Source organism: Lethenteron reissneri, chromosome 62, assembly GCF_015708825.2.
Source record: "Lethenteron reissneri isolate LAM-NWPU_2019-01 chromosome 62, ASM1570882v1, whole genome shotgun sequence".
NCBI classification, from domain to species: domain Eukaryota; kingdom Metazoa; phylum Chordata; class Hyperoartia; order Petromyzontiformes; family Petromyzontidae; genus Lethenteron; species Lethenteron reissneri.
In genome coordinates, this window is record NC_083840.1 from 5,378,251 (window position 1) to 5,439,198 (window position 60,948).

The 60,948-nt window shown below is 44.0% G+C and overlaps 2 protein-coding genes across 8 annotated transcripts; one reads left to right on the forward strand and one right to left on the reverse strand.

Annotated features, from left to right (window-relative positions):
* Window positions 1-6,848: 6,848 nt before the first annotated feature.
* On the reverse strand, window positions 6,849-22,092 carry LOC133358498 (nectin-3-like). Of its 5 annotated transcripts, none has more exons than XM_061576847.1 (10): window positions 21,870-22,092; window positions 19,502-19,864; window positions 16,987-17,292; window positions 15,641-15,758; window positions 13,791-14,155; window positions 11,931-12,027; window positions 10,484-10,532; window positions 10,085-10,230; window positions 9,172-9,220; window positions 6,849-7,907 (listed from the first exon to the last, which is right to left on the reverse strand). In XM_061576847.1, exons 1-10 carry the CDS (start codon window positions 21,910-21,912, stop codon window positions 7,845-7,847), a joined length of 1,599 nt encoding a protein of 532 aa, XP_061432831.1. In that variant the 5' UTR covers window positions 21,913-22,092; the 3' UTR covers window positions 6,849-7,844. The 5 variants fall into 5 exon arrangements, 2 of the variants coding, with proteins under 2 accessions (XP_061432831.1, XP_061432830.1); XM_061576846.1 differs by having other exon boundaries at window positions 10,484-10,535; XR_009757089.1 differs by lacking the exons at window positions 6,849-7,907; window positions 9,172-9,220; window positions 10,085-10,230 and having other exon boundaries at window positions 10,483-10,532; window positions 14,044-14,155.
* A 10,701-nt stretch (window positions 22,093-32,793) lies between these two features.
* LOC133358491 (nectin-3-like) lies at window positions 32,794-60,487 on the forward strand. Of its 3 annotated transcripts, none has more exons than XM_061576829.1 (14): window positions 32,794-33,139; window positions 35,621-35,962; window positions 38,667-38,966; window positions 41,131-41,248; window positions 43,068-43,288; window positions 45,511-45,640; window positions 46,530-46,578; window positions 48,534-48,551; window positions 48,850-48,983; window positions 52,466-52,514; window positions 54,625-54,660; window positions 55,640-55,675; window positions 57,330-57,365; window positions 58,136-60,487. In XM_061576829.1, exons 1-14 carry the CDS (start codon window positions 32,929-32,931, stop codon window positions 58,199-58,201), a joined length of 1,746 nt encoding a protein of 581 aa, XP_061432813.1. In that variant the 5' UTR covers window positions 32,794-32,928; the 3' UTR covers window positions 58,202-60,487. The 3 variants fall into 3 exon arrangements, with proteins under 3 accessions (XP_061432813.1, XP_061432814.1, XP_061432815.1); XM_061576830.1 differs by having other exon boundaries at window positions 48,853-48,983; XM_061576831.1 differs by lacking the exon at window positions 55,640-55,675.
* Window positions 60,488-60,948: the final 461 nt, after the last annotated feature.

Sequence of the window (60,948 nt, forward strand, 5' to 3'; positions counted from 1 at the left end):
CAGGAAGGATAACAAACTAACGCATAAGTCCAGACTTTCGGATGTGGGGGAAGGGGGGGCTCTCCTGGAAGTCGATAGAAATCCTGCAAATACAAAGAAAAAATTACTAAACGGTGATGAGTCATAACCTCCATTAGTGGATGTTCTGCCTCACGGCAGGTGTGGGGGTGTGCGTACACAGGAATTTCCTCATATGGTGTTGAGTTTGGTCACGTGACCAGGAAGTTACGATTTCATATTTTCTTTAAGCCATAAGGCAGGGTGTCAGCCATTACACAGAGTACAAAATGGAGGCACAAATAGCGTCTCAGTGAAGAGAGATGCATCTGCTCATTGTGGGACTTTAAGAAGCATTGTCTGTAAGTTCGTTTATGTTCTTATAATACTGGGAATGCTGTTATGTTAGGATTGCGTTATAATGCTGCAAATGTCTTTATATGCAGTTAAATTGTTATGATAAATGAGGCCTAGTTAACAACGAAACCGGATAAGGTCATGAGGTGTCCGCCATTTTAGCAGAGAGCGGCCATTTTGTGTGAGGCAATTGTGTTTCAAGGTTGAGACTGGAATGGACTGGCCTCTAAATAATCTTAATAAACTCGGCTTTTTATAGCGCAATTTGGACAAAGGCCTTAAAGCACTTAATGTAAAATTATGGAAAGCCTTTTGTAAATACACGTGAGTTTTTAAGGCAGAATTATAAAAGTTTAACGCCTTTATATTCCGTCACGGGTCAATGAGGAAAGGAATTCTACGAAAAAAATATCTGGCTCCCATAGAATGTCTGGTCTTTGGAATCATAATGCGGTAGATCAAAATCAGCAGATCGCCTCAACCAGAGCCGACTCGACTGTTGGATGAGAGTGCTGCTGATGCTGCTGCTGAAGCCAGAGACAAAGGTGTCACTTGTGTAACAGGTGTGTCGAAGTGAACGTGATGATTTACATGTAAGATCATGCCCCCTAGTGGTTGCAGTGGTGCGAGGTGCCTTAAGCCGGTTCAATTACTGTACGGGGAGACCCTTCTTGAATATCGCGGGTATATATTTTGTACCTGAAAGTACCGTGTCATTGGCTGATACGGTGATGTGGTGCGGGCTAGGGATGCAAGGTCCCACCTCAACCTTTGATGTGCATAAATCTCGTGGATAAAGAAAAATATATCCCCGTATAGCCTTAACGGCACACTAGGGGGTGGGTGGTAGTGATATTCAGCACGTGACTTGTAATAAACATTTCTAAGAATAACAATGTATAACTGTTTTTACAATATAAATTTGGCCATAAATGAAAATCCATTGGTTAGTAATTTGTCAAAATCTCAGGTGCTTGGTTAATCGGTAAATTTGATCAACCGCACGTAATCGAGTCTATCGTATGTGTCACCGCCCACAGCTATGAAATAAGGGCCCTCCAAAGCGATGTTTTGTGAAATACACTTGCTGTGACTTCGAGTCCAATCCTTGAGCCGCTATTGCATCACGTACACCACCGTCACCATGGCTGGAGTAACCATGGCCTACAAGACGCGTCACTTCTTGAGGAAATGTCACACTGAACACGTGACATGTACAAACAAGATGCAGAACAAAACTGTTAACTTGGCACCTTTGCACTGCAACGTGTTTCCCCGAGTTCTCAATTTACACGTGCGATTCATCAAGGGTAAAGTATGGTTTTGCATTGGCACGTTTTTTATTTCATCTTCGTTGACTGCAAGCTCTGGATTATTAATCGTGGCCGAAGTCATTGGATTTCATGTAGTCATCTCAGTCTAGCTGGCGAATAATGGCATTTATAACGCGCCAACTCAGAGGCGCTGAGCCAAGCTCAGGTGTGTTCGAAAGCCCTGAGCTTGGCAAAGGGATATAGTTCCACACCGAAGAGGCAACAGCAGAGAACCGACAAGAGACTGTGAAAGTTTAGTGTAGTGTATAGTGACGTGAGGCTGTACCAGTTCGAGACCTCGGTGTCCTGATGCAGATTTTGAGTGACGCTGCTGTGCAGGCAGAGGTCGCAACCGGGTACCCGATACCCGTACCATACCCGAGGATTGTTGGTGACGGAAGATTGCTGGCTTGCGAGCGCAACCACCTGGAGTCCTACTGTGGACAGTGGTTCTGTTCACCCGTCCGCCACTCAAGAGTGGATCGTAACAGAAAACCACTCGCCACTGCCGGCAAAGTAGCCCTCCCGAATGCTGAAGACTGCGAGGCTTCGACAGATGGGGACACTCGCGGGGAAGAAGGGAGGTGACCTCCTGAGAGCTGTGAAGTTGTCGTTGGAACGTTTCATTTAATCTGTTCAATATTTGAAGCAATCCGAGAAACCGGTATTGTCGGGTTATAGGATTATGTTGTTTGTTGCTGTTATGATTGTGATTAAAGTTGCTATAATTTGCAGATATTTTCACTCCCCCGGGGAAGTAGCAAACTTGTCACCATTAAACAATTTAATAACTGTAAAAATTTTGAATTCAAAATAAACACCATTATGCAGTATACTGGCAGTGATCCTTGTTATACTCCGCACACGGTCATTGGGTGTGTCGCGTGAAACGGGTCCCACCATGAACTAAACCACAGCGGTGTGGGTACTAGAGCTAGGGTCGGCTATGGGCCGAAACCCGCAAAATCTCATGTCGCAAAAGGATGTACCGTTACAGGCACATGATATGTATATAAGATGTATATTAGAATAAGAATATACTGGAGAAAACCGATGAGCCATACAGCTCAGATCTCTAGTAGGGGCACGGGGTAAGAACATTATAATACTAAAACAGAATAGTAGTGCACAGTACAATAAATCACCCAAATACAAATAAAACTAAACCATCCCCATCCTACCAGGCAAAGCCCACTGAGATATGCACTTATTTATATTTATGCAAAATTCCCCCGTCTCTCCCGTATACAGACTGCATGGAACAGTGCTGCCAGCGAGTACCCATTAGACTAAACTATTTTTTATTATTTTATCAGGTAAGGCCTATTGAGCTATACTGTATAGCTCTTTTTCACAAGTCACCTGGCCATAAATGAAGGCTCAATGAAGTGACTTATCGGAGCTGGAGAAAAATACATGCGACTTGTCTTCACCTAAGTCATTTTCTGCCAATATGGCTACAGAAAATTAACGCAGATTGTTCACTTTAGTTGCAGGGATGCTGCCGTGGTATAATTATGGCAGTTACACTATCGTTGGCGCATCTTTCTCTGTTGGCTGCTATCCCATGACCTTTATTCTTCTGGTCGTGACGCATGGTCATCTTTTTAGCGAGATACATGGTCACACGCCATATAAATGTGCCCATGTTCCCAGATTTATGATGAACAGAGGAGACCGCGAAAAGATGTCTGTATACACATTTGCCAGCGAGAGGCTATAGCGAGGCGCATCACAGCCCACCCCACAGCAACAACAATAAAAGTAATACAGTTCTGAGACAATGAGTAGCAACTCTGCATTGTATTGTCCTCCGGAGAAATGTGCGACTCCACAACAGCTCGGCACCAGGAGTTTGTGAAATGTAAAACTTTATTTCAAAAGTCTTCTTCAGAAGGGCAGTGGCATATCAGAAATTGCGGGTCAGAAACACCCTCCATGTCACACCATAGCTGAATTCCTCAGGCGCCAAATCTGTCCAAATCTCAATTGTGATAACAGCCGCTTATCATTTATAACAACATTTAACATACATAATATTTCACAAACATTTAATAAGAAATATTTTAATATTTAACAAACACATCTGCCCAAATAAATCTGTAGTGCCTCCGACATTTCCTAATACTTGCACAAACCAAATACGTACTTTTTCATTATTATTTTTTTATCTCAAATTAAAAAAACTACGTGAATTAGATTACTCGTATTTTACTGACAATAAACATGAAATCAGGAATGTAACCTCTGCAAAACAACTGTCCCACTTTAATGTGGGACAGGTATCAATGTTAAAATTTAAATCTAAGACATTTAATATATTCTCCAAGAGATGGAGACAAAATGGAGATGAGACGGATACGAGATGAAGACAAGACAGAGCATCATCGCAAGCAGAGTGCAGTTAGAGTACCTATACAGTGCTTCATTACGATGCATACTGTACAAGGAATCCCGTGGTCAATTGCGAATTGTCGAGCATCTCAATAAAACATTTGTAGCAAAACCGCGATAGCTAAGCCCGCGAGAATAAATAATCAAATACAGACACGCAGATCCTTTTGTCTCTCTCGTGCGCGTCTATGTTAATAACTAACTTTTATCAATAAAAAAATTACGAATATACACCCACCTCTGTCTCGCGTGTCTGTTTTAACAACCACAATTCCATTCCCCACTCCCTCGCTGTCCTGGAAACTCTATGCTTGTCTCCCTCGCTGTCCTCCTTGACACTTGTCTCCGTCGCTGTCCTTACGTGTCTGTCTTCCACTCCCTCTCTCTCCCCCACCCCACACATCCGGCCTGCCCTCCCTCCACCGGAACTGCGTCTCCCTGGCTTCCCTGTCTCGTCTCTTTCCCCACCCTCAGTTTTCGGTCATTACACAGTAATTAAGAATCTCCACGCAGCACACCCGTTGACTGTGCGCTGTAATCACACGACTGATTCATTCTCCACGCGCGCAACTGGTGCCTCGGCACACCAACACCGATTAGAGCAACGAATTAAATTAATCCCAAGTTAATATCTATCTTTTAAACCCAATAATGGAGGATCTCCACGCGGCACGCACCAGCAAATATGCACACGTAACTTCAGTAGATTTTTTTAAAAGTACTTTTTTATAGATCCTGCCAGCCCATGCCTCGCAAAATCAAGAATGAAAGGGAACAAAAAAATCGGCCTTCCTCGTTCTCAACCAACCAAAATTGCTAAATAAAAAATTCAGTCTACCCTCGTGACAGAAACGCCTCGGCATATTAACACAGCTCGCCGTCTGTACGACGTTGAGTGGTCCCCGCAGTGACGATGTTTCACGAAATATTGTTGATCAAGACGCTACAAAAACTCTTCTCCCACCACGTGCCCTCGTCAGCACAACAACAACTTTGAGACCACGTGAAGTGTCGAACGCCCGCGGGCAAGAGGTCATGGGGCAGACCCAGGTGCCACGGGTCGACCGGCTGAGATGACCGAGATGACTGGCTGATGCACCACCTGTGCCCCCTACTGTGCCAACTTGCTGTGCTTTAGCCACCCGGCGCTCCGCTCGTTGTGAGCGTTGCTTCTGCCCCCTCCATTGTTGTTGGAGGGTGACTGCCTCAAACTGCCCAGTAGCGTCCTTCACAGGCCTCTTCCACAGAGGCCGGTCTTGACACCGCTAGTACTGGTCAACGGCAAGTCCACTCAGCTCCAATCCTCCTGTACCACATCACTCCATCTCTTCTCTTGCCCATGCCGTGCCCGTTTAGCCCCCTTGATTCGGCCGAACAAAAGTTGTTTAGGCATGCGGTGGCTGGGAATGCGGGCTACATGGCCCAGCCAACGCAGCCTTGCCTGCCAGTAGAGCTCACCGATGGGAATTTGTACAGATCTTTCAAGGATATCTGAGCTCACACAATCCAGCCTGGTTAAACCCAAGATGGAGCGTAGGCAGGCCAGCCTAAATGTTTCTAACTGGCAAAGATGTTCCATTAGGGGGGTCCATATTTTGCAAGCGTAGAGAATGGAGGGATTGGCCATAGCCAAGAAAACCTAAAGCTTCGTGCAGAGCGACAGACCAGGTAGCTTCCACACAGCATTACGCAACCGATGAAAAGATAATGCTGCTCGACTGATTCGGAGTGAGACCTCTGCTGTCAGCACGTAGCCCTGCTGACACACACTTTAAAAAAACCTCCCTCCTCCTGATTGGACGGGATATTCGAGCCTCACGATTGGCTCGTACCCGTGTCATTGTGACGTTGCCTCTCACTCGCGATGACGTTGCCATCGCATCCGATGTGAGGAACATGTGTTTTGCAGCCGTGCTTTCTTGGTTCGTTCGGCTGGCTCGAGATACATATAGTGGGGGGATTGACTGATGGATGGCCATGTCCATTCAAATTAATTCAGCAACTTCTGTAGAACCTCTGGTCTTTTTGTGATGGAATAAAATATTGGTTGTGTAGAGATAGTGCATGTGTTGAGACAATGTGTGTTTGGAGAGTGCGTGTGTAGAGACAGTGCGGGTACGGGGACAGTGTGTGGTCCAGTGGTTACGGGGAGTAATTACAGGGGTGAATATTAACAGAGGGGAGTTATGAGAAGAAGGGAACCATCTGGGAAGTTCTAGAGAGTTCGAGAATGGGGGCGGCGCCGAGGGCGGAGTGAGGGCCACGCCTTGGATTAAACGGGGAGAAAGGCGAGGTTCGGGGCTGCCGTGGGATCGGGGTCGACTGTCTTCACGCCGTCGCTGTCTTTGCATTGTCGCTGTCTTCGCGTCATCACTTTCGTCGCTTTCTTCGCGTCTACGCTGTCTTCGTGTCGTCGCTGTCGTTGCTGTCTGCGCGTCGTCGCCACTTGCGTGCCACCCCTGGCCCGAGTTATATGCGTGTCATCCCTGAGCAAGTTATCGACATGAAGAGAAATAAAGCTACCCTCTACAGTTCGTGTTGTCTGAGAATCATTGAAGTTGTAACATGCACTGTGCTGCTCTACCTGCATATCAAACCTGCTTACAAATGATGCTCGCATAGTTCTGCTTGAGAAGATTGGCAAGTTTATTGAGTACATTTTCTGTTATTTTCATGATATGGGCAATAAATTGGAGAGCCAGAATAAACCCACCACGTATACAAGGAGATCCATGCCCAAAGTCCACACGGATAAGCCGATATTTAAAACTAAATTTTTAGAGCTGCTTTTCGTGTTTTTATTTTATTGTCCTTCCCCCGCACCTCACTTTGGACGACTTAAAGATAGAACGATCACCGAACACGATCCTATCGTATCCACTAACTCCACCTCCAAAGTGCTTATTACGTGTGCGCGTCACAATTCCCGAATAAATTTAACTTCTAATTAAACCCGTGTACATTGGTTTTAACCGTGTCGTTTAGTGCAATGTGTTGAAAGTGCTTAATCTCATACATTCTCGTATGTGGGATGGTTTAATTCATCGTACGTTTTCCCTGTAGACGGCTTCAGAGGCTGTGAAATGAAAAGCAAAGAAACTTTCATTTTTGTTGATTCATTTGAGTTCATCGCTACAGGTATAATGTACAATTTCGTACTTAAATCAAGTCCCATTTTCTCCCAGCTCAAATGTGCGTGGCACGGTACTACTCTTCTGCATTGGTTTGTCCTGAACCATGGCTATTATTCTACACAAAAGCAAAGTTTGTGGGGAATAATAGCCATTTTCTATACTTTTTAGGCATAAGCAGTAAAAAATAACACTTACTACCCAGGGACAAAAATCGTGTTACATAGTGTATTCACTGGGCGAAGACCCCGAGGACGGCCCAGGAAACCTCTGGCGAGATTATGTCGCTCGGCTGGCCTGGGAACACCTGGAAATTCTCCAGGAAGAGCTAAATGCTGTGTATAGTAGTGTATATTAGTGTATAGTATAGTAGTGTTTTGTAATGTATAGTAGTGTAATAGTGTATGTTAGTGTATAGTGTAGTAGTGTATAGTAATGTATAGTGTATAGTGCAGTAGTGTATAGTAATGTATAGTAGTGTAGGATATAGTATTGTATAGTGTAGTGTATAGTAATGTAGTGCTAGAGTCTGTCACGAGGGAAAGGGAGGTCTTTACCAACCTTACTTAACACGCTGCCTCCGGGACCCTCACCAGGACAAACGGATTGAGACACGAACGAACGAAATCATATTCAGCGAAGGCATCCTTACTTAGCGTTGCCAATTGAGCGTGAGGCTTACCTGGTAGTGAACGCCATATTGGTTTTGTGGGTTCTGCAATGGGAAAGAATTAGTTGGCAAAAACTCACGCAATTAGATGTTGAATGTCGGTACAAATTACTGAAATGTTACAAGTGGATTTTTTTTTTCCGTGCGTGTCTTTGCCGGTGGTGCAAATGGTTTGCAGCACTGCAATCTGTTTGGCCATGGTTCAATTGTTCGCGGTGAAATTTGAAACTGTGCTGGACCTCCCATAGGTCAACGCTGCCATAAAAAATTTAGTCAATATTTAAATTTTACCACTGGGGAGCTGATTGATGTGCTGATCACCACTGCACCTCATCCCAAATACATGCTCGTTTTACCGCTTTATCCATGGCAGTCTATGATTACTAAACAGGGAATTTTGAGGCATGTATAAGGACAAAGATTCCCGAGTGTGGGCTTCACAGATTGTTGTGGCAAGTGCTGTTCGCGAGCAGCACCTATGAAGGCCAGCACAGCACACGAGCGAATGGATGGGTGGCCAGCACCACACTCCGCCGCCTTTTACTCCCTAGTGGTGATGTTCACACACCCCTGCACCAGGTACTCATTTGATGCCGAGTCAACCTAGAGGAGGCCAAGGACTGGTACAGATAATCGTTACCGCTGTTCGCCGCGAGCGGGGATCGAATGGCCGGGTTCGTAGAGTGGCGCGCTAACCGCCACACTGTCGGGGTGTGTTCAGTAGATGGCTGCCGATAATTCAAAATCGCGGTTAATCCAAAAAATATATACAATTTTCCGCGGATCTCTATGCTAAAATCCACTAATATAGGTAAAGTTAAGAAAATACTCTTTCAATTTAGAACGAATATTGACCCGATCGATGCGCGTGCTCAGTCATAAAACTTTCCTGCTCCCGCCCAGCAGAAGACTCGACCCACTAAGTGACAGCAGAACCACAGCCAATCAACATCAATCAAACTCCGCCCACTGTTGTAAAGGTATGCAACTACTGTAGTGTTGGTGCGAGTACATGGATTTCGGATTAACCAGAGCAGATATTTTTGATCTATTTCAGCACGTAACATGTAATAAACATTTCCAAGAATGACTATGTAAAACTGTTTTTTATTTAGTATTAATTTATGTATTCATGGAAAATCCATGAGTTATTAATTTATGTCAAAATCTAAGGTGCGCGATTAATCCGCAAATCGAATAAACCACATGTGGATAATCGAGAGTCTACTCTATATACAATGACACACACACACGATATCACATTGCTCAGCCGAGGCAGGTAGTAAGATTAGCTTATCAATTCACCCACCGATTCAGTAGAATTCAGGTTTTTCTCATCCAGATTTTTTCTGTGGTTCCTAAAAGAGTTTAAATGAAATTTTTTTCAAAGATTAATGCACAAAAATGGAATAACTTAAAGTAATTGATCATCGATTATCCAGCTTCCAACATTATCCAGCGGTCCCGAGGCCGATCCGGCGAACCCGGTAAAACCACTCCAAAGGCTGGAACCAGTCTGGCCATCAGCATGACAAAAAAGTTAGTTTTGCTTGATTTCAATGTCAAATATTATATTTGGTACATTATACACTACATACAACTTAAACAATGAAAATACTGTACGTTAAAAAAAATTCCGACTATGCGAAGCGCCCACGCTTTGCTCCTTTTGTGAACCCTCAAGATTTGGAAGGGTCCCTTGCCCGAAGAAACTGCTCCTAATAGCTGGGATTATTTCCCATTTAGATAAAACCATGGACATAGTTTAGTGGGGGGCGAGGAGGTGGCACGGGGGGTGGGGCAATGCCACCCCCCACCCCAAACTGGACACCTTAATACATTTATTTTCAGTAGTTTACAATTAAGATTTTAAAAACATAATTACATGCAGCCGCAATTCCTAATGTGATGGACAAAGCAAAACCCTGTCCGCCCTTCCCCCAAAAATATAGAAGTCAAACTCCGCCTATGCTAAAAACCTACTCAATTTGCCATACGTTAAGATAAACTTAGACATTTTTTTTAATTCGTACTGCACTCAGAAGTCCCTTTTGTTGGGTCTACTGTGCCTCTTAAAAACAGAAAACGTAATTGGCTGTGTCGGTGGTGGCGGGTTTAACAACACGTTTATATTTACGCAATATAACCCCAAAAAACCTCTATCATAGATAAAAGTCTGATATTTCAATCGACATAACACTGTTTGAAATGCTTGGACATACCATTTGGAAGTGATTTCTGCATGCACATTGTAGAATTCGGCACGGCCAGAGGGCGGCTGTTGTAACTCCAGATTGTGGGATGGGAATTTCCCGTCAATGTATTCGTACTGATGATGGTCGTCCTGCTGCTGATGTTGCTGCTGCTCCTGAGAGTAGGAATGGGGCGTGGGGTTAGAGGGGTGAGCATTAAAAGGAAAACATAGTTTGAAAAATAAAACATTATTTTCCAACGATATTGATTGACTTCGATGCAACGGATGCAATCTGCTTTTGTAAAATTAACCTTTGTTGTACTTATCTATGCTCATTGATGAGATCAGCAACGGATCATGTGGTTCATAAAGAGAGGTATTTGTGGTGTAGATCCGTGTCACTGTGTGTCGCTTATCAAACACTCACGGTTTCATCCGCAGTATTCTGCTGGCAATTTTCACCTTTGCTCTTTCTCCTGCAGAGATTGTGAAAGGAGAAATATCACCACAATGTACGTACAGGGCGTATCACTCGATTTGCAAAGAGGGATGCGGTTCTTAAAAAAAAACTCGCCATAGAACAGAATTCCGTAAATTATAAACGGCTAACTCCCATTAATTTAATTAAAAGAAAATGAGGGATGTGTTCAGGACAGTCATTCCAACTCTACTCTAAAAATATACACCACCTATAACACTCTTCACCGTGTAAAAATAATAATCATAAAGAACATAAACATAAAAACGATTGTTTAATAATTCATGTAAAACTACACTTATTAACCTAAGTCGCCAAAAGATCCTGCAGCGTATTGGAATGACCGGAGGGAGAGGCGTTGTGGAAGCGTTATTACTGCCGCCGCCGCTGCCGCAGGGACACCGTCGCTGATGGGTAACGCAGCCTCCCGGGTGCCTTCTTGTTTGACGATCTCACGGCGGTGCGAGTGGCAGCAGTGAGATTTCGCTCGCGCGCAAATGCGACTTCACGAATCGAAAAGCGTACACAATTCGTCAATTGCGCGAACGAAAAAGTGTCGTGAAGTGAACGTTCGTAAAATCGAGAGTTACCTCTACAGCGTACATTTTCATGGACGCATTTTACTCCGATTAATGTCACAGAACTATAAAACACTGGCTCATAACTGAAGAAAATGCCGTGAGGTGCAAACCATCAGACATATCGCTAGTGACTGGCCAATACAACACCCATGCTCTGGTGGAACAAGTGCACGACTCCACTCAGCTACCCCAATACAACCACGCGTACTCTGGTGGAACGAGTGGGCTACTCCACTCAGCTACCACCCTGGATGCCATGGAATGGTGTACTACATTAAACCTACAATTGTAGCCTGCTCATTTTTTAAAATGCCATGTGAATGATGATGAAGAAAACGGCGATAGGATAATTTTTTGTATTCACGCTTGTAGCGTTAAGACTGTTAACACGACCGAATTGTTAATATCTAAACTTAGTTGTGGAATATCACAGCTCTGATGGTTACATTTTAAGAGCGACATTTTCATTATGTATGATACAGTGGAATGATAAAGTGGAATGATACAGCAACACGGGTAGCAGTATACCCTCAGTTTTATGTCCCATCATCTCACTGCATGGTGTGTAGAAGTAGTGTACAATCGTATCTCTACGTTATTTATTGGTGTAAATAGTGTTTCGATTAACGCGGCACTTTTCAGGAAAACATCTATCACCACCACCAGCCCTTTCTAAACAAGACTCACTGTACACTATTTATATATTTAGCTTTACGTTCAAATAATCAAGAACGTAACCCAAGCATACGTCGAGGTACACCCGTGTAACAAGTTCCGACAGCAAGTAACCTACGCACGTGAATGTCTTCCCTTACTTGTGGAAGCAGAAGTAGTAAACGGGACCCACCGCTGCCACCAATGCCGTCAGCGGCACTACGATGGCAACGGCTACAACCCAGGTCTCAACGCCACCTGTAAGACAGCAACGCGGCTGTTATGAGACATTCACGCACGGGATAACTTTGCAATTTGTACACACACAGGCCCACGTCAGTAGACTCTAGGATGAGGAAATTCCCTAGCTGTGGGGTTTGTGGGGTTGCTTGCCCACACTTTGTCACGCTGGTCAGTGCCGGTTGGTGAAAGTGGGTGGTCTAGACCTCGGACTACAGAGGTTTGGTACAGCAATGGGTTTAGTAGCACTGCCTCCTTTCCCACCGGCGATATGTTAACTACCTCGCTTGGTATGTAGAAGGTTGTTGGTTCGATCCCAAGCCTGACACATGCTGTACATTTGGAGTTTGTGGGTCTCTCTCTCATCATCATCACGGTGGCTAGGATATGTTAATTATCTCGCCCAGTATACAGGAGGACGTGGGTTCGATCTCAACCCTGACGCCTGCTGTATATTTGGAGTTTGTATTTTCTCCCTGTGGTCACGTGGATTTTACTCCGGGTCCTTCGGTTTTTTTCCCTCCATATTTAGAATCAACATGAAATTATAGTATTCGGCTGCTCTTTATTTCCACGCAAGTAGCCACATCCTTGATATAAATTTGTGGCGAGGTCGCTTCTGATAAAGAGCTACATAGCTCAGTGGGGCTTACCTGGAACAATTCGTGTTTTTCGCAAAGTTTTAGTATAGCCCTGTGTGGAACATTAGGAATAGATCACTCCTTTAATTATGTCCTTGTGCAGAAAGGGAGTAAAGTGTGGTTCTGTGAAAGTCCTGATGTGCTGTGCAGTGCATCAATGCATGTGTGTACAGCAGCATGTGGTGACTGAGTCGGGCCTGTAGGTGGCTGGCAGGGTTATTGAATGATCGCGCGTATATACTAGTCACATGGTTAATGGCGACTCGGGAGAAATGCTGTTTGTAACACATGTGCTGTTGCATTTTACAGAGTGACGGTGCTGTTCTTCACAAGATTGCTATTAACCACAATAAATGTGTCTGCCCTCGATTTGGAACACCCACCCACGTCCTTAATTTCGAGTGTGCAACATATTTTGGCGAGCCTGGCAGGAGAGTTTCCCAGAGTTCACTGACGGGGATCAACTCTTCCAATGAGACGGACCAAGCAATTATAAAGGCAGCATATATAAAGATATTCGCACAAGGATATAATTAAAATAGTGATCCATTCCTAATGTGCCACACTTGCAAGCCTATATAACATTCGCTCTGCAAAGTGAACGCCTCTACAAGCACTGAAAGCCGCTGCCAGGTCCTAGACGCACACCTCGCAGCACCATGCCTACAATTTTCAATCCCACGGCGATCTCCAATTAAAAGCATTGACTCAGGCTCAAATGTCTGCTTGGCTTCCCTGTTCTGACACTGGGTGCCTTCAGGGCTATTTGTTTACTTGCTATATATAAAACATCTCCTGCTTGCACCTGAATGGATAAATATAGTCCCACAGACTTGTCCAAAACGAGTTTGGAACAACACACTTTTTTGTCTCTCTTTAACATTAAGTCCATTTTTTTTCCTCTCTCTGTTTCAAATTCCAGTCTTTAAACCAAATTATACCAAGAGGAAAGTTCGGGTTGCAAATGCGTTGTTTTTTGTTTTATAGTCACGGTGGAGCAAATTTTCGTCCGTCCCAGTTAAATCAGCAGGCCCACATAGGAGAGCAGAGAGAGATGGCCGTTTTGTCGCGATGGAAGTGGCTTTGCTCTATAGTTACATTTGGAGCTGGTGTAGAGCTGCCTGTAAGCCGATTACGTACCGATGTAAGGGCTGACTGTAGTTAAGGCAGGTCTGGTGGTACGGCTGGTTGTAGTTGAGGCAGGAGTGATAGTAGAACGGCTTGTAGTTGAGTCAGAACTGGCGGTAGGGCTGGTCGAAGTTAAGGCAGAACCGGTGGAAGAGATGGCTGTAGTGAACGCAGCACTGGTAGTAGAGATGCTTCTAGACATTGAAAAACTGGCACCTCTACGTGACCTGATCATTACTTTAATTGCCGCCTCGCCCCAGCCCACCGAATTATTGACGCGGCAGGAGAATGACGCAGAGCCCGACTCGACCAGCGGGCTTCGGAAGCTAAGAGAGCTCCCCTTCTCAAGGGCGCCACTGGAGATTGAAGCGCCGTCCCTGCAACAAATAATCGCAACAGATAATAACACATCGGTACAAAGCGAGAGGTTCGTAAAATACCCAACCCCGTGATGTGTTAAAACACCATCGTATGTGAAACACTGAAGTTTAAGATTGTTTTTTGTTTTTCAAGTACATTTTGTTTTGATCTCAAGAGGTGAAGGAAGAGTAACAGATTTGGGCGATTTGGGGTACAATGCGTGGCTTGGACTCGAGTGGAAACCATCGCGAACAAGTTGGGTGTGCAGTGCATGCTTATAGGTAGCTGAAGTGCTGTAATTAAATTAGTTAATTTGACATTCAAAAAGGGAGCATTTGCGGCAGTAATCCGGTATAATTTGTGGTTCGCTGAAAGGTGAATTCAAGACACGGTTCTCGGCAGCTGTTGCTCAGTATGTCTTCACGTGGCCATTATAAGCCACCTTCATAAGGTGGGGAGTAGTAGTGTAGCAGTTAGCGCACTACACTACTATTCCCGCTCACGACCACCAACACCGGTGACGATTATCTGAGCAGGTCATGGGGCCTCCCCGAGGTCGACTCAGCCTCAAATGAGTCCGTGGTGTGGTGTGTAAACATCGCCACTGGGGGGATTCAAAGACAGCCGGGCGTGGTGCTGGTCACCCACCCCCTCGTGTGCTGTGCCAGCCTTCATAGGTGCTCGCTAACAGAACTTGCCCCAACAGTCTTTTCAGGCTATATGAGGGATCTTTGTCATTGTTTATTTTCCTTGGAATGGGGTACACCCAGCCCAAGTGCTGGGGTGCAGGTTTTTATAAATGGAAGCGTAGGTGGCTAGCGAAATTAGGCGGTAAGATGCGAACCCTTATGATAAATCCTCGCTTAACGCATTGCTGTTCTCGCGATAAGGCACTTTTTTGCTACAACGTGGTTCCCTCTATCAGGAAAATGTTTTGCACAACGCAGAACGAGCGCCGTTATAACGTGAAACAACAAACTATACACAAAGAGCATTTCTAAATAATTAAGTTTGTCACTTTCGATTATTTAAAAGTGCCATAGCTCATAGTGGCTTCCTAATATCGGAAGTAATAGCGTCACAGACAGCCACACAAGCACACCTAAAAGCACGCGACGTGGTGACCGTCTTTGTTCGATGGTGAGGCAAAAGCCACTGCTACGATGTTGACCAGAGTTCGTGTGATAGTTTATTTTCCTAGACGATATTAGCAAGGTATTGTGGTTCCTTTGTGGTAAGCTCTTTGTGTGTAATGAGTGCGACCCTATTATCATGTATTCGTTCAGTAGCCAGAAGCCAATCTTGCATTAAATTATAGCAACAAAAAGAACGTAGCAAAAGAGCCGTTCCAGACGGCCGCAGAAGCGTATATGAAAGCACCGTGCGATGCCAGTGCCTTAACCCGCCAAATTTGTATCGTTATATTATTTAGGGGGAAAATCGTTTTTTTCCGTTTAACGCGCAACTTTGAGGAAACACGTCTAAACGATAATTCGCTGTACCTGCTCCACAAGTAGTGCGTCGCATGAGGGTTGGCGTCCACTCGGCAGGTGAGCAGAGTTCCTCGTCTCCCCAGATCCCGATCGCCGTCGTATTCTACGACAGTCACTCTCGGTTTATCTACAGATAAGAAAGGGGGACGGGCGCTGATTCAGTCGGGAGAGCTCCTTCAAACGCCGCTAAAGGCTCAGTCTTCTCTTTTTTTTTCTGGGTTACACGGAGTAGCCTTGATATGTACTTCCATCATCCTCCTATTTCTACTGGAGGAATCTGATGAGCTATAAAGCTCTTTTTCACAGATGTTCAGTAGGGGCAGGTAAGAACGTTACAACAACAAACAGTACAATAACATGATAGTAGTACAAAATACAAGAAAGGTAAAGAAATAACCGAAACACGTACAAATGAAACTAACCATCCCCATCCTACCAGATAAGGCCCACTGAGCTATGTAGCTCTTTTTCAGAAGCGACCTGGTTATCACAAATTATATCTGATAAAGTGGCTTATCATCACGTGGACATTTATAGCAGCCAAATACTCTAAATGTGTGACATTGATTCTAAATGTGTAGGGAAAAACCGGAGGACCCGGAGAATAATCCATGTGATGATGGAGAGAGAGACCCGCTAACTCAAAAAATATACTGGCATTGTCAGGGTCAGAATTGGACCCACGACCTCCTATATACCGGGTGAAGTAGTTAACATCTCACCACCGTGGCACCCTTATCTTATGAGATGGTGCGATTAGGTCATTATAAGTTTTTATCCCCCCCTCCCCCTTATTTGTGGATATTCTCCAGTCGGTTGTATTTTCAAATTAACTTTTAATAACCTATTGTTTAAAAAAAATCCACAATTTGATTCCAGTTTGTTCCATCACCATCATGTTGTGTAAACAAAATGTCCATTTGGAACTCTAAAGAGAGCGGTGAGTGCATCCACCAATTATCGGTGAAGGGCTCGAGAACGTTGAGATTGCAGGATAACTTTTTTGAGATTCAATGGACCAATTTTTTTCTTGGTTTAAATATACCCACTCACATGCCCCCACAGCCCCTGTCATGGACGGTTCACCGAGTGTGAAGACAAAGACGTGGGCCCTGCTACTGACGACCCCTACAACACAAACGGGCCTGTGCTTGGACTCGCAAAGTCCGGCTGCAAATTTTCACTATTGGGAAACGTAACGCCAGCACGGTCCGACTAGTTACAGCAGAGCACCGCAAAGTGCCACAAAACTATCACAGACTGTTGCAAATTTTCCATGAACTTTCACCGATTTGATATTACATACAATTATATTTTGGGGATTTATATATATAAATTCACGGTGCTCCACTCACAGTGGACATCGAGGATGGTGGACTTAACAACCGGGATCTCCAGGGCCGGGTGCTCCACCTTGCAGGTGAGCGTCCGCCCGTGGCTGTCGCGCGTGGGCTCCATCCGGTACTCGCTCCTCACTGTCACCGTGCCATCGGGCTCCATCTCTGTGGTCTCGTAGGAGCTGCCCTGATGATGATCGAGGCCGCTCCAGGTGACGGAGGCTGCGGGTTGTCCTCCCAGAGCGACGCACGTGGCCACGGTCACCTCCGCCCTGCCCTCGACCAGCTGGGATGGGTTCGACTCCAGAGAGGCGTTCGGGGGAACTGGGGCATGGAGGTCAATAAAATGCGGTGACTTTGTGGATGTCAATATCGGGATGCCTCCTTTTTATCATCATAGGAATGTAGAGTTTTAATTTGTGGCTCAGGGTTATTAACGTGAGCACAATCACCATTATCACCTGTTATATTTACGTAATAAAATATTACCCGTTTTATAATTATGCCCTATTCATATCACTATAATAACGCCTTCATATCGTCATCCTCAATGAAAAGTCATCGGCGTCTGCTTCTGAATGAAGGTCTCCCCTAGGCTCTCACCATTCCCAACGGATTTTTTAAATCACAAAACGATCCATCTAGTGCCTGCACGCGAGCTGATGCCCACTGCTCCATCTCCGTGGTGGGTAGGGTTCAACTCCAGGTAGACGTTCGCAGGGGGAACTTGGGGGCATGGAAGGGAAGGATGACACTTTTGCAAATCATCGACATAGTATTTTGGCTCCTGCCGTGGGAACTAGAGTTTGAATTGCCAGTTGAGCGTCGCCAACAAAGAATAATAACCTCTTGATGGGTGAGGCTGAAAGTGGGTTCACACGAGATTACTGAACCTATGGGATTTTTTTGTTTTAAACACAAGGCCCACATGAGTCTCACCTCGACATCATCAAGCCTCCACCCGTGCGTCTGAAGTCCCCACACCCAGTGGTGGTGGGCATTACCGCAGCCCAAAGACCCCCGAGTACGCGGGATACCCGCAACTGCCTCGGTACGAGGAATTGAGATGCGTGGATGTGAGCAACCAGGACTTCATCAGTGATCCGCCTTTCCAGGTCCCTGGCTTCGATCTCCCAAGGCGCCAGTGGACTCAGTTGAACCACTTCCGGTGTGATCAGGATGTTGTGTGGGTGTGCCCCGCTTCCGAACATCAATGGGGCATCGTACTACGACGCGACGACCCTGCTGTGTGAATGCGGGCAGCCAGGAGAGCAATGGCACACCATCGTCTCCAGCTGGGAAGTCCGTTAGGGCGTGCCATGGACTGGTTGTTGTTGTGGTTGTCACATGGCTCTGTGGCTACGTGATGCTGACGTCTGCGCTCACACAATATATAACCTTGGCAAGCACATTTATTTATCGTTCTTTCAAATCTGGCGCTCGAACTGTACGGCAGTCACGTGTAAAAGGATTCGCTAAATAAAACTTAGGCCTCACTCGGGTGACATCATGGGGGCGTAAGATTACCGCACTGCTATATTCGCCGCGGGAATGTTTAGACTGTTAAATAACGGTCGATCCAATTAACGATCGGGGTGATGGTGGAGCAAAAAGGAGGTGAAGCAAAGAGCCAAAACTAAACTATTTTGTATTTTACCAGGTAAGCCTGATTGAGCTGTGTAGCTCTTTTTTGAAGCGACCTGTCCATGAGGTGGCTTATCATCACGTGAACATGTATAGCAGCCAAATACTCTTAACGCATGATATTAATTATAAATTTCGAGGGAAAACCCAGAGGACCCAGAGAAAAATATACGTGAGCACAGGGAGAACATGTAAACAGGCGTCAGGTTCGGGATCAAACCCATGGCCTCTTTTATACCAGGCAAGGTAGTTAATATCTCACCACCATGGTGCTCTGAAGCAGTTGCTACAAGCCATGTGGGGGCCTACCGGTCAGTGACCCCAACGTTACGGTAAAACTCGGCTGTGGTGTTGTAAACACCATCACTGGCCACGCAATATTAGCATGTCCTGGAAGACATTGTCACATGTACAGACATGGTGTCGCATGGCGCTGTAATGTCATACTGGGCGTGTAAAGGTCATGCAGGGGGCATTCTGAGGCTAGGTGGTGGACACGGGACGACATGTAAAAGAATTAAAGATGGTGGTAACAAAAGGCGTGAAAAATAGATTGGGGATTGGAGAAAACCCAGAGAAGATATATTAGGCAGGAAACAAGGAAGAGGCGCTGAGAGAGACTTGTGGAAGGTCCCATAATGCAGGGAGTTATAAGGTAGATGACGAGGTGAATGTCGGGAGCTTGGAGGATTCGGGAAAAGTGGCTGAAGAGAGAACTTGCTTACAGGGGTGTGCGTTACGGTGCATTACCGAGCACGTGTTACCAAGCATGCGTCAGCGAGTGCCCGTTCCCAAGCACCTGTTAGTGAGTGCGCATTAGCGTGTGCGCATTACTAGTATTTGACCTCGCAACCTTCTGATTGTATAAACATAAAATGTAGTGGCTCACCATTCACAGAGAGGCGGACTTTTGCCGAAGAGTGGCCTCCATTATCAAGAGTGCCAAAGTTGCAGACAAAGTTTGCAGCGTCCTCTAGACGCAGGTCTTCGATGCGGATGGATGCGTTTCTCAGTTCTGAGTCGAGATTCGTGAAGCGCAACCGGCTCGAGAGGTCAGGATCGAAGCCAACCGCGTAACCTGCAGGAATGGCCACCGCGATTGTCACTGGCGAGCCTCCGTTTACTTTCTGCCACGTTATTCTGGAGGGCCGTTCCGACCCCATGTACGCACATCTCAGGGTGACCTCTTGACCCGTATTGCTGCTCACGAACCGATCCACCTCCACTTGGGCAGCTCCCAAGGTCATCAGACCTACACGGGAGGGATAACCGATAAAAGTTAGAATACTCCAGCTTCTCAAAACACATTTACCTCACGATAAAGGATGCCACGTAAATTATGTTTTACCCCCAATCTATATTTTTCTCATTGCTTTATTTTAGAATGTTACGTGCGCATCTTACACGTTAAAGCAACTGCCAAGTCTGTATTTGTCAAATGCATCCAGGCATCCAGCTGAGAGAGGCTGTCCAATACGATGCCAGATCTGGTACCCAACAGTCAACCGTAAATGGCCGAGCCACAGGGGGGCCATGATCGGCGAACTTTATCTCCCTTAAATTTGGCGAGAAACATCAAAAAACTACAGAGGCTAAACCCGCAAAAGGGTTGAGGGCTTTGCTGTATTGTAGTGCCTATGGCAAGTGTATTTCATTATTTAAAGCTTTCGTGACTGCAGGGATTCATATTATTGGTTCTTTCGGTAAAGTCACGTAGAAGGGAAATAATAAAATAAAATTAAATCTTATTTTTTATTGTTTAATATTTATATTATTTTATTATTTCCCTTCTACGTGACTTTACCGAAAGAACCAATAATATAAGTGTATTTTTTTCTTTAAAATATTTTTATTCCACATCCTCCCTCAGATCACTAAATTTTAACATCCTGACGTTCCAGGCGGTATCTACTAGGGTCACGTTTTAAACATTTTAATAAAAAGTAAACCCGCAAGGATGAGGTGGCTGCATGCTCTTTTAAGTGCGTCTATTGGACCGCAGTTTTTTGGCCACCACCAGGGACATGCTTTGCTTAGTCCTCTTTGAGTTCACTGCAAAGAAAGGATTTGAGGAAACCAACGTCTTGACCATATCAACTGACCTAATTACTGGTTAAATTCTCACGTTTTAACTATATGGTTGTGAGAAAGGGGGAAGGGGTCTTTACGTTGACTTTCATGTCAAAGCTGACCCTGGGGGTGCCACGGTGGCTAGGAGATGATAACCACCTCGCCTGGTCTACAGGAGGTCGTAGGTTCGATCCCGACCCTGACGCCTTCTGTATATTTGGAGTTTGCATGAATCTCTCCCCATGGTAATATTGATTCTTCTCCGGATTTTCCGGTTTTTCCCTCCACATTGAGAATCTACATCACTCGTTCAGAGTATTTGGCTGCTATACATTTATACGTGATCATGATAATCTACTTCGTTGAGTTATCATTTGTGATGGCCAGGTCACTTTTGAAAAAGAGATAAACGGCTCAGTGGGCCTTACCTGGTCAAGTAAAATAAAAAATTCAACATCATGGGACCTCCTTTGCCAGTACCAAAATATGGCAACAAAACTGACACATTTTGCAAGGAATCATGTTTACATTAACCACAATGGTGTTCGACCAGATGACGCCAAAAGGCTCTAAAGAAAGCTGTCTCTGGTGTGGACCAATCAGTTTCAAGGACAATGCATAAATTATCAGAGTATTGTTTTTTGTTTGCATTTGACTGCAAGTATTATGGTAAATGTAAACATGATTCCTTGCAAAAGGTGTCAGTTTTGTTGCCAGAAAAAGGGGAAAACCCCTATTAGAAAAAAATAAACAGATTAATAGTTTTAATACATCTGGCTCTTCATGCCAGCAGCTCTCCCGCTTGCGAATCAATCTACATAGAATGTGTTGCATTACTCGACCATAAAACATCGAAGTGCGGACACTGCCTGCAACTATTACTGCTGCTGGTGGTGACCACAGGAGCTCGAACCTGGGATTTGTGGCTAGACAACACGTGGCTGGCGTGGCACCGACCCAATGTCCTACTGGACATCTTTGGCAAAAGGGGTTCATAGCTTAATCGGATTTCCTCCAGTCATTAAATTTAAGGTTTTGATTCTGAAAATTCGATTGTTACCGCACTCACACGTATTGTTACGCTCTCAACAGGTGCTTCTTGCAAAACTATTTCCCCAGAAAGCTTGCGCATGTTGAAAATGTAGATGCTTGTGCGTGCATGTGTGTGTGGTAATAATAAAACTCACCAAATAGTAGTACTGTGGGAATTTGAAGTTTCCAAAAGTCCATTTCATTTGAGCCCTATTTCCTCTTGACAGCGCGAAATTAGTATTTAGTATTAAAGAATGGTATCAAAAAGTACTGGACCAATTTCTAAAAAAATCTTAAACCCGAATTACAACTCCGAGCCTCTTCAAACCTCTTCTGTAGTCTTGACTTGAATTTCTGTATTTTACAAACCAAGCCAGAACCAATCATGTCCTTTTAAACTGTAACTTCCTTATGACTTACTCCACTGGGGCGGGGGCTTCGGTAGTTAAAATACGAATACATTACTTATCTCTTTTAACTTGCATAAGGCAAGCTATTGTCAATTGCTCAAATATATAAGGTCACAGGAATGCACTTACAGTCGGTAGTCGATCAATGACCTGCCGTACATATTTACGACCCAGGTGTAGTAAAAAAATAAAATCTGAAAAAAAAGTACAGGGCATGGAATGGTCCAGTGTTAGACACGCGATGAATGTTGAGTTTTTTTATGGCAGGCCCTACTTCGTTGTACGAGGCCAGTCCCAACTATTTAAAAACAATTTCAATGTTCGTACGTTTTTTCAAGCTTGTGAAGTTTTAGAAGAGTTTTGTATTACATGTTTTATTATAGAAAAAAATTAACAAAAGTTTTCTTATACCAGGTGTAAGGCCTCGCTGAGTTTCTATACAGCTCTTTTTTTCAGAAGCGACCTAGCTATCACAACTGATAGCACAACAAAGTGGCGTATCATCATCACGTTGAAATTTATAGAGAACCCAATACTCTCAAATGTGTGAGGTTGATTCTAAATGTGCAGGGGAAAACTGGAGGACCCAGAGAATGATCCACACGATCACGGGGAAAGAGATAGAGAGACACCGCAAACTCCAAATATACAGCAGGCGTCACGGTCGGGATCGAACCCATGACCTCATGTATACCAGGCGATGGAGTTAACATCTCATATCCACCATGGCACCCCATGTATAAACTATAAGGTCTTCCAGTGCGATGCTTGCCAACAGCCTTTTAAAGAGGCGAGCGTTGGATACCGGTGTTCCGACTTTTTTAGTCTCCATCAGCTTCGTTGCTACGTGATCTTGGCACTGTCCCTTTTTTGAATATTTATTTATTATTGCTGCAATGTGCGGGCCCCAGGCATCGCGTTGTGATGCACGTACACACATACACCGTCAAAGATGGGGAACGGGTTCGCTGCCCCAAACCATACAAATGGGTCTCACCGAAGGGGTTAAGGGTAACTTTTTTAATAAGGGGGAAGCGATGATGTTTACGTCGTTTATTGTGAAAATTCGGTCACAGTTCCTATGACCACTGTTTCAATGCTTTTATGGCTTTATTTTGGTGATTTTCGATCAGTTTTTTGGTTTGGCCATGTTTGTTTGTTGTAGTACAGAGTTAGACTGATGGCCTTAATCTAAGTTGTCTTGTGGTTGTTGTTGTTTGACTTGCATCCCACTGGGATTTTTGCACATTTTTGTGTACGGTGCTTTTTCTGCAATATTTTACTGTCTTTTCTTGGATTTTCTGTTTGCACTCAGTCACATATTCACTTTAAGATTTTTTTTTGTTCATGTTTTTGTTTTTTGTTTGTTGCGGTTACACCCGATTCAAGAGCCGAATGGCTCACAGGGCTATACCTAATAAATTAACTTGAACTTGATGATGAGGGGAGAGAGGGATATAACCAAAACAACAGCTGATATAAAGAAAAGAAAAAAACATTAAGAGGCGACCTGAACGAGTATTGTTTCTTTCCACCCCTCCGAGTCCAGCTCCCGTTTAATCTGCAGTGGTTGTACCCCTTATCCTTGGTCCCTGTCTCCGGACCCCCTTCCAGCCTGCTGACTTATTCCAGGTGTTGTATAAGGGAGGAGTACTATCTCTTCTTTAAAATTTCTGGTGCCTTGTGCCATGTGGCTGATGAGGAAGCACACGTTGCCTGGAGAGCCAACGGGTGCTGGAGGCAAAAACAGTGTAAAACAATTACAAATGGGTTGGCAATTTACTTGCTGTACTGCCACGTATTAGTTATCCAGGTTTGTGGCCGCACGTGCATGGTCATCTCTTTGACACTCTTGATAATGGAGGATACTCTTCGGCAAAAGTCCGCCTCTCTGTGAATGGTGAGCCACTACATTTTATGTTTATACAATCAGAAGGTTGCGAGGTCAAATACTAGTAACGCGCACATGCTAATGCGCGCTCACTAACAGGCGCTCGGGAATGGGCACTCGCTGACGCATGCTTGGTAAGGAATTCATATATATTTTTGGTTCTTTCGGTAAAGTCACGTAGAAGGGAAGTAATAAAATAATAAAAATAAAACATAATAAAATAATTCTCACGACGTTTCGGCCACAACGCAAGCAGCCGTCCTCAGGTGGAGAACAGGTCCGTCAAGTAGACAGAGTCTGACTCTGTCCGTCAAGTAGGACGGACCTGTTCTCCACCTGAGGACGGCTGCTTGCGTTGTGGCCGAAACGTCGTGAGAATTATTTTATTATGTTTTATTTTTATTATTTTATTATTTCCCTTCTACGTGACTTTACCGAAAGAACCAAGAAGATGAATCCCTGCAGTCACGAAAGCTTTAAATCGGAATTCATATATATTACCAGAGAGTGAAACTGCATCAACCCTCCTAATACCCACTCTTCCTATTATCCAGCCACAATCTGACCTGCTGATATTCCTATTTTCTACGTGACCATTCTTAAACCCCCGAGTGAAATAATAAAAATAAAACAATACAATTATCACGACGTTTCGATTGCAAAACAAGCAATCATCGTCAGGTGTGAAAGCACAGCAAGAAAAAATCGCCACTTTTTCAAAAAAATTCTTGCCGTGGTTTTCACACCTGATGATGATTGCTTGTGTTGCAATCGAAACGTCGTGAGAATTTTGTTTTATTTTTATTATTTTATTATTTCCCTTCTACGTAACTTTACCGAAAGAACCAATAATATGAATCCCTGCAGTCACGAGAGCTTTAAATCGAAATTTAAAACCCCGAGTGGTTTCCGATTCATCCTATTCTCGTTTACCCACGCTTCTTCGCTCAAAAAAGAGGGAAATGTAAGAATAAATGCAATTTAATGGTATATTCTCAAAGCACCCCTGTGTCAGTGTGGATATAACAAACAAAAAAAATCAGTCTTCATACCCAGTGACCATTAAATCATGATCACATTCGTCCATCCTCAACAAGACCAAATCACGGTCGACTTGCCACATGTCACGCCAGTGTGTAACGTGTGACTCCTGCCAGTCACACCTTCGCCAACCCATAGCAACAACAACACCACCACTAGGCTCTGTCACGTGACCTTGCTCCCAGTAAACCCTCCCCCACGCCACGTGACGGGCCTCAATGTGCACATTTCGGCCGCCGTGGTGAAGTCGCTGGCCACTTTTGCAATGAATGGTGGCCGTTGTTGTTCCATGCTTACCCCTTGGGAGTTGGGGGGGGGGTGCAGAAGGGAGCATCAAGAACAACAAGAGTACTGCAGAGACCCAGAGGCTTCAGTTGGCGTGGACAACGATTGCAATACAAAGAACCAAACCAAACTTGACTTAATTGGTTGTCGGCTGGTGTCGGGATTTATATTTATGCAATCTAACCCAAAAACAACTCTTGTGGATAAGATTGGTCGCAAAAGCTAAACTAACCAAACCAACTTTCAGGCAACAGGCAGTCACAAACAATACAAATACATGATCAGGTCTTCTTTATGTTGTTTGGAAATAGCAACATTGTTTCAAGGGTTGATGGGATTTTTTAAAATATATATTTGAACTCAAAAACGACATTTTTACGTATTAAAACTTTTGTCTATCCAGCCCGAAAGTGAATATTAAGGAGACCGTCTGTCCAATGGTTTATGTTGTAGTCCATTTATTTAAAGTTTGCCACAGTCGTGGGGCAGATCGCCATTAAATCGCCACTTGCGCTGTAACAGGACATAACGAATACTTGCATGTGGCGGATCGAGCAGTAGTCAATCAAGCTGTGACATTTTTTAATACATGTGTATATGTGTTCGAGCATGGATCGAGCATGGATCGAACTATGACATTTTGAATACTTGCATCGATGGGATTGAGCAGAAGTTAATCAAGCTGTGACATGTTTAATACATGTGTATATGTGTTCGAGCATGGATCAAGCATTGATAGAACTATGACATTTTGAATACTTGCATCGATGGGATTGAGCAGTAGTCAATCAAGCTGTGACATTTTTTAATACATGTGTATATGTGTTCGAGCATTGATCGAGCATGGATCGAGCTATGACATTTTGAATACTTGCATCGATGTGATTGAGCAGTAAGCAATGGAGCTGTGACATTTTGAATACATGCATATGTAGCCGGTGTAGGCTCGCCTGTGATTAATCGCACGTATAATTGTGCACTTTGTAGCATATGGGAACCTACGAAGCTATTTTGCATAGCTACGTGTAGCCAGGTGCGGTATATTATTATTTTTTATTATAAATAAATGCAATGTGATGAGGGATGTGGACCCTGAGCCACACGTGGACAGCAAGAGTACGGGACATGTCCCTAATTTATATTTTAGTGGAATTAGTGCCTCGTAAGCTGCACGTTACATTAGCGCTAATAATATATAGCTGTTAAATTGATAGTACTTGAATGTCAATCGACTGACAGGAACTCGGTGATGTTAATTGACTCTTGATTGAGTTGTTGGTGGTATTGAATATATGCACAATTAAGACTTGGATATTAAAGTTGATTTCAAAAACGGCGGATAATAACTCAATTATTATTTAAAGTAGCTTATTTTTCACATTATTGCATTAAATTATGTTTTAAGGTGTTGTGTCTATGCTTTTTTTATGTGTTTACTATGTGAAATTGGTATAAATAAACATACAAATAGACAAAAATAAATATCCTACTTTTAAAAGTTACTGTATTTACTGTACCCTACTTACCACTCCAATCTCGAAGACTCTGCATGCCGTGATGTACATGCAGCATTTTCATTGTTTAACTTGTTTGTATGTAGTGTATCATATACTGTATATAATATTTGACACTGAAATCAAACGTAGATACTTTTTTTTATCCTTTATATTAAGTTTGCTTGCTTGCTTAGGACCGTGCAAATCTTTCGGTCGTTTTTTAACCCACTTCCCGTGATCCAATCGAGCTGACATTTTCCACACAGACTCGTCGTGCGTAACAATAAATGTTCGTGAAAATTTTTTCCAAATTTTTACACTTATTAGGACAAAAATATTATATTTAATTACCAATTGCTTAATGGTGCAATGCAATCATCTGACCCATAGGTGGCAGCCATCTCAAGCCAGAGGACGAGAGGACTCTAGCCGCCACGCATATAAAAGATTTATAGGGAAAAACTTTGTTTTTACGGGTTAATTTTTTATCACTCACACGGTACCGATCGTCGGACTGGGTAACAGCCTTTGGAGCGGTTTTACCGGATCAGCCAGGGGCTGCCGGATAATTTTGGAAGCCGGATAATGTTGGAAGCCAGGTAAGGGGCCGTCCATAAATGACGTCACGCACCTAGGGGGGGGAGGAGGGGGGTCATACATTTGTGACAATGTGTGACGAGGGGGAGGGAGGGGGGTTTGAGAAATGGGACGTCATGTAAAAATAGGCAACTTTAAATTAATATTAATTGAATAGTACTGTTATAACAACACTAATTGATAAATGTTCATTATTAACTCTTTTATTATTTAAATTTACTAATGTCACCTTTTATTTACTCCATCAAGGAGCATTTTGCTTCTCCATGGGAGAATGGAGAAGCATACATTTTGTAAAAATGTTTAATGATTGTTATTAAACATTTTGATTCTAATGATTCTATACCAGGGCTTTTCATTCTGTGAAATGAATGTGAGTGTTATAATTGTACTCTCCATTTTGCTTCGTTCTACTACAACGTTTAAATTATTTTTTATAGTTATAATTATTTTTTATATTTTAGAATTATAATATATTTCTTTATAATATTCTGAACATCTACAGTTTTAGTTAGACGTTGAATATTTTCAAGTGAATTTATGCTAAATTTCAGCTTTCCAACGCCTCCTTTTTAATAAATGTTTTCTCCTACAAAATCAGAATGCAGCGCCACATTAAATACGCACTACAATGCCAATAGTTTAAAGTGATTTGAAGCATGTTTTATTTTCAAAATGGAAATATGGTTGGGGGGGGGGGCAGAGCTTTGTGACGTCATATTTGAGGGGGGGGGGGTCTGACTTTTTGTGACGCCGTGTAACGAGGGGGGGGGGGTTCAAACATCTTCCAATATCGCGTGACGTCATTTATGGACAGCCCCTTAATCGCGCGTCCGATAATATAATCGGTGTTTAGCTGTATTTAAGTTAGTGCGTATCAGACATCTACATCGCCCTTGAATAAAGTACAGGCGGACGCCGCTTAGCGCGTAAAACACCGAAAAACACCGAAAAACACCGAACAACACCTGAATGTTTATAGCGGCTCTTTGTCCGTTTACGAGTGAGACCACGCAGGGGCAGCAGTCCCGGCCGAGGCAACGTCACAAGGCCCCCCCCGCCTGCCTCATCATTGGCTTAGCCAATGAGAGCGATGCACGCCATTCGGACCCCACTGCCCCGCAACTCCCCGCGATTCCGTTATCAAGATTTTTGGTCACGATTTTTTTTTTTTCTTCAACGTTACCCCGATGTTGCGGCAATAACTGTGGCAGCCTGTGAACACAGTCCTTCATAATAATGACGTTTATAATGGGGCAAGTCAACAAACGCATGTTGTTTCTAAATGTGGAGGAAAATTAACAGAGGGCCGGAGAAAATCCACATGACCACGGGGAGAACATGCAAACTCCAAATATACAGGGTCGGGATCGAATCCAAGACCGCCTATACACCAGGCGAGTTTGTTAACATCTCATCACATTTAACCGTTGGAACCAAATGTTTACCTATAAGCAACTCCTTTAAAACATCACCGAGTATGGGGGAAAACTTACGGATATTGAACTTTGAGTCTGGCCTCATACAAGGCAGCAGCGGCTCTGTATCTTTCATTCCACTGCCCCAAATGACCCCAGGTATCTCACTTTGGGCCAATCCACGGCACGTATTTTCCAGGCTATTTATTCCACCTGGCCATTATCTACCTTAAAAGAGTGTTTACAACAGGTCGTGAATCTTCCACTGCAAATGCGTTTCGTGTGGCTTCGTACTGCAACGATTCACAACAGCGCTTTTCCGAGACGTGTAGATTGTTTAAGCTGAGGTTTAACAAAGGTAGCGAAAGTGTTTAAAGACGAGTATGCAAACAGCCTAAATGCTCCAGAGTTGTTAGCCATGAAAGCCAGCTTATAATAAATTGCTTCAGTCTAATGTTTTTAATATAGAGAAAGTCAAGTCCAATTATAATTGCCTCGTTTCGAAAGGAATACGACTCTCAGAAGAAATGGGTTTTCGGAATCTTGAAATGTTCACGTTACTCTGTGGTAAGTTTCATTTGCATTATTATCACACTCACAAGCGCAAATCCGACACTTCTAGTTTACGGAGGTTTGTGGGAGGGAAAACAGCAAACTGAACAACGTGTAGGTTTTTCACAGCCAGTGTTATGAATCATAACTGAATTTTCAATCACGAACCGTGGCATGCAATTATTATTAAGGGCAAAAACACATAAAAGGCATAAGGCAGGAGTTCGGGTCAAACACCAAAGGTAAAGACCCCCCAGGTAGCCTTGAAAAGACTAGTGGGGCACGTGCTATTAGCGAGCAGCACTGATGAAGGCTGGCACAGCACACGAGGGGGTTGGTGGCCAGCATCACACCCGGCCGCCTTTATCTCCCTTTTGGCGACGTTTACACACCACACTAGGTTCTGTACTCATTTGATGCCGAGTCGACCGAGGGGAGGCCCACGACCGGTTCAGATAAAATCGTCACCGGTGCTGGCCGAGAGCAGGAATCGAACTTGGGTCGCTGGGTTTGCAGCGCAGCGCAGCACAGCACGCTAACCACTACTCTACAGCTTACCTAGCCACCATTGTCTCACTAAAAGCCAGTGTTTTATGATTATGACCCACACCACAAACACCACGACCACCATCACAGACAGCAGGCTGTATCGTATTGTTTGTGTAAGCATTCTTACCCCGTGCCCCTACTGAACATCTGTGAAAAAGAGCATTATAGCTAATCGGATTCCTCCTGCAGTATAAATAAATATTCTGATTCTGAACCCGGGTTGCCGGGTTTGCAGCGAGTCAACCACTGCACCACCGCTCCCCACACGCACACAGACCTAACCACCTTTGTCTCACCAAAATCCAGTGTTTTATGATTATGACCCACAACACCAACACCACCACCACACAGCAGACAATATCGATGCGTGCACCACTGCCTGGTGCACACTAGCGTAATGTAGGACGCAGATTTCTGGGAGCTATAGGGAGGACGAGGGTTCAAGGTGGCGAGGGAGAGAGACTCTCTGGAGTTTGTACCAAGGAACTACATTGTTTGGGTAATTTGTTTACCCGTCTTGTACGTTGCTCTGCTGTCGTGTTTTTGTATTGTTTGTTGGTGTAACTTTCTTACCCTGTACCCCGAATGGATATCGTCTAAAAAAAGAGCTTCATAGCTCATCGGATTCCTCCTGAAGTATAAATACAGATTCTGATTCTGATAAATATTCTGATACGGTGATCTTTGACGTCAAACCTCACAACCCTGTCAGGATGATGAACCCTTTACTTTCACACCGATCTACTGATTTCTCACAATGTGTTTAAGCGTGAGACCTGAAATGATCAGTAGCTAGGTTAGCAGTGAGTGTGTTTGTGCGCGTGTGTTGTAACTAGCAGAGGTCGTAGTATGGTGGGGAGCGGTAGGGTAGCGGTTAGCGCTACGCTGTACTACGATCCCGACGTCCTGAGTTCGCAATCGCGCTCACGGCCAACATTGGTGACGAACATCTGAACCAGTCCTAGGCCTCCCCTAGGTCGACTCAGCCTCAAATGAGTAGCTGGCGCGGTGTGTAAAACACCGCCACTGCGGAGACAAAGGCGGTCGGGCGTGGTGCTGGCCACCCACCCCCTCGTGTACCGTTCCGGCCTTCATAGGTGCTGCTACTCACTAACAGCAATTGCCCCTACAGTCTGTGAAGGCTATACGGGGGAACTTTGTCTTTGTTGTAACTAGTGTGTGGCCTTCTTGTGTTGACACCAATGGTCTAAATACTCAAGCACCGTTCGGTGTAAATAAGACAAATACCAAAGAGGCTGTCTTTCCGACAGACCTGTTCTTCACCTGAGGACGGCTGCTTGCGTTGTGGCCGAAACGTCGTGAGAATTGTATTTTATAATGTTTTATTTTTATTATTTTATTATTTCCCTTCTACGTGACTTTACCGAAAGAACCAAGAAGATGAATCCCTGCAGTCACGAAAGCTTTAAATCGAAATAAGACAAATACCCTTACCATAGTGACGACAGAACCAGTGAGCAGCTCTGTGCTACCGTGGCTTCTCTGTGTTGCACAATGTTAGATAAACACGTGACACTGAGCACTAGTATCAGCAATACGAAAGAGCAGTCATCGTTTTAAATGTGCAATCCAAACTTTACGTGATTTTATAAGTACTGTTCGTGTAGTTGTCGGTAATCGCTCAACCTGTGAACAAATTGGGATGTGGCCAGCAGTGATGATGGGTTCACTAATAAGTGAGTGCTCATACACGTATTCAATATTATATTATTAATTTTAAATTGACGCAAAAACTTGAGATGTTTATTCACGGAAATGTTATAAATCGTTGGCTATGTTTAAACACACTCTCCATCATTGACTAAGCACTTGTGCCAGCGTGGAACAGGGACATGTCATCACGGTAAACGGATTCATGGAAGAGTTTTATCCACCTCCACTTCCACTGTGAACGGGATAGATGGATTTTGTGAGTTGAGATTATTTAGACATTTATGAAGTGTATCTTTACCATGTGGCCCCAGACAATCAACGTGTCATCCACATATCGAGTGTACTTCAAGCTAGTGCGTTTGCTTCAAAGTTTTTGATGTACAGATTTGCAATTGCAGGAGACAAAGGAGAGCCAATTGTTGCTCCTTCCTTTTGTTTATAGAACTCACCTTTCCACGAGAAAAATGTGTTTTTTAGACAGTGCTCAGCTGGTCGTGGGATATCTTTGGGTAAACCTGTGTTCGTTACCATAATAAACAACACCTAGTTCGTGCTTGACTGACTAACAACTCTCAACTAAAAATGTACAATTTAAGAACAAAACTATTATCAACGTGACTAACATTGAACTAACCAACGATATGATGTCAGTACTATCTAACTTTACTGTTGCCCCACGTACAATTCCTGTCGATTGCGATAATTGCTGAAGTTGAATCGGCAGTTAGACATCTCCCACACAATCTTCATTTCTCCCTCTAAGCCTGCGTACTTCTCTACGCGTCTCCTCGTACTCATTGACATGTAAATTTTGTCTCTAACCCCTCCCTCTCGCTGCCTCCGCCCCCCTCTGTCTATTTAAGGCCACCCCACAGAGACGATCACCCCTCTCTGTACCTGTGTTGCTCGCTCTATGTATCTTGGTGATATCTGTCTGCTTATATGTCCGTCTATAGTTTTCTGGTGAGATTTTATGTTGCTATTTCATTATACCTGATGATGATTGCTTGTGTTGCAATCGAAACGTCGTATGCTATTATTTAATGTATTATTTTATCTTTATACGTGACTTTACCGAAAGAACCAAAGAATATCTCCCACACAATCATGAGAACTTTGAATGTCTTAACGCTCCTCTGTGTTCTACCCCTGCAGGTCTGGTGACCTTGGGAACCTCCCAAGTGGAGGTGGATCGTTTTGTGAGTGGTTGCAGGGGGCAAGGGGTCACCCTGAGATGCGTCTACACGGGGTCACAGACGCCTGGGAGTATAACCTGGTGGCATGTAAACGAAGACTCTTTAATGAGAATCGCCATTGCCCTTCCAGGTGATTACAGAATTGACAATGACACAGACTTCTATGGGCGACTGAACTTCACGAACCTCAACTCTACACTGACGGACGGATCCATCCGCATTGAAGACCTGCGACTGAAGGACGAGGGAATCTTCACCTGCGGCTTTGACACTCTTGATAACGAAACTCAAGCAACAATCAGCCTGACTGTGAACGGTGAGCCTTTCTCGTGTTCAATGTGATAACAGTAACTTATCGATCTTTTATTCAATATCAGGTCGTGAGTTTAAATACCAGTCAGAGGAGGTAAGTTCAGCCCACCATTATCATCTCTCCAAGATCAGTAGAATGAAGTTAGAAATAGTTTCCAGAGAAATGTGGAATGTCCACCATCGTCTCATTGAAATTAATAGAGATGTTCATTTGGGGGTTGGAGGCTCAAATGAGCATCGGTGTGTAACAACATACCACCGATGATATTGTTGGTGATTTCTGTTTTAGAATTGCAATTTGAACTTGCGTACTTATTTGTATGTAAGGGGCGCCACGGTGGCTAGGAGATGTTAACTTCCTCGCCTGCTATACAGGAGGTTGTGGGTTCGATCCCGACTCTGACGTCTGTTGTATGTTTGCGGGTTTGCGGTGTCTCTCCCCGGAGTCGTGTGGATTATTTCTCTGGTCCCTTGGTTGTTCCCTCCACATTTAGAATAAACATGTGTATTAATAATTTTGCTGCTCTAAATGTCCACATTCATTGAGCTATCATATGTGATAGTCAGGTCGCTTCTGAAATAAGAACAGCACACTGGGCCTCACCTGGTGAAATTAAGAGTTTAGTTTTCGTTGATTTTTTTGGTGTGATTTGCCTACCTTTCCTGTACTTTGTTTTCCTATCGTGTTTTTGCATTGTTTTTTTGTTGTAAATTTTGACCCGATTCTACTGGAGCTCATCGGATTCCTCCAGAATGAATTCATATTCTGATTCTGAACTCGGGTCGCTGGGTTCACAGCGCAGCGCTGGCAACCACTACACCGCAATTCACCCAACCACCTTTGTCTCACTAAAAGCCAGTGTTTCATGATTATGACACACAACACGCGCACACCAAAAAAGCTTTGATGTAAAACCTCACACACTTTCAGGATAATGAACCCTTTACTTTCCCACTGATTCACTGCTTTCTCACAATGTGCTTAAGCATGAGGACTGAAATGACCAGTAGCTAGGTTAGCAGTGAGTGTGTTTGTGTCTGTTGTTACTAATGTGGGGAGCGGTAGTGTTAGTGCGCTGCGCTATAAACCCGCCCCCCGAGTTCGATTCCGGCTCACGGCCAACACCAGTAACGATTATCTAAACCTGTCCTGGGCCTCCCCTAGGTCGACTCAGCCTCAAATAAGTACCTGGTGAGGTGCGTGCACATTGCCACTTGGGAGACAAAGGCGGCCGGGCGTGGTGTTGGCCACCCTCCCCTTCGTGCGCCGCGCTGGCCTTCATAGGTGCTTGCTAACAACATCTTTGTCCTTGTTGTAACGAGTGTGTGGCCGTCTTGTGTTGGCCCCAATTGACTAAATACGCAAGCACCGTTCGGTGTAAATAAGACGAATACCCTTACCATAGTCACGGCAGAACCAGTGAGCAGCTCTGTGCTCCCGTGGCTTCTCTGTGCTGCACAATGTACGGTAGTTCTCAATAATAGCTCGATATTTGATGATGAGGGCACCTGTGAACAGAGTGGGATGTGGCCAGCAGTAAGGATGGGCTCATTAATAAGCGAGTGCTAATACACGTATTCAATATTGTATTATTAATTTTAAACTGACGCAACACTTGAGATATTCTTTGAAGGAAATGTTAAAACCCATTGGCTCTAAAACAATCTCCATCATTATCTCAGTATTTTTTCCAGGTTGGAACAAGTAGCGGTGTTCCATCACCGTTAAATTATTCATTCAAATAACGTTGCCATTTGTCTGTATAGTATGTATGTTGAACTTCTTTAGCACCATACGTAGCCAACCGTGCTGGAATCGTGTCCCCATACGGAAAGTTATACCATTGACTAAATGTGGCCCATGGAGGCATCTGAGATCTACGGTGGATGATGCAGCAGCACATCGCACTGCAAGTGTGCAATGGACTATTAAGTTCTCAGGCGCGTGTCTGAGTTAATGATGACGTCACCCTGCTCCTGCCCCATATAAGAACGGGCGACACAGCAGAGACTCACCATTCTGGCGAATTGCCCGATGATGCTGGTTGCAATTACCAGCGAAACGTCGTACTACTCAAATTGTAAATGTTGTGGTTTCACGCTTCAACACACCGGTGGGCTAAAGCAGTGAACTATTTCTTTTTTGTCAACGTGACACTTTTTTTACTGATTGGCCGTGTCGGGTGGTGGAGGGTTACGACACATTTATAAATAACGCGATCTAAACCCAAAAACATTGATTATGGTCAGCACTGTCATGCTGGAAAGCTTCGGTCATGTGAATGTCCGGACGCTTTTAACAAATACAGACTTTCAGTTTATTTAAAATGTAAAAAAACATGTTGTAACATTTTCATTAGAAATAAAGTTATTGAGTATAAAGCATTACTTGACGGATATCCCTCATATATCGTAAATGCATTGGAAAACTTTGAGTATCTTAACGCTCCTCTGTGTTCTATCACTGCATGTCTGGTGACCTTAGGAACCTCCCAAGTGGAGGCGGATCGGTTTGTGACTAGGAACAGGGGGCAAGAGGTCACCCTGAGATGCGTCTACACGGGGTCACAGACGCCCTTGAATATAACCTGGCAGAAAGTAAACGTTAACTCCTCGGTGGAAATCGCCATGGCCTCTCTCAGTGGTTACAACATTTTCAATGACACCGACCTCTATGGGCGCCTGAACTTCACGAACCTCGATTCTTCACTGACGGACGGATCCATCCGCATTGAAGACCTGCATTTGAGCGACGAGGGAAACTTCACCTGCAGTTTTTCCACTTTTGATGACGAAGCTCAAGCAACAATCAGCCTGACTGTGAACGGTGAGCCGTTTTCATGTTCAATGTGATGGCAGTAACTTGTCGATCTTTATTTCACTGCCAAGTCGTGAGTTTACATACCAGTTGGAGGTAAGTTCAGCCCACCAACTGCGCTCGGCCGAGGTGTTGCTGATATTTTTTATATGAAGCATTATAGTTATGATGAGTGTATTATTCTTGATTTGAAGCTTTCGTGACTGCAGGAATCCATATTCTTTGGTTCTTTCGGTAAAGTCATGTAGGTAGAAAAATAATAGATCACGACGTTTCGATCGCAACACAAGCAATAATCATCAGGTGGGACAACCACAGCAAGTTTTTTTCTTATAATCCCACCTGATGATTATTGCTTTTGTTGCGATCGAAACGTCGTGATCTATTATTTTTCTACCTACGTGACTTTACCGAAAGAACCAAGGAGGATGAGTGTATTGTTGTATACACTATTACGAATACTTATTATGTAGGTTGGAGATGAATACAACATTATAACATGACTTCATGTTGTTATAATGGATATGCCCTTAGCAAATAGGAGATAGTGAATATTTGTCCATTCATATTTAAGAATTTACGTCTGAAATAAATGTTTTGGGAAACAACTTTGAATTAATGACATGAACTAATTGAAGAATTTAATAAAGAAGGCTACAGAGTTGGACTTACTTTAAAGACAGTAGACTCTCAATTATCCGTGTGCGTTTTATCCTATTTGCGGATTAACCGCACACCTGACATTTTGACATGAATTGATAACGCATGGAATTTTCCTTAAGCCCAAATAAAAAATTCAAAAAAACAGTTATACATTGTTATTCTTGGAAATGTTCATTACAAGTCGCGTTCTTAAACCGAACAAATATGTTGCTCCGGTTAGTTTGAAATCCACGTGATTGCATCTGCAGTACAGTGGTTGCAATATCGATACAACAGTGGGCTGAGTTTGATTGATTTTGATTGGCTGTGGCTCTGCTGTCATCCAATCAGTGGGCTGAGTTTGATTGATGTTGATTGGCTGTGGCTCTGCTGTCATCCAATCAGTGAGCTGAGTTTGATTGATGTTGATTGGCTGTGGCTCTGTAATCATCCACTCAGTGAGCTGAGTTTGATTGATGTTGATTGGCTGTGGCTCTGCCGTCATCCAATCAGTGAGCTAAGTTTGATTGATTTTGATTGGCTGTGGCTCTGCTGTCATTCAATCAGTGGGCTGGGTTTGATTGATGTTGATTGGCTGTGGCTCTGTAATCATCCACTCAGTGAGCTGAGTTTGATTGATGTTGATTGGCTGTGGCTCTGCTGTCACCTAATCAGTGGGCTGAATTTGATTGATGCTGATTTGCTGTGGCTCTGCTATTATCCACTTAGTGGGCGGACTCTTCGGCGAGGAAGTAAGTAAACTAATTTTCGTAATTTAAACAATTATACCCATATTAGTAGTTTTCGGCATAGAGATCCGTGGAAATGTTTTATATTTTTGGATTATCCGTGATTTCGAATTATCCGTGGCCATCCTCCCCGCCATTAGTTCGGATAATCGAGAGTCTACTGTATAAATAAAAATCTAAATATTTATTTATACTGGAGGAATCCGATGAGCTATAAAGCTCTCTTTCACAGATGTCCAGTCGATATGAAAAACAAATATCATGCACAGCAAGTTTGCTAAGCAAATTTAAATATTTGATGCTAGGACACAATTGGACAATACATCCGAGAGCGCATACCCTGGGCCAATTGTTGCATGCAGACTGGAATCAGAGTGATGAAACAAAGAGGTGGTGAGAGAGCAGATTTGGAGTGAGCTTTTGGAAAAATGAAATTGATTTAAAAAAAAGCCATATTCCAAGGGAGGAGATGAATATGAGAGATTGTTCTTTTTACGAACACATTTTTTTGCTGTCAAAATAGAAAAGTTTCAAAATGTGCAAAGACGCACGGGCAGGTGCATGCTTGGATTGATACCCTGGGAATCAGAAAGATAAATGCACGAACTAGGGAACAAACACAAAGTAGTGAATCATGTATCGGAAGTGGGCTTGGCAGGATAAAACGGTAGCTGCTGTTCGAGACTAAGTGGCAGCCAAACAGAAGGAACACTCCCCAAAAGGATGTGCACCACGGAGATGGAGTGATGGAATCATCTCGTGTGCAGGCGCTAGAATCAGTCGTTCTTAACCTGGGGTGCACGCACCCCCTGGGGGTGCAAGATGCCCTTTCTGGGGTTGCGATAAATGGGCAGATCTTTTTAGAAGGTAAATCGTCGAAAACACAAATCAAGCACGGTCACGTAAGTACAACTTCCGTTTCATCGAACCCTATGTATTTATTAACATTACATATTTTTTAACGATCGAGAAACAAGAGGGTGCAGGCTGCAGTAAAATGTTAAGAGCCACTGCGCTAAATGGATCGGTTTGGAATAAAAATAAACGTTTCGGATGGCAGCAGTTTGGGGGAAGTCTTCATTCAGAAGCAGACGCCGATGACTTTGCACTAATGAAGATGATGATGATACGATGGTCTTATAATAGCGATATGAATAGGGCACAATTATATAATGGCTAATATTTTATTAACGTAAATATAACAGATCATGATGGTGATTGTGCTCACGTTAGTAACCATGAGCCACACATTCAAATTCTACATTCCTATGACGAAAATAACGAGGCCTCCCGTTATTTTCCCCTTCCCTTCCGTGCCCCAGTTCCCCCGAAGGTCTTCCTGGAGTTGAGCCCATTCCAGTTGGTCGAGGGCATGGGGCTGGTGACCGTGGCCACGTACGTCGCTCTGGGAGGAAAGCCCGCAGCCTCCATCACCTGGAGTGGCCTCGATCAAGGCAGCTCCAACGAGACCACAGAGACGGAGCCCGACGGCACGGTGACGGTGATGAGTCGCTACTGGCTGGAGCCCACGTACGAGAGCCACGGGATGATACTCATCTGCAGGGTGGAGCACCCGGCCTTGGAGCGTCCTGTGGAGCACTCCAACATGCTTGACGTTCACTGTGAGTGGGGCACCGTGAAGGTTCAGGTTTGTTGTTGATCTCTATCCCGAATAAAGTAGCAGTGTGAGCACCATAGCCTCATCGTGCCAACCGCTGAATTGCAGAAACAGGTTGTCTGTTCGACTTTTGGCGTTGTCCTCTCGTCTACTTACACTGGTGGTGTCTCTGGTGTTGGCCAATTCGTTTTAAAGACAATGCATACATTATCAGAGCATGTTTGTTTGTATGTTTTAACACAAGTGTGTGCGGTTAATGCAGACTTGAATCCTCGCAAAAGCTATCTATTTGGTGTTTGAACATCTTAATAAACTCCTGTTTAATTTCAAGAAAGGATAAAACCTATTCTTATTTTTCATAGGTTGTCATAAGGCTGCGGAGATATGTGGCGGGCAGTGTCTGAAAATCCATTGCCCTGTACTTCAAATTGTTTTATTGAAACAATAAACGCAGGCCTAATACAGCATGTTGCAAAGCGGCAATAACCAGGTGATATTATCGTTATCTAAAAAGCAACCCCAACACGACTGATCCATTTAAGAGAAGCGTGGGGGGGGGGGGATAAAGGATGGGGATAGGTGGGTTCAAATGGAGGGGGAGGTGGTTGGGATAGGAGAAGTGGGGGGTAAGACCAGAGCCGGCCCAGCCACCAAGCGACCCTTGCAATTGCAAAGGGCCCCGTGGCCAGCAGAGGGCCCCCTAGAGTCACTGCTAGCTAGTGGGTGAAAAAAATCATACATCAAAGGGGCCTCCAACCAAATTTTGCTTAGGGCCCCCAAAGGTCTAGGGCCGGTTCTGGGTAAGACCAACTTATGGAGGGAGATTCTGAGCATGTGGGGGAGAGAGGGGGGGGAATAACCCTAAAATAATAATAAAACATTCATGCACCCATTGTGAGAAAAGCACTTTCCCTCCTCCAATCCGAACTCCTCTCCCACTAGGTCCTGGAGGGTTTTAGTTCAATAAAATAATAGGGGTTTCCCCCCTTTTTTCTGGCAACAAAACTGAAACCTTTTTACAAGGAATCATGTGTGCATTAACCACAATATACTTGTGGTGAAAATGCAAACAAAAAACACACTCTGATAACATATCAGTTTCAAGGACAAGAGTGTGTTTTTTTTGTTTGCACTTTGAACACAAGTATTGTGGTTAATGCACACATGATTCCTTGTAAAAAGGTTTCAGTTTTGTTGCCAGAAAAAAGGGGGAAAACCCTATCATTATATTTTGGTACTGGCAAAGGAGGTCTAATGATGTTTTTTATTCACCCCTCTTTTTTGGTCCATGCCTCCTGGCCCCCCTCATCATCTGGCTCGCTCACTTCAGGCTCTGTAACAAGGGGGGGGGGCATCTGGCTTAAAATTCGATCCTCATTTCCCTTGAGCTTGTGACTCGGCTCTGTGTTCCACGCTCGCATGCGCGAGGAGAGTATTACACCACTTTAGGGGCTGTCCATAAATGACGTCACGCGATTTTGGACGATTTTTGACCCCCCCGCCCCCCCCCCCTCGTCACACGGCGTCACAAAAAGTCAGACCGCCCCTCAAATATGACGTCAAAAAGCTTTCCCCCCCCCCCCAAAACCATATTTCCATTTTGAAAATAAAACATGCTTCAAATCGCGTAACTATTGTCATTGTAGTGCGTATTTAATGTGGCGCTGCACTCTGATGTTGTAGGAGTGTTGTTATAACAATTCTATATTTATTTAAAGTTGCGCATTTTGATTTGACGTCACATTTCTCAAACCCCCCCTCCCCTCGTCACACATCGTCAAAAATGTCTGACCCCCCCCCCTCCCCCAGGTGCATGAGGTTATTTATGGACGGCCCCTTAACACGTAATAGTAGTAGGGCTTTCGCGACAAATATCCATGAGAGAGATGTTTGGGTTAGATCACGCTAGTATTAATGCATCATTAATCCCGCCACCACCCGACACAGCCAATTAGTAAGGTTTGTCACGTAAATAAAACGTGCTAATTCGTTACTAGTTCAGCATACTGGTGCGTTGGAGAGTGAACCCACAACATTTATAATTCGAGTATGACGTTTCAACGGTAAGGCCATGCTACTCCTATATGCTGTCCGCAATTAGAGACCGTGAACATTTAGCAGCACTTAAAGGAGCCCTCGACTGCACCTGTTGCCTCCACCATTCGCAGACAAACCCAGAGTGAGCATCGCCGGCTACCATGGCGATTGGTACGTGGGGAAGGAAGGAGCCTCGTTGAGTTGCGAAGCGGACACGAACCCCAGCATCACGCACTACCTGTGGCGCAGGTAAGCGACCGCAATAAGAGTGTGACGAAGATGAGTTTCATAACAATTGCTCCGTAGATGCTTTGCACCAGTAACGGAGCCCGCACTGGGTTCTGCATTTGTATCGGGGTGTCTACCAAGCCTCCCGATTGAATATGGCTACATCAGATGCAGAGTCAGTACACCGCTGAGATCCTCAATCGAGATTTCAGATGCCCACGTTTCATTTTACTTTGCGTTGCTTACAAGTGGACACAAACACACATTTTTGTTCAAGCAAAGTACCCTTTCGCATAATAAACCAGTAACTGGTCATAAACTAACACCAGCCGTTGGCTCAAGCTTCACAGTTGACGGGAGAGGGTTGTGTACGGGCGACTCCTCATATGACGCACCGTGAATGCGCTCCCGCGTGAGGCGAATGATACGTTAAGGCGAAAAACAATTTCGCCATAAATAATGTCGTCACGGTAAAGTCTGGCGAGCTACGATATGCTACGACTACTCGGCACACCGCGCAGTGAGGTGGCGGGGACAAATAAACCCAGGGCAGGTCGCCACTTTACTGCACAGTTCCTTGGACTGCATCGCTCAAGAAAGTCGTTAATCGTCGACCGCTCAGACATCGCGTTATAATAGGGCACGTTCCGCATTGTGCCAAAAGCGTTCCCTAATGGCAGAGCCGCGTTATAGTGTGAACACCGCCACGCGTCAAGCAAGGGCTTGTCCATATTAGTACGTGTTTAGCACTTAAGGGTAATAGAAAGTTGATCTCTACGCTAACCGTGCCCTCGAAATCAAACTAATGTAGAACTTTAGGCTCTGGGATCGATGGTGAAGGCCCCTGCCCCTCCGAGACCGCCCTGAGACTCTCGTTGCTGCTCTGGCTGCCTCGGTGGTACTTTGCCCCGTCGTTGGTTCTGGTCTCGGATTGTTTCCATCTCAGGCTCTGCCAGCCATGGTGTTGGCTCTCCCGCTCTCTCTCTCTCTCCCAGATCTCCAATGCTTCCTTCCCGTGTCCACCATCGCTTCTTCCATAATCTACGAACGAATCTGCGTCAGTGGTCTTGAAATGCAGTTGTTATCGTCGAGTAAAAGCAATCAACCTCCAGGCAAAAAATTGCTGCATCTAGGTTTGACAATATAGCTACTAGTTTTTCGACTGTATCCAGTCATAAGCATCTAATCCATTATTTCTGCCAAATTCCCAGGCATGATATAACATCATTAGAATGTACTTAATTCACTCTGTCGGTCACGATGAGATTCACTCTGCTATTGAACAGACAATTGAGTGGATAACAAATCAAAAATGACATTTAATCTGCTATTAATGCATACGAAAGAAGTCTTGCAGTCACACTTGTCTACATATATTAGCCCTTTCCCATTCTGATTCCATTCCAATGTATGTAATCGCAACGGTACGCCATCATACATGTACGTCATTGGAACGGAATCAGATGCACGATGACGTACATGTACGATTGCGTGCTTCCGATTTCGTTCCGAAGACGTACATGTAGGTCATCGGAATGTAATTGGAAGTAAAAATCCATGTGGTCGTGTCGCTACAATTTTCTGCAGAGAGTACCAATGTCTTTAAAAATAGCAGCGCTACTACTACGCCTCTCTAAATAAAATTAACGCTGAACCCGCTCGCGCATTCCGAGATTCAGCGATGAATGGGACACCCCACCCTGCAGCTTGCAGATGTCTGGGAATGGGGAAAAGGGTTCACAGCTCATTCGAATTTCTCTTCGCAGTTTCTGCAGCAAGTGTAATCGCACGATGCTCACCGCGTGTCGTGCTCCCTGTGTTCTGGTGTGCTTGCTCTTAGGCAAGACGGCTCCATGCCCAACGAGATAGTTGTGAGCGGCAACTCACTGTCCTTTGAGCGGCCGCTAGTGGAGTCAGACTCTGGGTCGTTCTCCTGCTGGGCCAATAACTCGGTGGGCTGGGGCGAGGCGGTGGTTATCATTACCATTCAGCCAGGTACAACCACCGCTGCTATAACAACAACTACAGCCACTACGCCTGTGGCAACCCCAACAATACCAGGTATTCGCACGAAACTGACTTTCCTTATGTAGAAAACTCTCACTGGCACCAAAAGGTACAATAGATGGTTCCTGTTTCAGCACCAAAGCAGTTAACTACGGTGATGTCCATAGTGCTGGAATGTTCTCACCATGTACGTGTGGGGTTTATCCAGACATTTATTCGCTCTAATTAATAATACTAAAGCTATATAGTATTTACTGGGTCAACTTTTGACGTGAAATAATGGCTCACCTACTCAAGTTGATGACCTCCTAGTTTCAAACACTTTCTCACAATATGCTCAAACGTGAGGATTGCAAATGACCAGATAACGGTGCACGTGTGTGGTTCCTATGTTTTTTCCCAATTAGTTGGGACAATTATTCGCGCACCATTTGATGTGAACAAGACAACTGTGTATTTTATACACCGCAGCACTAGGCATAGAGATCAGTATTTGGATAGAAAATATAATGGGTAGGATTTTCTCCAGGCATGATCGTTCCTTTATCAGCTGCAAGAATTTTGCAGCCTGTTAGACAGTCCTTTGTAGAGGGCGCTGATATATATCACCAAGAAACCCAGCAACATTGAATGGGTCATATCCTGCTGATAAAAGGGTTGCTGGAAAACGTTGATGAAAAAACTAAACTATTTAAGAACTATTTTTTATTTTACCAGATAACGCCCACTGAGCTATATAGCTGTTTTTCAGAAGCGACCTGGCAATGACAAACAATAGCTCAGCGATGTGGCTTATTATCATGTGGAAATTATTAGCAGCAAAATACTCCAAACGCGTGATTCTAAATGCGGAGGAAAAAAAATGGAGGGCCCAGAGAAAATCCACACGATCACGCGGAGAGAGAGAGACATGCCAACTCCAAATATACAGCAGGTTTTCATCTTCTTGGTTCTTTCGGTAAAGTCACGTAGAATGGAAATAATAAAATAATAAAAATAAAACATTATAAAATACAATTCTCACGACATTTCGGCCACAATGCAAGCAGCCGTCCTCAGGTGAAGAACAGGTCTGTCGATAAGACGTGACTTTACCGAAAGAACCAAGAAGATGAATCCCTGCAGTCACGAAAGCTTTAAATTGAAATTTATACAGTAGGTGTTAGTGACGGGATTGAACCTACAACCTCCTATACACACACAACTCCTTTAAATATTACCGAGTGTGGGGGAAACTTACGGATGTTGAACTTTGAGTCTGGCCTTACACAAGGAAGCAAAGGGACCTCTCTGTATCAATCATTCCACTGTCCGAACTGACCCCAGTTTATCACTTTGGGCAAATACACGACAGGTACTTTCCCAGGCTATATATTACACTTGGCCATTATCTACCTGAATCGTCCCACTGCGAGTGAAATCATGCCACTTCATACTTCAGCGATTCACAACAGCGCTGGCCTAGACTTGAGATGTTTGTTTGAGGTTTATTAAGAGAGCCCAACCAGTGAAAGTTTTTTGTATTAATATTATATATACACGACTAAACAGAGGCCAAATGTGTGGGTTTAACTTTTTTTTGTGGGTGTCTATACCAAATGCATTTATTCATCATGAAGGTGCACATAGGAGGTAGTGTAGAAGGTACACAAATGGTTATAATTCACAATCTCATTAGATCTGGTGAGTTAAGAAGAATTGACCGTGGTTAATACCAATAAAGGCTTTTTGTTTAGAGCAGTGGTTCTTAACCTGGGGTGCATCACGCACCCCCTGGGAGTGCTTGATGGCCTTTCTGGGGCTGCAAGACATAGCCAGATTTTTTTTAAAGGTAAATTATGGAAACACAAAGGAAGCACGGGCACTTAAGTACAACAACTTTGTTTCATCAAACCCTATGTATTGATTAACATTATTTTTTCTTAAATGAGTGAGAACCAAAGAGGGCCAGGCTGCAGTAAAGGTTACGAACCACTGGTTTAGAGTATCTGGCTAGACGGCACCAGACCATTCACAGCTCCCAACTGGAAGCACATAGGTTGTAATCCTGCTTATCAGTCGACTTATACCTTGGGTGCCCTTCTGGGGGGAACGATCCTGTCATAGGAATGTGGAATTTGACACTGCCATCTCACAACGACTGACATGTGAAATAAGAGCTGCACGTGAAAAAAAATAACGGGACTCTGTGAGAGTGTACGTTTTATAATGAATGCATCGTTATTACTGTAAAGGGATCTGTGGGGACTCACACCAGCCATGTTGCTGTCTTACAGGTGGTGGTGGTGAAGGTGGCGTTGAGCCCTGGGTTATAGCTGTTGCCACCGTAGTGCCACTGATAGCATTAGTGGCAGCGGTGGGAGCCATTTACTACTTCTGCTTCCACAAGAACAGGAAACCTCTTAAGTGAGTTTCTGACAAGAAAACGCGTATACAGTAGTCCCTCGGTAAACAGTGGCCATCGTTTAATGTTTTTTGCGGTTTAAGATTCGCCTCCCATAGGAGATCCCATGTTGATTAATGGTACGTTTACGTTGTTGCACGTGGGGTGCCAATTTCGGCCAATCAGAGCGCTTGTAAGTGGGGGCTGAGCCGTGCCCTCAGCCAATCAGTGACACTGATATGAGCGTTTCGACCTCGACTGGCTTTGTTTAAGATTACGTTTTCTGTTTCGGCAGAAATGTAATTCCTATATTCTATTACCAATTATTTCAGTTAACAGTAATTTTCGTGGAATGGATTAAAAACGTTACCATAGTAGATAAATACATATTTAATTAGAAATGTCACGGAAACTGGATTCAGTCCCGTCCGTAAAATCCGAACAAATCATTGGCGAAATCTTCTGAGAGAGTGACTCGAGTTACGTTAATGGAATCTTGCTGAAGTTGGGTTCCCCGTTAATTTATATTTGAACCCATTTCACGTAACGACATTATCATATCCACGCGTATGGCTTCAGCCCCTATAGGGTGACATCACCCAATAGAAGCTTAGTGACGCCATGAAACTAATACGGCATATATATACAGGGTGCTTCAAACATTTTTGTTTTAAATTTGCAACAATGCCACAAGAAATGTGCCTCCAGGCTCTGGAAACCACCTGGAGAAGATTCCAGGCATGTGTTGACAATGACTTTTAAAGCTATTGGCATACATTTGTTAACATGTTACAGTGTATTATCAGTTCTTTTTCCACTAAAAACGATAGTCCCATATAAGTGTCAAAAAAATGTAAGCACCCTATATATATTCACATAACATTGCGATATTACGTGTTTCACAATCTGTAGGCGAAAGGATGATGGTGAAAATGATCAGCAAAGAGCTCCAGTTGAAATGGTAAGTGTTCTTATTTTTCATATACTGGTATTGCCAAAAAAGTTCCCATGATATAGCTGCTCACCCCGAGCTATAAATGTGATAATGGCTTCCCTTTGTACTGTTTGCCTTTTGGCGTTCTCTGGTCTGACACTGGTAAGACTAGGCCATAAAGAAGGCTGTCTCTGGTGTAGGCCAATCCGTTTCAAAGACAATGCTTGTATTATTATCAGATCATTTGTGTTTACATGTAGACCACAAGTACGTGTGGTTAATGCAGACTTGATTCCTTGCAAAAGGTTTCGATTTGGTGTTTGAACATCTAAACGCAACTCCTGTTTTATTTCCAGAATGGGTAAAACCTATTATTATTATTTTTTATACCACGTTCATCAACACTGCCTGTAAGTTTGCGGAATGCCCTTGAAATAAAAAAGAGCTTCTTAGCTCTACAGGATTTACTCGATGGGAAATAAAATGGAAATTCTGATGAAAAAGCCTACATGAGGCGCCACGGTGGCTAGGAGATGTTAACTACCTCGCCTGGTTTACAGGAGGTTGTGGATTCGATCTCGACCCTGAAGCCGCCTGTATATTTGGAGTTTTCATGTCTCTTCCTCCCCATGGTTGCGCGAATCTTTCCGTCCACAATAAGAATGACCATGCGTTTAGAGCATTTGGCTGCTATAAATTTCCACGTGATAAGCCACCTCACTGAGCTATCATTTGTGAGAGCCAGGTTGCTTCTGAAAAAGATCGACACAGCTCAGTGGGCCTTACCTGGTAAAATACAAAATAGTTTAGTTTCATAGTTTATAATTCAGAGCTGTCGAGTACAACTGCGAAAAAGCTGCACTTGTTGTCATGCCAAGACATTTCTGGCGACAATCAGAATGATTCACCCAGTTAAAATGGGTGGCTTCTACTCTCCAGGTCAACGTTGCTGCTCGTCCTCTGCTTTGAAGAGCCACTTTTATTCCACGACCCTTCAACACCACACACACACAACAACCGCCATTCTCCACTAAGTGGCGGTGTAATCACAACGGTGCTTGTGCCAGGCTATGTGCACTTTGAGGTCACGTGAAGTGTCGAATGCCCGCTAGCAGGAGGTCATTGGATAGACCCAGGTGCCATGGGTTGACTGACTGAGATGACTGGCCGATGCATTACCTGTGCCCCCTACTGTGCCAACACACACAGTACAACCCACAAATACATTGAAAAACATTGAACAACAGTGGTGCTACATCACTTCCTGCCATATGATGTCTGTGACCCGATATTCCTGGAATGTCACTTCCTGGTGGAGTTAGTGCAATGCCATGGAGTGCTAGATCGGTTATGGAATAACAGTCATTGCCAATTGACTATAAGCAAGACCAACGCCTCCATCCCACTGTAGTTGAGCGAATTATTAGGCGCAATTTTACACGTAGGCTTTCACGACCGAATATTATTGTAAATAAATACAATTTTGGGTTACATCAGGAGCCTTTAGTAAGAGCTGATAATGCTGGATGTATTCTCCAGAAGAAAAACCTCGTATACAATTGTCACAATGTTGCTTGGGGTTTTTCAACGTTGCGGTTTGCTGTTGAACCAATATTTGCCAACGTGACAACTCGATTTGATTGGCGACCCGAGTTCTAGTCCCACCCACGACCAACACCGGTGACGATTATCTGAATGGGTCCTGGGCCTCCCCTAGGTCGACTCAGCCTCATTAGTACTTGGTGCGGTGTACTAACATCACCACTGAAGAGTCAAAGGCGGCCTGGCCTGGTGCTGGCCATCCACTCCCTCTTGTGCCGTGCCGTCCTTCCCAAGCACTGCTCACTAACAGCACTTGCCTCCCCAGCTTGTGAAAGCTAAGGGGGAGATCGTTGATGTTTTATGTGTGTGTGTGCGTGCGCATGTGCTCCCGTGTGTGTGCGCAATTGTGGGGACTCATTGCACCGCTTCCGACAATCAAGCCAGCATCAGGATTCAAGGTAAGTGAAAATAAAACATTATTTTCCTATTCATGTTGCTGTGTTTTGTTTGAATTACTATAGAATATTTATGACAGCATTGCATGCAAATGTACAATATTTCTTATTCATGAGTTTAACAATGCTTTACTTTTTTGTGTTGAACCGAACACACATCTTTTAACACTAATCGTATGTGCATTAAAATGCAGTACCATTATTGTGCCCGACTTACGAACGGACCGAAGGAGGAATGGAACCCTGTTCGTAAGTAGAGGACTGCATCGTACCTCTTAATTTTTTCCCTCCCCCCTCTCAGCAGCAACACAAAGAGCATGCGTACGAATACATCGACAAGCTGCCACCCGGCAGTGCGGTGTTAGAACGGCCACCCCTTGGCAGTGCCACAGCAATGCCTGTATATGACGCTGTGCCTGAACAACTCTCTTCTTGGTATGTCCGAGCATTCAAGCCGGGTTTTCTATATATGGCCGTCCATAAATGACGTCACGCACCTGGGGGGGGGGGGGTCAGACATTTGTGACGCTGTGTGACGAGGGGGGGGGGGGGGTTGAGAAATGTGATGTCACATCAAAATGCATAATTTAAAATAAATATAGAATTGTTATAACAACACTAATTGTTATAACAACACTCCTACAACATCAAAGTGCAGTGCCACATTAAATACGCACCACAATGACAATAGTTTAAAGCGATTTGAAGCATGTTTTATTTTCAAAATGGAAATATGGTTGGGGGGGGGCAGAGCTTTGTGACGTCATATTTGAAGGGGGGTCTGACTTTTTGTGACGCCGTGTGACGAGGGGGGGGGGGGGTCAAAAATCGTCAAAAATCGCGTGACGTCATTTATGGACGGCCCCTATGGACTTTAATAGCAGCCTTTCTTCTGTTTGTTTCGATGGTGAGAGCTCACCAAATGTGTGATTTGACGACTCACGGATGTATCATTTACAGTTAGGTTTTGTAAATAATTTGGTATGCAGGGTATTTAATTGGCACTCCATTGGCACTTAAGCTACTATTGTTTATTCTTCACAAGAACTGTAGATTATGCATACATACATATATACATACATTGTAGTCTCTAGCAATATGCCTGTGGGTTGTTGCCACGCTTAGGAAGCTCAACTCATCACTGGAAGGTTGTCAATTCAAATACTTTTTTTAAAGAGCTTTAGAGTTCATTGTTCATCTTCCAAGATAAATATACTGATTCTGAGTGGATAAAATAAGCATCACTTTGCGAGCTTCAGAATGATCGTGATTTATATCCGTGAAATATTGCTCGTGTTATAAATTGCGTTCTCTATTTACAAGTCCAAACAAACTGGCTACCATTTTCACGCCGAATGGCGATTGCCTGAAACTAGCGTAAGTCGCTTTTGCTGTAATTTTCTTGACTTAATTGCAAAAAAATAGAATATATCAATATATCAATGGTTTGCAGTACTGTACTTCATTACATTTTTACTAATGTCGGATATATACGTATATATATACGAGTCACCCCTGCTCATGCAAATTCCTACACTCCTGTCCAAACATTAAGCGAATTTAGTTTTCAGCCAATCCACGAAAGTAATGTTCTGAAACAACTGTCCTACCTCAAAGGGTCCTCCTCTACCGGAGCAGATAGTATTCCCGTCTTTGCTCTACTAACTGTTGGTCACCTAATATACAAACCTATAGCCCATATTTTCAACCTGTCCATCAAAGAAGCATCAGTTCCTCTAGAATGGAAACATTCCTATGTTCGTCCACTTCACAAAGGGGGCCCTAAAGATGATCCAAATAACTACCGACCTATCTCAATTTTGTCCCCGTTGATGAAAATTTTTGAAAAATTATTGACCTACCAAATTAACAGTTTCCTGTCCGCCAACAATCTATTACATCTAAAACAATCTGGGTTCCGAAAAAAATACAGCACCACATCTGCTGCATTAGACTCTCTGAATCACATTTACAGTAGCCTTGATAATAAGCAGTACTGCGCCTGTCTTTTTCTTGACTTGTCCAAAGCTTTTGATACAGTAGACCACAACATCCTGCTTAGTAAAATAAGTTGCCTCGGTTTTTCCGAAAACACAGTAAAATGGTTAAAAAATTACCTCTTTTCTCGCACCCAAACTGTATTCACAGATGGTTGGAGGTCAAACAGTGTTAAGATAACAAAAGGGGTTCCACAGGGTTCCATTCTCGGCCCCCTCTTGTTTTCTCTTTATGTAAATGACTTGGGCACTGAACTGGATTATTCCAGGGTAAATCTTTTTGCAGATGACACGGTACTAATTACTGCTGGCCGCTCTCCAGATGACGTGATTGCTAAGCTCCAGAGTGATTTCAACAAACTACAACATCAGCTAGTTGCTCTTAAACTAGTCCTAAATCCTGCCAAAACCAAGGTGCTATGCTTCTCACCAGGACTAAAGCGGGAAGTTATTTTTCCCCAATTACATACCTTAAATAATGATCAAATAGAGCAAGTCAAGATCTATAAGTATCTTGGGGTCATCCTGGATTCAAAACTGAATTTTGAAGATCACATTGATTATATTGGGAAAAAGACAAAAATTAAAATTGGTTTTCTATATCGACACAAGCACTGCTTCCCTCCTATGTTCCGTTTGGAATTGATTAAAGCTACCGTACTGCCTCTACTTGATTACTGTGACATTGTGTATAAATCAGCCCCAAGTACTGTACTGAAGAAGCTTGACTCAATGTATCACTCGGCCTTAAGATTTGCATTGAACTGCCCATATAGGACTCACCACTGTGATCTCTACATTGGGTCAAACTTAACATCTCTGAATGTTCGACGGCTTGTGCACCAGATCTTATTTATTCATGATGTACTTGCAAAAAAATCTGCAGATTACCTGCTGGATCTCGTCTCTGTTTCAAAGAACAAATTTGACCTAAGGTCTACACTCATTTACCAGCTTAATATTCCCTATTGCCGTACATATACTGGAGGAAGGGCCTTTGCTATTGATGCTCCCAGGGTCTGGAATGCTGTTGCAAATAAATTGAAACTTGAGTCACTACCTATGAGATCTTCACTCAAAACTGCTTTAGAGGAGTTGTACACCCCTAGCTGCCAGTGCTATTCAGTGACCTAAAATAAAATGTTTCGCTCCGGATGATCGCTACAAAGTATGACCTGTGTTTTGATTTAGTGTGCTGATCTTAAAGGTGCATTGAAAAATTACAATACTCCGATTGATGCTCCTGCTGTTGTGGAGTGACTCATGCAGCCAGCTATGGCTGCAGGGTTTTGGTAGTACATGTTGTTTATGCCATTTATTGTGAAAATTCCGTCAGTTCCTATGATTGCTTTTTCATTGCCTTCATGGCTTTATTTTGGTGATTTCGAAAAGTGTATTGGTTTAGCCATGTTTGTGTTGTTGTAGTACAGAGTTAGACTGATGGCCTTAATCTAAGTTGTCTTGTGGTTGTTGTTGTTGTTTGACTTGCATCCCACTGGGATTTTTGCACACAGCGTTGGTGTACGGTGTTTTTTCTGCAATATTTTTTGCTGTCTTTTCTTGGATTTTCTGTTTGCACTTAGTCACATATTCACTTTAAGATGTTTTTTTGTTCATGTTTTTGTTTTTTGTTTGTTGCGGTTGCACCCGATTCAAGAGCTGAATGGCTCACAGGGCTATACCTAATAAATGAACTTGAACTTGAACTTGAATACGTTGGCAATTGAAAGTGATACAATTTGACAACACAAAGTCAGGGTAGAAGTTGACGTGGTTATTTCTCCAAAGAAAATTATAGCGGAAGACAACACACAATCACGAGCCACTCATACTCCCTGTGTTGTTATGCAACTATTAAAATAACTTGTCGATTTTAATATTTTAATTCATTAACCTTTTTAAAAAACTTCACTCTTTCAGGAACCCCACGCAACATCTGGATGAGAGAATAATGAATTCTACTGAAACGGTGGGTGAATTTATTTTGCTGCCTGCCTCTACCAATACAGTGAATATAATTAGAAATGTCGAATGTCGTTGAGATCCTACCTGTTTACACATTGAACGCAGCTGCATTGCATCCCATGTCTCTTACTAAATACCTCGTGAATCCTATAATGCGTTTGCTTTCTCTTGTATTCACCGTGACAAAAGTGTTCAGGCTTTTGAGTTTGGGTCCGTGCATAAGATGCTAAGAATTTCACGTGAGTAAGTTAGCCGGATGGAGGTTCGGGAGACAGGGACCCAGGATGAGGGGAATAACCCCTACAGACTAGACAGGAGCTGGACTCGGAGGGGTGGAACGAAAATACGCTCCGTTCAGGTCGCCTCTTGTGTTTTCCTTTTATTTATTTCAGGCGCCCTTCAGTTATATCCCTCCCTTCCCTTGTCATCCCCTCCCCCCCAGTACTAAAAAAGAAGACTACCTTTACCCCTTTCTGTGGGACCCCGTCTGGTTTGGGGCAGTGGGGTGTCCACTCCCCATCTTTCTATCCCCTGTTTGTCTATAACCGCTTTAGTCTATGTTGACGGTTTGTGTGTACGTGCGTCACAACGCGATGCAAAGCCCCCCCCCCCCATTGCCTCAAATACAAAATAATATTAAATCTTGTAAACGATATTCGGGAAAAGTTAACAAAAAAATTACAATTTCATTGTCAGGATCGGATATGTAAGTTATAAGTTTCTATTGAATTGAAAACATTCGTGCAGAATGGAGGGGGTCCGGTTATTGAGACGGGCATTGGGATGGCACCCAGAGTCCAGAAACCACGGGGAAGATTGGAAAGCAGGATAGATGGCAGGGCACAGTAACAGCAGAACTTGCAGGTTACGTGTTCACTGCGCAACAGCTGATGTATTTGGTAGCGAGAGAGAAGCGATGCCAAATAGTGCTGACATTAATATTAAATTATCTTCCTCAATACTCTTTGGTTCTTTCGGTAAAGTCACATAGGTATAAAATAAAATAAATCACGTTTCGGGCGCAACACATCATCAGGATGATGGACATTTGTGTTGCGCCCGAAACGTCGTGATTTATTTTATTTTCTACCTACGTGACTTTACGGAAAGAACCAACGAGTATGGATTCCTGCAGTCACGAAAGCTTCAAATCTCTTCCTCAATGTTTTGGCGATTGTGGCCTCTTAACTTTGATATGCCTACCAACTCTCTTACAAACTAAGTAGACTAATTTCCCCTTGAAGCTGGGTGTAACCAGCAGTCACTTTTGAGTCGTCGCTTCCTTGCTTTCTTGCCGGCAAAGGTTTAGTCTGTTCTATAATGCGGTAGTAGTTGCGTTCCTGAAGAATACCGCGTTATGTAAAGATCACGTTAAAATAAATAATACATAATATAGGAGTAAAGCACAGTCCTGCAATAACACGTGTGATGCATATGCATTCCGAAGAAAGACCAAGGCGCGTGGGTAGCATCTAGAAGAATCCAGCAGCATCCCACCTTGTGCTCGCACGATGCAGTTCCATTCATTCGATCGCGTTATATATCCATTTAACGTTATATCCAATTCGCGTTACGAAAACAACACGCGGCGGTATATAGAACAGACTAAAAGCCTGACATGCCAGATTTGTTTAAAAGATAAATAATCGAAACACAAATTAAGGGCGGGCACATAAGTACAACTTACTTTGGTTTCATCAACCTATGTATTTATAAACATTATAAAACATTATAATGAGTGCGAACTAAAGGGGTGCAAGGCTGCAGTAAAGGTGAAGAACCACTTGGTCTAGAGGATGGAGTGGTCATGACAGATTCCTTAATTTCCCGACGTGTTTCATCAGGACCTCACTTTTGAGTCTGACTTGACCTAGAGGAAGCTCGGGATGAGTTCAGATGCCGCTGACTACTGATATTTTTCCATAGATATGGATTTAACTTAGGCGAATATGATTCTAGTGCGGTTTGTGGACTATCACACCAATGCATGGACACTCATAAATAATGCTGACTATGTGGATAACATTTGATTTTAAAACAACTTCTATTCCAAAGTATATTGTGTCTTAATGCAATGCCTAATCGTGTCCTTTCCACGAAATCTCCCATTGCAGAGGCCACGAAACGAAGAGGCCAGTAGTTACTACGACGTAAGAAATTCACACACATGAAGAAATGTGTCCACTCAGGATGACTTGGATCAATGTAATAGGACTATATGTCGATGGACTGTTGAAAATAAGCAATGCCAAATCCAAATGTTAAAGTGTCTTTGCTCAACAAGTGCATCGGTGATGAACTCCATTGGTGGCACTGAGTCAAGTGGTGGCAATTCCGCATTGCTTCGTGTGTATGTTGAGCTTGTTTCGCACCGTACGTAGCCAACCATACTAATCGGATGTGCAGTGGAAGGACAACAAATTAACGCATGAAAAACTGTTCTAAAGAAATGCGTTTTCATTCTAGATTATGTAAAAGTGCATAGCTTCCAGGGGCTTCGGAATAACACCTGCGACACTGGTATAGACCGGGAATGCAAGTGATGATCCTGTAAAGGTCTAGAGCAGTGGTTCTTAACTTGGAGTGCACGGGCCCCCTGGGGGTACGAGATGACCTTTCTGGGGGTGCGAGACATGGCCAGATTTGTTTTAAAGGTAAATAATCAAAACACAAATAAGCACGGGCACATAAGTACAACTTACTTAGGTTTCATCAAACCTATGTATTTATTAACATTATAAAACATTTTAACGAGTGTGAACCAAAGGGGTGCAAGGCTGCAGTAAATGTTAAGAACCACTGGTATATAGGATGGAGTGGCCACGACAGATTCCTTAATCTCTCGACGTGTTTAATCAGGACCTCACTTATGAGTCTGACTTGACCTAGGGGAGGCTCGGGATAAGTTCAGATGCCGCTTACTACTGATATTTTTCCATAGATAGGGATTTAATCAATGCGAATATGATTCCAGTGCGGTGTGTGGACTATCGCACCACTGCATGGACACGCATAAATAATCCTGACTATGTGGATAACATTTGATCTTTAAACAACTTCTATTCCAAAGTATATAGTATCTTAATGCAATGTCTAATCATGTCCTTTCCACGAAATCTCCCATTGCAGAGGCCACGAAGTGAAGAGGCCAGCAGTTACTACGACGTAAGAACTTCACACACAATGAGAAATGTGTTCACTAAGGATGACTTGGAACAATGTAATAGAACTATATTTCGATGGACTGTTGAAAATAAGCAATGCCAAAGCCAAATGTTAAAGTGTCTCTGCTCAGACAAGTTCATCGGTGATGAACCTCATTGCTGGCCCCGAGTCAAGTGGTCCCAATTCCACATTGATTCGTGTGTATGTTGAGCTTATTTCGCACCGTACATAGCCAACCATACTAATCGGATGTGCAGGGGAAGGACAACAAATTAACACGTGAAAAACTATTCTAAAGAAACGAGTTTTCATTCTAGATGATGTAAAAGTTCATAGCTTCCAGGGGCTTCCGAATAACACCTGCGACACTGGTATAGATCGGGAGCGCAAGTGATGAACCTGTAAAGGTCTAGAGCAGTGGTTCTTAACATGGGGTGCATGCACCCCCTGGGGGGTACGAGATGCCTTTTCTGTGGGTGCAAGACATGGCCAGATTTGCTTAGAAGGTAAATAAAATACAAATTAAGCACGGGCACATAAGTACAACTTACTTTGGTATCATCAAACCTATGTATTTGTAGTGGATTCAACTGAGTCGCAGACATACTCCTTGGAGGCAACACATTTATTGATACCAACACAATGGGGTAACTGCCCTTTTACCAAATAACACCCTATGGTGGACGACCACCAGGCTAATTACACTGGGAGTGGCTACAACGGACAGGACCCTGGCTTGGGTCCAGTTCCACGTGTTGGTGAATCTTCTCGGACGTAGAACGTAGAGCGTAGATCTTCAGGATAACAACAGCAACACTGAATCCCGGTCCCTCTGGGGACCCGGTTTATATACTCCCTGGTCGTGGCTGGCTCCGCTCTTGGCCACGGCCACCTCGAATCCTCTAGCAGGATCTCGCCCCGACACGTGACCACCCCTAGCCCCCACTTGGGGCACCTGTGTAGACTTTACCCGTCACGTGCCTTCTAGGGTCAACCAGAGTGCCATGGCCTACATTAACCCCGTTCATGGCCGGCACTCTCACACCCCCCTCCTATAGGGGACAGCACTGCACTGGTGCCACTCGGCGCTCACTATCAGCGCTCACCGAGCCCCTATAGGGCTGGTACTACACCCATGTATACGGGGTGTCCGCGATGGAATTACATCGCACGCCGTGCCTCGCTAGAGCTGGCATTACCCAGTGACATCCACGATGTCGCTACATCCGTGACGTCTGCAATGTCACAACATATGTATTAACATAAAACATTTTAACGAGTGCGATCCAAACGGATGCAAGGCTACAGTCAAGGTTAAGAACCACTGGTCTATAGGATGGAGTGGCCACGACAGATTCCTTAATCTCCCGACGTGTTTAATCAAGACCTCACTTTTGAGTCTGACTTGACCTAGGGGAGGCTTGGGATAAGTTCAGATGCCACTTACTACTGATACTTTTCCATAGATAGTGACTTAACCTAGGCGAATATTATTGCAGTGCGGTGTGTGGACTAGCGCACCACTGCATGGACACGCAAAAATAATGCTCACTGCATTGATAGCATTTGATTTGAAAACAACTTCTGTTGCAAAGTCCATTGGCTCTGAATTCAACACCTAATTGTGTCTTTTCCGTAAAATCTCCCATTGCAGGTGCCACGAAATGACGGGGCCAGTAGTCTCTACGAGGTAAGAGCTTCACACACAAAGAGAAATGTGTTCACTGAGGATGACTTGGAACAATGTAATATAACTATATTTAGATGGACTGTTGAAAATAAGCGCTGCCAAATGTTAAAGTGTCTCTGCTCAGACAAGACCATTGGCTCGGTGATGATCTCCCTTGGTGGCCCTGAGTCAAGTGGTGCCAATTGTACGTTGCTTTGTAGGTATGTTGAACTTCTTTCGCGTACCGTACGAAGCCAACCGTGCTAATCGGAGGTGCGAGGGGAAGGACAACAAACTGAACACAACAACAAGCATTCTTAATTAAATGAGTTTCCAATCTAGATGATGATTTAAAACTGACATAGCTCCCAGTAGCTTCCTAATATCGTAAGAAATAACACGTTCCAGACAGGTGCAGAAGCAGACATCTTTTTAGGTGTTCTGTATATGTGTTTTTTGTGTTTTAAATGTATTTACTTCATGAAATTGGCATAAGTAACCATACAAATAGACACATTATATCCTACAGTATAACGTATACGTGATGTATATACGTGCAGCATTTTAATTGTTTAAGTTGTAGTTAGTGTATAATGTACTGTATATAATATTTGACATTGAAATCAAGCGTAGCGAGACTGGTGCATGGCCTTTGGAGCGGTTTAACCAGATCGGCCTGGGACCGCCAGATATTGTTGCATGTTGGAAGCCGGATAATGGATGATTTACTATATTTTATCGATGTCCCACTAAATGAGAAGGCACGTGCGTTTTTTTTCATTATTTTGCAGCTTCTGAAGCTGCCTGCGGAGAACGCCTATGACAAATTAAGCCACCCCACGCACACGAAAGCCTGAAACTGACCACCTCGGAACCACACGCGCGCGCTTACAATGACGGCACGCAGCACTCGCATGGAATTCAAAACTCAAGAGCACGGGGTTCAATCAGAGGTTACTGTGAGGGTTGCTAATGTTTTATTTGGGAGAGAGAAGGGTTCGGATCCATTTATCTCCCATGCAATTTCCTCAATATTTTGTATAGGGCACCAATGCGGATTTTTTTTTTCAAACGTTCTTTAACGGTAACGGAAAGAAGTACAATAACTGGATCCAGAATACAATGAATCTTTACAAGATTTGGAATGTATTAATGATGCCTTGATTCGTTATTGACACACTATGCACAAGGACGTGACCCAAGTGTGGCGGATAACAATTTCTTGACAACCAAGCACAGCCAACTCTTGAAAACTCTCGGCAACAGTGACAGCAGCACACATTTGTGTAACCTCGTAGTTCACCAGCTTAACACATTGGCCAGACGTGTCGACAATTACAAAATACCGCGGCGACAAAACAGGTGAAGGACACCGCGACGACTATTCACATCAACCACGAGACACAGTCCACTCGAGGCAATGCAGCACAAGCCCAGGGTACATAACGGCAATCTCAGGGCTTGGTCGGCGCTATCAACAACGCTCTGTGCAACTCAACGCTGCGGCATTCCCGGGAATTGGTCGGCGCTCTCAACAACGCTCTGAGCAACTCAACGCTGCGGCATTCCCGGGAATTGGTCGGCGCTCTCAACAACGCTCTGAGCAACTCAACGCAGCGGCATTCCCGGGAAATGGTTGACGCTCTCAACAACGCTCTGAGCAACTCAACGCAGCGGCATTCCTGGGAATTGGTCGGCGCTATCAACAACGCTCTGAGCAACTCAACGCAATGACATTCCTGGGAATTGGTTAGCGCTCTCAACAATGCTCTGAGCAACTCAACGCAATGACATTCCCGGGAATTGGTCCGCGCTATCAACAACGCTCTGAGCAACTCAACGCAATGACATTCCTGGGAATTGGTCGACGCTCTCAACACTGCTCTGAGCAACTCAACGCAGCGGTATTCCCGATAGTTGGTCGGTGCTCTCAACAACGCTCTGAGCAACTCAACGCAGCGGCAGTCTCAGTCACTGACTCGCCCCCGCACGTCAGCATCGTACACAGCGACTCTGCGACGCGCCAGTAAGCCACGGGCACCGGCTTAGCCTCGTAACAGCAGCAACGCTCGCGACGACCCAACCGCAACAACAATCCCGGTCACATGCCGCCCGCACGACAGCAACGCCCCACAGCAGCCAGCCCCCCCGCCCGGCCCCCCCCCCGTGGGAGCCCCTTGACCGCGGTGAATGCCGACCGGTCCCGGTGAACGCCAAACACACCGCCGCTTAATTTAGTCCACAAACTTTGTCCCGCCTTCGCAGCCTCTGTCAATGAACTTGGCTCGTCCAGCGCCCCATAACTCAATTTATATCCATAATGGAGGTTTTTTTTTTGGGGTTAGATCGCGTAAGTATAGAAATGTGTCGTTAAAACCCGCCACCACCCGACACAGCCAACTAGTAAGGGTTGTCGCGTAAACAGAACGTGGGCAATTCGTCACTAGTACAGCACTAGTGTATAGTATAGTGTATAGTAGTGTAGTGTATAGTGTAGTATACTAGTACAGCACACCGGTGTGCTGGAGAGTCAAGCCACAACATTGACAATCATGTATAATGTACGTATATCGTTCACACAGCAACGCATACATTTATTTCTACGCATTTAAAAAGCTTCCCTTTACTTGAAACGTTTCTGCATATTTCTTGAAATTAAATGTTTGCTGTCTACCTAGCAGAAGGTTGAACGATGTTATATACTGAACATATTTTTAAATGTCCTCATGTGTGCAACCCAGTTATGTGTGCAGTTTAGTTGTGTGTGTAGGTAAAAAAAACACTTAGGGGCCGTCCATAAATGACATCACGCGATTTTGGACGATTTTTTACACCCCCCCCCCCCCCAGTCACACGACGTCACAAAAAGTCAGACCCCCCCCCTCAAATATGACGTCACAAAGCTCTGCCCCCGCCCCCCCCAAAAAAATAAAACACGCTTCAAATCGCATTAAACTATTGTCATTGTAGTGCGTATTTAATGTGGCACTGCACTCTGATGTAGGAGAACATGTATTAAAAGTATATTTAATTAAGGAGAACGTGTTTATATTTATTTAAAGTTGCGCATTTTGATGTGACGTCACATTCATCAACCCCCCCCCCTCCCTCGTCACACATCGTCACAAATGTCTGACACACCGCCCCCCAGGTGCATGACGTCATTAATGGCGGCCCCTTAGCTAGACTTAGCTCTGAGCAGGTACGCGGCAGAGGCAGAACGGTGTCGTTTGAAATTCAAAGCGTCGAAGTGTCTCTCGAAATAAACGTGCAAAAGTGAACAATCGCCATACGCTGTCTTTATTATCCGACTCTTAAGCAAAGCCATGATGCACAACACGCAGAAACATGCAATGCTGCATACATTGGCTCGCATGTACAAACGTTACAAGCACTTGGCAATACAAATCGAATAGAAACACAGTGAAGCACACGAGTAGTGATTTGAAGCTTTCGTGACTGCAGGAATCCATACTCTTTGGTTCTTTCGGTAAAGTCACGTAGGCAGAAAATAAAATCACGACGTTTCGGGCGCCCGAAACGTCGTGATTTATTTTATACATCACATTGCTATCCGAAATATTGGGGGGGGGGGGGGGGGGTT

Coding starts and splice junctions, on each gene's coding strand:
- LOC133358491 (XM_061576829.1), top strand. CDS start 32,929: ATGAGAATCGCCATTGCCCTTCCAGGTGATTACAGAATTGACAATGAC. Junction 35,963..38,666: donor AATCAGCCTGACTGTGAACG/GTGAGCCGTTTT, acceptor TCCGTGCCCCAG/TTCCCCCGAAGGTCTTCCTG. Junction 41,249..43,067: donor ACGCACTACCTGTGGCGCAG/GTAAGCGACCGC, acceptor GCTTGCTCTTAG/GCAAGACGGCTCCATGCCCA.
- LOC133358498 (XM_061576846.1), bottom strand. CDS start 21,912: ATGGACTTTTGGAAACTTCAAATTCCCACAGTACTACTATTTG. Junction 12,028..13,790: donor TACAGTCAGCCCTTACATCG/GTACGTAATCGG, acceptor GCTGTCTTACAG/GTGGCGTTGAGACCTGGGTT. Junction 9,221..10,084: donor GCAGAAATCACTTCCAAATG/GTATGTCCAAGC, acceptor AAACTCTTTTAG/GAACCACAGAAAAAATCTGG.